At 42.7% G+C, this 72,089-nt stretch overlaps 2 protein-coding genes across 2 annotated transcripts; both read left to right on the top strand.

The window, feature by feature from the left end:
* Positions 1-19,778: 19,778 nt before the first annotated feature.
* Positions 19,779-25,419, top strand: FGF3 (fibroblast growth factor 3). The gene is made up of 3 exons (XM_015629661.2): positions 19,779-20,028; positions 21,902-22,005; positions 25,078-25,419. Exons 1-3 carry the CDS (start codon positions 19,779-19,781, stop codon positions 25,408-25,410), a joined length of 687 nt encoding a protein of 228 aa, XP_015485147.1. The 3' UTR covers positions 25,411-25,419.
* A 28,945-nt stretch (positions 25,420-54,364) lies between these two features.
* On the top strand, positions 54,365-59,746 carry FGF4 (fibroblast growth factor 4). Its single transcript, XM_015629848.2, has 3 exons — positions 54,365-54,668; positions 55,492-55,595; positions 57,278-59,746. The coding sequence occupies exons 1-3, from the start codon at positions 54,365-54,367 to the stop codon at positions 57,452-57,454; spliced, it is 585 nt and encodes a 194-aa protein (XP_015485334.1). The 3' UTR covers positions 57,455-59,746.
* The last annotated feature ends 12,343 nt before the right edge of the window (positions 59,747-72,089 follow it).

Consider the following 72,089-nt stretch of genomic DNA (forward strand, 5'->3'; position numbering starts at 1 on the left):
TTACAGATGGTTTTTAAAACAGGTCCTGAATTCTCTGCAGCTTTGTCTTTTCAACAGAAAGGTTTTCAGTATCTCAGGGAAACATTCTGACTAAAGTGAAAACCCCAATGATATGAACAGTATGCTCAAAATTACACTGTCTGAAATTGAAAATGATATCTACACTTTTATTTTTCCCATTTGTTCCAAAATACAACACAAAATCAGTATTTGAGAAAAACAACCTGCTTTATCTGTAGAAACTTTCACTGTAAAATCACAAAAATTTGTGGAGTTTCAATTTTCTTCCTCGTTTTTTTTTAGAATTCTTATTTTTAGTAAATTTTTCTGAGCAGCTCTATGAAAATTATAGCAGGTCTCCCCTTCTTTCTCTCTCTCTGCACATTCAAATACACATGCACATAGATCCTCTTCATAATTTCGTGGTGGTTCTGTTGAAACCAAAAGACCTTTGTATGCAGGAGTATGGAGAAGATGCACACTCACCCTATTCCAGGGGATTTGTTGGTAAATATCGTCCTCCAGGACCTCCTGCAGTTTGACACGAGGCTCCTTGAGCAGATCTGTGATTTAATGATCAGCAGCTGCAGCTGAAGGGATTTCTGGCCTAGTTTTGGTTGCATGTATTCAGGGAGCCACTCCAAACTTGTTTTATATCACATTACATAGCAACAGAACACAGAAAAGCCAAGTACTTCTCCTTCTGAGTGTGGGCAGTCAGGAGGCAATAAGAATCAGAATTAATAACAAGGAAATAACAACTAACAAGGAATGACAACACTGCAGGCAGCGATGATGCCCTTAAATCATGCAGCAAATTTGATTCGGGGCAAATAAATGATTTATCTTGTTGATGTAATTGATCACAGGCTTTCCACTTCTCCAGCTCCCTTTCACCAAGGGCTCCTTGCACAGAGAATGTCCAGAGAGACAGACATGGCCAGAGTGCCCCAGAGACATGAAGGACCCTCCCTCCCCAGTTTCCAGAACTGTTCCAAGGAAATGTGTGGATTCATGGGCAGAAGGTGAGGCTCAATTCATCTTCCCTCAGGTGCCTACAGCAAGCATTTATACAGCAGAATCCACATTTTAGGAAGATTTAAGAAAAACAGGCACATTCGTGTCAGCATTTCTCTTACTTCCAGCTAAAATCATTAATTTCAGAATTATATTTAATCACAAACTCTATTTATTTCTCTCCAGCCCCTCTAAGAAGAGTAAAGATGATAACTCTGGAGCTGAAGCATGTAAAGTTGGGAGGCAGGAGCCCACAGACAACACCAGAGTGTATCAGATACCATATTCCATGATGTGATGAAAATTATGCCTGAAGCAGATGAATCAGCTATGGGGCTCTATCATCATAAATGAAGACATGAGGCCTACCTCAATCTAAGCATTTCTTCCCTTTTTTTTTTTTTCTATATGGGAAAAATAACTAAGGAAAGAAAGGATAAAGACTATACTTTCAAATGTTCTTTTTTGGGACTTTTTTTTTATATGCTGGTGCCATCTTTGGCTGGCATTTATCAGTCTTCTAAAATGTGATCACACCAGAATATCCTTTTCATGGCTAATTAATCTAAATAATCATCTATATACCAAGTGCTGCAAAGAGATTAAAGCAAATGCAAACAGAAATGACCCCTAATTCATTGTTTGATATGACCAGCATTTTTACTAATTAGGCATTACAAGGAGTATCTTTTTTCTTCTCTTTTTTCTTCTCTGCTCCCTTATTGTCTGAGAGTAAATAAACATCTTTAATCTAAAATATCTTTAGGCCAAGCTTTCCACACTCCCATTTGTGTTTGCAATTTTTTGAAACTTTTGCATCTTTTCTCTGTGGATGAGCGAAGAGATAAGCTGATACTTTCAGTTTCTAGTGTGCCCCAGGGTTTAATTGTTAAAAGCCCTGGTTCTTGTGTCCTTTTCAGACTGGAGTACTGCAGTAATCCCAAGGTCCTGTGTGAGCACTGAGCACTGCTAATCACAGGCTGATAAAAGGGTGATTTGGCACTCGCTGTGGGTGTATACACCCTGCCTCCTCATAGTGACAATTTATCATGGCACTGCTGATGTAATTCAAGTAAATACAGCCTGGAGGACACTGGAGATTCAGCTTCTGACTCAGGCCAGTACCTCTGGTTTCACACCTCAAAATCTGCCAGCATGCCATATGCCATGTGAATTTGAATTCATTTTTGCAGAGGTAAATGCAGGATTCATTTGAAGTGTTTCAGTTCACAGAGTGTAAGGAGCTGTACAACAAATCCCCTTGAAATATTCCAGGGAGATGGGCAGCAATTACCCCCCTGAAGGCTGGTGGAGAATTAAATCACAGACCCCCATTTATATTCACTTATTTAGGCCTATTTTTAAGTGCAATCATGCATATTTACACATATTTTATAATCACCCAGAACTCACTGTCTCTAAAAGCTGAATCACACATGCACAGATGGAGAGCTGCAGGAAAGTGTACTGCACAAGTAAATGGAATTTATTGTGGAAGAAATTGGTTCTCCAGCACACAGAGAGTCCCTCTCACCTGGATATACAAAACCATGTAAATGAGCATGTCTCCTGTCCTCCTGAACCTCCAGCCCCGTGAGCAGCAGCTCCCCCAAGAGCAGGTATCAAAGTACGAGTAGCTCAGTGCTGTTCTGTTGGGGAGATTAATTTATCCAAGGTGTTCAGAAGCTGCAGTAAATAAAGGACAAACCCACATCAAGGACAGGTCTAGGTTGCTTTCCTAGAGGCACTTTACAAAACAAGATTATGGAACAGTCAAGCATTTAAGGTTATCAAGTCCACCTTGGAGTGTCAGGTAAAAAAAATGTTTTTTGTTAAAATACCAGAGTGGATGTCTTATTTGATAAGTATGTTCAAAGAATATTTATTTTAAATTATGTAGGCAGATTATTGATGAAAAATAGAAAAATTGCCTTTGATTTCAAATTGTGACCAGTAAATTACAATGTGTTTAAGTGAAGCAAAAGGCATTTGCAAATGGTCCTACCTGTCTCTTTAGGAATAAACCCAGCAGGTGCTGCTCTGCAGCAATGAGGCACTTTAACTCACTTTAACTACTTCTTTTCTAAAATTAGACCTGGAATGCCTGGATTTGGATTACCAGATCTTCACTTCTGCATTTCCATTCAGTGGGATTATATAGATTGAACTTTAGCTCAGTTTTGAGGATTCTAAGGATTGATTGAATGCAAACAGCAATGCCTGGCAGAAGCCTCACACATTCCCTGCCAAGATTTACTGATCAGAAGATACCAACAGCAAGAGAACACTTGCTAACTTTCTTCTAAAACCTACTGTTTTAAGAAAATGCATTTCTGCAGTCCCATCAAGGTGGAAATACGTTTATTTTGTATTGGTATGCACTTAAAAAGTCAGTAATTCATATTTATACATCCTAAATAATTTCTGCATGTTTATGTTTAAGCAAATCTATTTTGACTCCTTAGAGCTTTATGCAATTATACTGCAATTATCATACTGCAATTTGGATTGGATATCTGCATTTTAAGTCTTCAATCCATCAGGTTTGGGTTGGATACCAAAAACCTCTGGATAAAATCTGCTTCAGACATGCACCAACCGAAGTCAGGATTTGCTCTGAATTCAGGACATGTTGTAAACCTTAGCCAAGACTTTTTTGGGACCAGGACTGCAAAAAAACTAATGGAGTGGCTGGATCATAAAGCTATGCACAGCATGGCATAGATACTAGATGTTATTACAGAATTATGAAGTGCTCTTCCAAAGATTCTTCCTGGTTTTCAGCCACCTCTGCACTGGGAGGCTCTGACAGCTTCATTGATTGCATATTGTACCTTGTCACAGTGCTGATCAAACAATTATAAAGGGAAAGTCCTGACTGCAAATTGACTCTGAAAATCTAGAGCTGACTTTTGGTTACATGACATGCAGCAGACATTTCCCTTCCAACCCCCTTCCCCCCATATTCTGCAGATTTATTTTTGTCCAGTGATAGTTAAATTATCTTGCTGGACTTCCAGAGTTACATCTGACCTTCCTTTTTCCCCAGTTTCCTTTTTTAGCTTTATTAGACCAATAGTTGTGTATACTGGACCCCCCAAAATACTAATATTTAATCAGAAGATCAAGGATTGGCCCTTTTTTCCTTTTCTTATTTCCAAGAATTCTATGTTGATCTTCCCCACTGATTCCTAGCCTTGCCATTTTTTTATGAACACTGCTTCACTGCTCCTCCTTCCTCAGGTCAGAATGCCCAAGAATCAATCTTGTGTTTGCAAAATAATGCTGAATTAGGACAGTTTACATCTAAGTTACAGGATTCAAAATACTTCTCTTTTTTTTTTTTTTTTTCTGTCCTGCCCTTTGTTTAGCCTCTTTGATTTATTATTGGAGGCTTCTTTTTGATCTGGCTTTACCTTGTCAGTCCTTCTTGTCCCACCCACAGACTTTTTATTTCTTTTTCATCTAGTGATGCTGGCAAAGAACTTTTCAAAAAAAAAAAAAGACAGAGGGAGGGATTTGGGATTGTCATATAAAACCTGTGTTACTCACTTCTCAATATCTCATTGAACTTCTCACAGCTTTGATATTTTAAGTGGGTATCACAACAAAGTGATACCTACACAGAAGTGACTGGACAGGTAATGCAGTGTATTGGGCTTGTTAATGGCCCTGAAAGTCCCATGAAAAACCCGCTGAAAGAAGGATCCTTTCCCATGAGTACTATTTAATTTCTCTGAGAGGGTTTTCCTAGTGAATTAAAACTCTAAAGAGCACGATTAGGCAATGCAGCTGCTATCTTAGCCTATGTTGTGTGCACAGTGACATTCACTTTCATTTCACAAATCCATTTGTGAAAAAGCTTATGGTAGAGATATTTCTGGAGAATATGGCTCTGCCTTTGCTCTGCTCCAGGCATACTTGGGAAATGTACAGAACTGGAGTAGAAAACTGCTTCCCACAGGGCAGAGCAAGACTAAATATATGACATGAATATTTTACTAACTAATTCCTTTTGAGTTGTAAGTAATGACCCTGCTCCAACACTTCAAATTGCTCAAAGTGTGGGTATGAAGCAGGTTAAACCTCTCTTCAGAATAATTTTAACAGACGAGATGTGAGTCTAACAGGCAGAGGAGCAAATGCTCCAGAGCTTTATCATATCAGTTCAAAACTCTGACTCTTGGACTTGTTCAGCAAAAAAAGAAACTTCAGGTTGACCCACAAGCAGTTAATGACCATGAAGATGCAGTAAAAATGTGAAACCTTGTGGTTTATTTTTCCCTTGTGCCACTTGCGGGCTCTGCCAGCAATGACCACCATGCACAGAGATACTGAACACCTTTAAGCATTTTGATTCCACTCAGTGGAATCAGCAAGAATGGAAGTCTTAGAAAAGGAGTATTTCTTAAAGGATCAATCCTTAAGCCTTACAATCCAAACTGTGCTGATAATTGCACAGGTAAAAATGACAAATACTTTATATGACACCATCCCTTCTTTCTTGAAAAAGCAATGAAAAAAGTCAATCATTCTTAAGTTCTTACCAATTATTTTCAGTTTCTGGTTGTCTTACTCCTCAATACAATAATGCTGATTGGAATGCACCACAGAGGACTTAATCCATTTCCAGACTAAGTGATTATTGATTCAAGAATGCAAATTGAACATTTCCTCATGGAGTAGGTTTTCAGAAAATATTGATCATCCTCAAACTGAGCCTTGACTTTCCCCACTGAGGCAAACTCCCATGTCCCTTTGTGTGACTTGCTTTGGAAATTACACATTTCAACAATTGCTTGAATCTCCTCATTTTGTGGTCACTCACATTAAAGACCCTTCAAACCTGACCTGCACATTGAGATGTTTCAATTAGAGAGTGACCCCTGCTTTAACTTTGCAGGCCCTGCCTGTTTCTCGTGGCCAGGGTGCAGAAAGGGGCAATAATAGAGGATTTGCAGTGGTAAGTGGAGAGCTGAGCCTGGCTCCCTGCTCTCAGAGCTGCATCCCTGGAGCACCTGGCCCTGCTCAGGCTGACAAACAGCCCTGCCATGATTCATCTGTGAAAATGAGGTGCTAAAACACAAAGTGGAAGAAAAAATTTTTCTAAATGATTCCTTCACTTGAAAATACCAAGGGTGGGTAATACCATCAAATCTGAGAAATCCAAAGTTTGTTATCAAAATTGATATTAAACCTAGAGTTGACATTTCTATAAAATTCATTTTCTGTTGTAAATTGTCTTTCTGAAGGGACTTATTTACTGTCTCTAGGATGGACTGGCAGCATCTTTGAAGCTATTTTTCTCAAGAAAATCAGTTCTGGACACACCAGAAATTAGCATTCTGGTGGCTGCAGTTTAAGTATTAGAATCTGAAACAAACTCCTGATAGACAAGATCAATTAGTAAGTTTTTTATTTGTCTTTGAGACATAACAATGAAGCTCCTCCTAAAGTGTGCTGTAAAACACAAGAAGTGAAATTTGGGCAGAGTCAAGAAAAGATGAAGAAGCCACAGTAGAACTTGTAAGGTTTTTGTTTGTATTATGCAGATTCTTTTTCAGGATTTGTTGTTGTTGTTGACATTGAAGAATCCAGAGTTTCCATATTCCAAACAAATTTGTCTTCACAAAATTTTTTTTTAATCAAAAACCTCAAAACTTCCCAATTATTTTTTAATTTGTTATTTCAGACACTGTCTTCTGGTGGACAAAGAGGATTTTACTCTTCTTTATAACAGACACAGTCCCAATTAATTTTTCTGATGATTGCTTTTTAACCATCACAGAGTTGGTTTTTTTTTTCACGGTTCAATGCAGTTTATGTGAGGGAGGTGTCCAAGGAAGGACTGGATGTGGCTCATGGTCTGGCTGACAAGGTGGGGATCAGTCAAAGGTTGGACTCCATGATCTCAGAGGTCTTCTCCAATCCGATTGATTCTGTGGTTCCCAATTGATTCCGTGATAGCTGCCAGAAAAGAAAATGTAATTTGTAAAACACAGCAAACTCCAGACTATGATCCAAGTCAAAGCTTTGCCTGTCTCTTTTGGAGTCTCAACTGATTTCTTGCTAAGTATCCTCATCTGACTTTAGAGTAATGAATAAACTGTAAAATGTTTGCTGTTTTTTCAAAAAGCAGCGTCATTATGAAGCACTACTTTCATAAATGGTGTTCAAATGCCAGTTTGTTATGGTGGTGGATCCCTGTCTGTGTGTACACTCATTATTCCCACATTTCACTGCATGCATTTTGCAAGTTATTTATATCTCCATCAAGAATACTTGGTATCTGTAAATGAACTCTTAAAAAAGGATTATATATGTCAAATCCTTACCTACCCGTACCATTTTGTGTGTGTGTGTAATAGAACTTATTTAGGGCTGTTGACTTGAAACTCAAGGATCCGACAGTATCTAAGAATAATTTTGTGCTCCCTTAGATACCCCTGTTCCATTTAAATGCAATTGTGAGTAGTAAACTCTAACTCTACTGAACTCAGCTCAGATAGGAAATAATAATATACCAATTGTTTTGCTGTTATTTTGAAGAACATTGTAGGGATTTTTCCAGGTTGCCTCCGAAATGCTCAGCACCGATACTTTTTTTCACTGCCTGGATTCCTAAATACCTGCAGAGGTGCATTCATGCTCCTGATGGAAGGCAAACAGGGCCGTGTTAAACATGGAATGCAACAGGGGAGCACAGATGCATGTCCAGGCAGGAGCCCTGTGGCCACCTTGGCCTGGGAACAATGGCAGAGGGCGACCTGGGATGGCTCAGCGGCTCCTGCAGGAGCTCTCTCTGGTTACAGGCTGTAACAGAAGACTGATTCTGCTGCCCCAGCTAGAGAGCTGCTCCAGTCTGCCTGACACAATGGTTTATTACCAAATAAGATATTTCAGCCCTGTGGTCTTCGGAGTGGCCATTGAAAGCACTAATTAGTGATCGTTTAAAGTACTTAGGTAATGTTAACTCCGGCGCACAAGGGATGCTCTTGAGTCTGACCCCTGCTCATTCCTTTGCTTTTTGGAGCTTTGAAGACAATTGATTTTTGAAGACTGCAGCCTTCCCTGAAAATCAGGGACTAACAAGAATGGGGACCTAATCTTGATTCAACCATTCATGCCATCCTTTAAAGACATGTTTACATTTTTTTCTTCTGGATGTCAATTGATAGATTTTAAAGTCAGTGAATTAACCCAATGTGAAAGAGTTTAGAGCACAATTGCATGTGGGCAGAAAATGCTAATTATAAATAATCAGGCTCAAAAAAAAAAACCCAAAGGAAAAGTGAGTGCACCTTAAATAGCTGATGGGAACAGGTTAAAAAAAAAAAAAGGCAGGGGAAGGGTTTTCAAGCCTAGTTTGAAAGCTGTGTGTAGAATTACACAAGGGAGAATGTCAGTCAAAACAATCGATAAGAAAGGTAACTTGGAGCTGACTTTTGCACACGTTGGGTCAAACATGAGCTGCCTTTTCCCTTCACAAGAACAAAGAAATGCTCCAAGAAAGACTCTAATTTATACTGGCTAAAACAGAAAGCTCAGTGGTAGCCATAAAGATATCTGGAGAACATTATGGTGAAGGAGCTTCTCCCTTGCATCTTTTGGCAACATCTCCTTGGAATTTTTATTCCCAGTTGTTGTATAGATTGTTGTCTTTACAGAATTTTGGTTACCATCTTCCCTAGATACGTACTTGCAGCAGTGCAGCTCAGCTCAGGTTAAGAGCAGCAACAGCAGCAGCATGTACCCACATGTACCACATCTTTATTAGGTCTAATCCTTCTCAGAGCTGGCTTAGATGATCTAGCCCAGTCACAATCAGGATTCCCATGAAATTCCATGAAAAATGACTCCACTCCAAACTTACTGATTTCCCTTACAGAGAATTTCCTGTTAAGATCTATGCAATTTAGGGCTAATTGCTGAACAGCTGGTGGGAAAAAATGATGCTTTACACAAATTGAAGAGGATTCTCAAAGATTTTTCTCAAAGGCTGAGCGCAGGTTAGGAGACACAGGGTGGTCATGAAACGTCCTTGAAGGAGACCTGCAAGGTGAGATAGGAAGGGACACTTTTGAAGAAGATCCTGACTCTGTTTGGGAATGAGAGGTGAAAATACAGAAGCCTGTCCATTTCCCAAGGGTATGGTCACAAAAGGTGGTTCCTGACTGGCCTTTTTTATGTATTGAAGGAAAGTGGAGGACATTCTCCTGGGAATGTTCCACCCCTGGAATTGTTCAAGGCCAGGCTGGATGGAGCTCTGGTTTAGTAGAAGATGTCATTGTCTGTGGGAAGGGAAATGGAACTGGATGAATTTAATGTCCCTTCCAACCCAAACCATTCCATGATTCTGTCATTCCATACATGAAAACAGGCCAACAATTTCTTCCCATCCAGCAAAATTTAGCTGATACTGAGATTCTGCTCTCAGGCTTTGGGGACTGGGATTTCTGAACACAAAGCTGCACTTTGGTCAATTTAAAAAACCAAAAAAACCCCAATACTATGCTTTACTATCAAGAAGCAACAACATTTTTATCTCATATATTTTAACAGCATTTTTCTGTTTTTACAGCATTTGTATCTCATGTATATTTAAACATTATCAGGACATCAGCACAATGAAGCAAAACTGAGATTTGGTAATAGTTTTCTTTTAACATTTATAAGCAGTTCTTAAACAGCTTCTTTCCTTTTAATTTCAGAGGATTTTTTTCTGCCAAATAAAGAATTCTCTCCTTATAGAGGAATCAGCAGAGTAACACTCGAAAGAAAAATTTATACACTCTAAACCAAACAAATATGTGGGGATATACTGATATCAATAAAACAATCACTACTGTTTGTATCAGGTAAGCATGGCAGGAATATAGAAACATTGAACTTTCAGCTATAAAATGTAATTTAAATATTTTTTGTGCAGAATGCACTGTTTCATTAGTATGTATGTTTTACAACAGGTTTGCATGCTCTTTCTCCTTTTCATCATTGGTGTAGCTTTGCTTTCTCCAAAAGTTTATACTTCTTCTTTCAATAATTTTAAACAGAAGAGAGGGATGTGTTAAATTTCCTTTCTCTGAGGACAATGTGTACTGCTAGGTTAAAATAAAGGTGGACAGGTAATTTGATAAAAAGCTGCCTTTTGGATAAACAGGGCTGCTGCTTTGGAAGGGGGGTGGCACATGGGGGAAGATAAATGGTAAACAGCTAAAATACACCTATGATCCTGCAAATCTGAGCTCAAGGACTGGATTCCTCTGATATCACAGAGTGAAATGCACAGTCATTGCCAGTTGCTACACAATGTCTTTTCTAAATGTCATGTGATGAAGAACTGTAAATTTTTTTTAAAAAAATTAAACATTAAAAGTTACTGAGATTAAACTGGGAAAGAAACTCACCTATGGCTAAGTTTGGATATTGGAAAGGATTCAGATATCCCTTTAAATACTCCAATGGTTATTTACAATAGGATTAATTTCATTCACATTGGAGAATACCTATTATGTTTCTTTAGTTTATGCTTAAGCAGTTGTCCAATTAAAGGGAATCGATCTTCTACAAAGTTTGTATCTGAGCATAGCACTGCCCACTGTGCAATCATTCCTTTGTATTTGAGAGAGAATATGCCATGCAATTCTGATCTAGAGAGGTTTGTGGGCTTTTTTTGCTGTTTTTCATTAATTCTTCTATTCCTTAATAAATTATCTTTTCAATCCACCATAACTGAACATTTCTTCCTAGTCCTGCAGGTCGAGAAAAGGGTTAAAAATTCTCTATCTCTATCGTGATCTCTGCTGAAAATGGTGCACAGGAATGAAATGGTTGCCAATTTGTTTGCAATGCATTCTGACTGTACGGGAGTCCTTTTTTGCCTGACAGGCAGGTGAGATCAAAGTGGTGCAGGACAAAAGGGGCTCAGCAGTGATTTGTCAGGGGACGAAAGGCAGTCCTGTCTGGGAAAGTGGCTGTAGCCCAGAACGAGCCTTCAGATCACTAACAGACTAAAGAAATCATGGCATGAGAAAAAGTACAGCAAAAAAGGTTCAAAGGTCAGTTTTATTTGGTTTGGATTATTGGTGCCTCCTTTCAAACCAAAGAGCAAGAAGGGGAAAAAAGAACAGGCTAATAACCTTTGTTATTGTCCAGGAAAAAAAACCCTCTTTTGTACACATTGCTCGGGGATTGTCTGTAATTAAAATGCTGTTGTTAGATCCAGGACCTGATTCTGCAAAAGTTTTACCCATGTGAGTAATTCTCCATTGCATGAATAGTCTTGTGGGGTTGCTCACGTGAATAAAGATTACTTCCATGACAGAGTTTGCAAGTTCAGGCATTACATACGGGTAGGGACTGCAGGTGTGCCTGTGTGTGTGTCTCTGTTTGTGTGTCTGCTCAGAGGTGGGTATCCTTCTTTCTGGGCAAAGAATAGATTTTAATGAGTGACCTGAAAAAAAAAAAAAAATAATGCTTTTGAAATTTGACAAAAGCCAATAATTCTCTATAACTGTTTGCATTCTGCTTCTGTAAAATTTGGGTGATTGTAAAACCCACTGTACTCTTTCAGTCCAGATGTTTGTCTGACAATAACTACACTGATTTTTTTCAGAGGAGCCCTGTGAACCAAAACTGTCCAAAGAAGTATCTTATAAAAATAGTCCAAAATTCCACTATTGAGGTCTGATACACATATCAGTCTTTAAGGAGCAACGTTGCACTCAGATGTAGCTGGAGCACAACCCCAGGGTCATGGTTCATAGATTATGGACAAGGTGCTCCTGAGACAAACAGATGATGATGCCCTAGACCTCAAGTGAGGGATCTGATTTCTTCACATTCCAATTTACCCTTTTTCATCAAATAAAATATCAGAATGGGGCAGGAGGGAAAAATGTTCTTGGGATAGGAACCTCTACTGGTCTGTGCAAACAGTCAGTGGGTTTAGTGGTTAAGTGCTAGAATCAGAGGACAAGTGATTTCAGAAAATAAAATAAACCTGAAAGTTTCCACAGACCCTTTTTTCCCGTTTTGTTTTGTTTTGTTTTGTTTTGTGGTGGTCTATTAAGGCAAATGACTGGATTACCAAGGAGAGATTCATGGCAATAAACACCCTTCAGAGAAAGCAATGCTCAGACATGAAGACACATAGAAGTGCTTACTCTGCCTCCTGTAACTCACTAAAGAATGGATTCTGCAAGATGCATCAATTCTTTTTAAATGAGCCACAGGAAAAACTCTGCTTTGTAGATACCTGCTGAAAAAAAGGCCTTAATAAAGCTAAGATGTTGCATCTATAGGATGCAACTCATCTATAATGGGAGTCTCTGATTTTAATTTTTTTTTTCCCAGAAAAAAATCAACTTTACTTACCAGTCAGCCATCCCAGCTACAGGAGAGTAAGCAGATTTTACTTCCTAATGAGAAGAACATCTGAAAGAGAATGGTGAAGGGGGATCAGATTTGGCTATGAGATTTAGAGACATAAAAAATAATATTGGTCATTAGATCCTAGTTCTGCTGACCTGAGTTTATGAGCTTGTGTTACTCAATTCCAAGGAAAGAGAGATTACTGCCGGAGAGATACTGGGAAATATATCCACTGCAAATTCACCTGTGGCTTCCAGGCACATGTGGGATGCTGGCAGTACAAAGATTGCCCAGAGCTGACCCTTGTGTGCACACTGGGGCATCACCTGGAACGTGGGACCCAAGCACAGGTATCTGAGTCACAACACACAGCAGTGCTGCAACTGTGCACCGCAACTTCCAGGAAAGAAATTGCCCTGACCTCTTTTTTTTGATGTGACACCATATCCCTGTGCCACCAAAAAGCCCTGTTCAGTGGGAAAATATTCTGTTGGGGCTAAAACCCAGTAATTTAAACCGGAGCTTGCAAGTAGAGAGGAGATGGGTAGAGCCTGTGCCTTTGCAACACCAGCTTTGTCACAGGCAGCTCTCACAACTCGCATCTGCATCTTAATTCTGGGGTATTTCAGGCATGTTTTATTTATTTTGGATATTTTACTGATTTGGGTCACCACTTCTATGATATTTTTCTTAGGACAGGAGAAATTGTAGAAGAGTGTCTCAGATTAGAAAGTGCACTGAGGTAACACACTATTCAATTATTGAAACTCCCTCTTTATGTTACAGGTGAAAAATATACCTTCAGATCTAGCAGCTCAGCTCAGCTGAATTGGGTTGAAACAAGAGATCCAAATTGTCTTATCTACCCCATACTTTCTTAGATGCACTGTCTTAGGTACAGGATATCTAGAACACAGTATTAATCAGTTGATTAGTACCCTAATTAATGGAACTGCTATGAAAAAAATATTTGTTAATTTCTGCAGAAGAGCACCAGAGGAACTGAGACCACAGCTGCTAATGTGGGGTAACCAGTGGCAGGACAGGACAGAGGAATTCCTCCTTGTTGGCCTGGCTGGTTTTGAGGATTTAAGTAGTAGGACTTCTGCTTTCACAAAATTGGAAAGAAAGAAGAAGAAATGTAATATATGGTTTTTTTTCTCAGCAGTTTATTTCTTCTATGGAACTCCAGGTCTAGTAAGAGAGATTTTTAATCCCCCTGTGGGACTAAATGCCCACTGTGGGAAGCGTCTGTATTAAGTAGAGGCCACTTTTCTGCTGGCTTGGCTAAGCCCCAGAGTCTGGTCCCACATTCTCCTCAATTGCAGACCTTCTGGAGGGGAGCAAAATAACACTGATTCCATCTCAAGCCTCTCCAGGTGTGTCCTGAGTGCCTCCCACCTGCCCCACACTGATGGAGCAGAGAGCTCATGGCTACTGTGTGAAACTCTGTATCCTGAGAGGCCTTAGGGACATGGGGTTGAGAGATAAACTCACATATTTGTACCAAGCACCCTCTGGAGTTATTCATCACTCCATTTTATTTCCCACCCAGGCTCTGATAGATAAATGCAGGGAGTACAAGAAGGAAAGATCCTTTTAGCTTGTCCCCTTTTTGTACCTTTCACCATTACTCTGTGGCATCTTAGTTTGTGTGGTTGAGGAACACACCTGGGATCATTCTCCTATGACAAATGCCTCACCCCTTCCCCTGTAGGAAAAGAGGAATTCTGCTGAAATTCATCTAAGATACTAACTTTGTGTTTCTGTTGTTCTCTACATCAGCTTTTTTTTAGATTTGAAAACTGCATAACCTCTCCTTGCCTATATTTCTCCTGATTCTTGGCCCTTTTCCTTATCCCTTGAGACAGGAGGAACTTTAAGACATATTGCATCGTGGTCTTCTTAGGACAACACATAACCATAGATGGGATTTTTGGGAAAACCCCAGGCATAGGATGCAAACCTTAATCTGAAGTGGTCTTCCCAGCAAGATTTAAATGCAACATTTGCTGACCTTCAGAGTGGAGTGGATCATTCCTGGCACCAGTGTTCTCTGCCCAGGGACAAAGGTCCATGCACGTGCCATTTCCCCAAGGCAGCCGCTTCCAGGATTTATCCCTGGTGCTTGGGCACCCCATGCACAGACCTAGGCCTGACCCCTCTGCCTGTCATCTGATTTTGCAAAGTGTTGATCCAGCCACAGCTTGGAGAAAGAGAGAGATCTTTTATCTTCAGGTAACCCAATTCCCAAAGATTTGCAGGGCTGAGTGAGATTGTAACAAGCCTCTGATTGTGAAAGCAATGGGAGGATAAATTCTAAAAGTAGTAGGAGATTTATCTGAACAGCAGATCCTTCAGGCCCAAAGTGCAATTACCCATCCTGGGTATGGGTCAGATATTTCTCCCAGATACACCAGGCTCTTCTGTAAATCAGAAGAAACTCTTTGAAGCTTATTTCAAAAAAAGTGCTGTGTTACCAAAAAAAAAGCGAGTAGAGTTTTTCCAAGAGCTCAGGCTATTAAGTGAGGATTGAGATATCAAAGGTGTGAAGCAGGTATGCAAACAGTCTCCAGGTTATCACCAAATTACATTTCTATTGTTTTTGCACTCCTTTCTCCTCTTCTGGACTACCCTGTATTTCTCATATTTGGTTATTTTCGTGGCTGCAGTTTACAGTTCTGTATGAGTCTGAATATCCCTATTGTAGCCTGCTTTGAGCCTGCCACAGATCTGTCCAAGCCACGTGACAGTCATCTAAACCTCACCATCGCACATTTTTCTCTGTTACATTTCTTCTACTGTTTCCTTTGTGTCTTGTGTTGAAAGGGAGTAAGCAACCGAGGGTAAAATATGGGGTTTTTCCTTTAATGTTACTGAATTCATTATTTAGAGTATTTTCATTCAGCAAGCCATTAAGAAATTATTAGAGCATGACAGAAAATTATTTTTTAGTGATAAGATTGGGCCTGATCCAAATTCATTGGCATTAAAGAAAAGGCTCTTAGTGAATTCCATGGACTTTGAATGAAGGATTAATCTCTTGGTCCTTAGACAGAGAAACTCTCACCAACTTTGGTAGGAATTCAGTAGGAGTAAGGAATTTAAACACTTGCATATTGAAATATTAATAATGGCAACAACAACAATAACAATAATAACAACAATAGATCTCGATTATAGAATGTTTTAACCAAAATACAGAAGACTAAAACTTGTAAACTAATTTACTGTCTGAAGGGCAATATAGCAGTAGCTTACATAATATGTATAGAATCAGCTGTGTCATGTTAAAGACCTCAGATTGTTTGTTCATAAACTGCAAAAAGTTACTATAAAAGTGAAAAACATTTCATGTGAGTGGATAAAGGGAAAAATTATTTTAAAGCTTTTATGTGTTTAACATTTCTTTTAGAGCTTTCTCTCTATGCACTTTCATTGGAAATTACCTATATCTTCTTTTCCCCACCTGAAAAACAACCTGAACCTCAGAAGCTATTAATTTCCTCCTCGGAGCTTTCCTCCTCCACTCTGCCTCCATCCTGCTTTCTGGGAGCTACCGGTGTACAATACAATAAGCAGCATTGCCTGCCCCTATAGAACAGGGTAACCTGATGCTGTGTGGTCTGGAAAGTCATTTAAACAAGATTATATTGTTCGCGGGGTGCAGAATAACCCCGCCAGGACAGCACAAAGAAAACAAAATATAGCCGAATTAAATCAATTGGATTTTCGGGGCTCTTCTCGGTATCAGCAGGTGTGAGGGGACTGCAGCAGGGAGGAAAGCTCCGCTCGGAAGATGCCATTAGCACATCGCAAACAAAACACCTCATCAGCACCGCGCCTGTTTTCTTTGGGACCTTCCCACGCTCCGCAGCCTAGCTGGGATGGATTTTTAATTGGAGAAAGAGAGGGATTTTTTTTATTTTTTTTTTTCCTGCTGGGGGCTCCACCCACCGCCTCGGTATTTATTGCTCTACAAATTGTGACTTCCTTCTCCTTCGAGTAACGGGCCGGTCGTAAATCAGCGCTGGGTGCGGAGGAACAGCACATCCTGATTCACTGCCCCATCCCTGCAGGATGAGGGTTCGGAAAGTTTGTTACAGGTTAAAGTTGGCGCTTTCAAAGTTTTGCCCTTTTTTTGTTTGTTTACACTTAGGAAATACTTAAATAAAAATTGTATCTCCATAAAGATCATAGACGTCCATATCCGAATACATATATGTATATATATGCCTTCTCGGAGAGTAATTAGTATAGAGTACGAGTGCTTCACGTGTTTACAAGGATAAAATCCTCTGTCTCAAATACTCGCTTTTACCCAATGGCTTCGCAGGAGAAATGCTGGGTTTGTGGCTGAACTGAGAGAAGCCTTCGAAATCCTCCGTTAGCAAAAGAATAACAGATCCCTACCGCGATACATTTAAAATTACACACTTCGAGCCAATTAGAAGATCATTATCAGCCATAATTCTGATTTAGTTACGTACGGTCTAGAGCATCTTCTTCCCCCCACGTGAAGCGACAGGCTCGAACCGCTCTCTGATGATTACTTTGGGGCTACAAGGAGCTCTGGGGCATAATTAAAAATATTTCCAGAAAGATTCGGTAGACCACATCTGACGTCGCAGCCCCTGTTAGAATCAGACCACATCAAAGGGAGCCTTTTTGTTTTCAAAAATGGTCACCAGACAAACTTAAAATATACAAGAGTGGGCTTATGTTTTATTGTAGAGATGTCTGAGTAGAGCGAAACGACTTCAGGCTGCTCGCTATTCAGCGCTGCGCCGAGAGAGACGAGGTAGTTACGGCCCTTTGATATTTCCGTGGGGGTCGGGTTCATTTCATTTGAAAGGAGGACCATTAATGATAGACCTGTAAGTGTTCCCCTCCCTAATAAGTAGAATCCACATCGCTGGGGAAGCCTGGCTGCGGCAGATGCCCAAGGCGGAAAGATTTGTGGCTGATGGCGCTAATTATGAAAATGTGATCAAGATGGAAACAATTTGAGCAAAAGTCATTAGCGTGTTACTCTTCCACCCACTGGTCTTTGGGGTTTATTATTGCGGTGGGGGGCGGGAGGAGGATCTTGAGGGGTTTTTTTCAGAGCACTAATGAAAATGCCCTGCGAATCCCGAACCGGAAAATGTCAGCTGCGCATCCACAGGGCGATGCACCAGGTTCGGGACAGAGCCGAGATTTGTTCTAAAGAGATCGCTGTAATTACTGTCAGTAATTGTGTTTTATCTTCCCTTCAAGCGGTGCCGGTGAAAGCATCTTTCAGGAGACTCGTGACACGTTAAGAGTTATTTTTCTGCTGCCACAGTTGTCTCGCAGCTCGTCAGAGGTTACGAGTCCCCCAGGAGACGATTTACGGAGCATCCCCGAGAGGAAGGTTTTCCAGAGATGTTCTTCTTTTCTGAGGGACTGAAGGATTTGGCCTGCAAACAACACACCTGCCCCCGCCACCCCATAAACTCCAAAACTTGGGTTCTGCATGTTTAGGATTTACATATTTCACTTGCATACACAACTTTTTGAGCTTTCAATCAATATGCTGGAACCACTTGACTGCCTGGCAGTGGCATTGTAGGAGAACAGCAATAAAGAATTAATTGTACAAACATTTATCATCCCCAGATCAAGCTCTCCTTGTGAGGCTGGGGCTTAACTTGCGGAGAAGAAAAGGGGGAGGAAGGGTGCTAATGGCGGAGAGGGTGCTTGTGGGGTTTTTTATGTGTTTCCTTTTATTCCAGACGACTGTATAATGAAAATCCTTTTAGCCTTGAAGAACTACTAAATATTAAGCACCAGCTTAAAACGGGGAGTAGCTTTCGAGACAGTTTCGTCCTTCTGCCATTCCTTTCAGGAAAAGGTCGTACCCCTTCCCTTATTTTCCCGCTAGTAAAAGCTTCCCTTTTTAAAAGAAGTCTTTAACGTGTAAGAAAATCCTCCTGCTCTGCATAGGAAGGTCTTTAAAAAAATTTATAGACCTCTTCATGTTCACCAGTTCCGGAAAAAAAAAAAATTATATTGATCAAGGTCAAACGCTCGAATTGTGACGTGACTCACTTCAAAGGTGTATTTGTGTGCCCTTCAAGCACATTAATACTAATTATCTCTCAAACACTTCCCCAAAACTCCTACTGCCTGTTTCAGATGCAAATCTAATTAACGAGCTGCCTTTGAGGAGCACGCAGGGACAGCGTAATTCACAGAGCTGTTGAACCTTTTGCTTTCTTTTATATTTATTTATAGGTAGCTCCATCCTCTTTGGAAAGCGTAGGCAGTGGTGTGAAGCGCCAGGGTAGCGAGGGCAGCTCCGCGCCAACTAATGAGACTTTCCAGGCACCGGAGTTAAGGAAAAGGATTAGCTACGACTTCTTGCAAATGCACTCAGGGATGTACATCATAACACTTGCCGGGCCCTGCTTTGCCTAAGTTAATTTGGGAATGATTAGATCGTGAAAGCTCCATCTAAATAACGCCTATTAGTCGTAAGAGTGAGCTGATTGACTTAGGAATAACTGTTTGCTCTCCTCACTGGGGGCAGAGCGAGGGACACGCACACGCTGAGCAAATCCTGAGTGCGAGCCACGGGGGTGTTTACTCCCCCCATCGCCTCCCGGGGAGCCGGGACCCGCACCCCCTCCCTCGCTCTTTGCCTTTAACACGCGAACTCGCCAGAGCCACCTCCCGAAGAGGTTCCCTTGGAGCATCATCCCCCGCTTCCCGCAGCGCGGGGGGCGGCGGCGCTCGGCGGAGGGTCCGCGGCTGCTCCGCGCTGCCGGCCCCCCGTGCGGGGGTGTGCAGTGTGAGCGGTGGCGGCAGGGAGGGAGAGAGAGAGAGAGAGAGAGAGATGCTGTGTAATTTTATCCACGCTGCACTCTGGGAGTTCACACGAGACTGATACCTTTTGCCTCCTCTGCTCTGTATCAATTGGTCGCAGATCAGGCTATTGTTGCAGGAAGCTCCTTTTATTTCTATGCTCCGTCGATCAACTATTTTCCCCACAGACTCCTGCCGAAATCCAGCGGCTCCCTCCCTCTCTCCCTCCCTCTCTCCTTCCTTGCCTCTCTGTCTCACGCATGCCGTCTGTCTATCTGGAAATCCAAGGAGAAGGCTGATCACGGCAGCTCCGTGTAACACAAACAGCTGGGACTCTTCGGCGGCCTTTGCCGATGTCTATTGATTTAAGTAAATCTGAGACAGATAAAAGGGCCAGATCGAGGCTGATAAAACCTTGCCGATGCTGCACGGCTCGAAGCAGCGTGCGCTCGGCATCTCCGGAGTGCTGCTAGCAAGACGGCTTTAATGGGACCCCTGGTGCCACTGGCTGCGAGCCTCGCTCTCCCCAGCAGACTAAGCGCTGAGGCCACCATGCCACAATGGTTATAATTTGGATCTTGTTCCTGACTCTGTTGCAGGAGCCGTGGTCCCCAGGGCGGGCCGCGGCCGTGCCCGAGGCCGCCGGAGCCGCCCCCCGGCCGCGCCGGGATGCGGGGGGACGCGGCGGCGTCTACGAGCACCTCGGGGGAGCGCCCCGGCGCAGGAAGCTCTACTGTGCCACCAAGTACCACCTCCAGATCCACCCCAGCGGCAGGATCAACGGCACGCTGGAGAAGAACAGCGCCTTCAGTGAGTACCGGGCTCACCTCGCCCCAGACCGCGGCCCCCGCGCCGGGCTGTGCGGAGACGGGAGCCCCTCGCCCGCATCACTCGCGCTCTGCCCCGGCGGGCAGCGGGTCATGGACGGGGCGGACGGGGAGGTGGCGAAGCCGCTTCCGCCTCCGCCGCTGCCCCGCGCTGCCCACCGGGTCGGCTGTGGCTCCTCGGCGGGGACCGGGGGCATCCCATGGGGTCGGGACTTTGGCCCCCTCCCCTCGCTGCGGTGTCCCGAGAGCCTCCCCGCCGGCTCCGCCGGACGCGCAGTTCCCGGCTCCCGGGGCTGGCAGCACCCCCGGCCCTCGGGCGGGGCGGGGATCTCCCCAGCCGGCCCTGCAGGCTGCGGAGACCAGACCGCCGGCGGAGGGTCACGATCCCCCCGGGACAGAAGGAGACCCCAAACCCCAAGTTTCTCCGACGGGGGACCGCAACCCTGCCCTGCTCAGCCCACCGGAGCTGTCACTTAGCCCCACTGCGCCGGGAACCAGCCCTGCCCCAGCCCGGCCCGCTGGGCAGCCGCTGCCCGGCACCTCCCCGGGGCCCATCCCGGAGCCCTTGGGGACTGCCCGCATGTCCCCCGTCCCGTCCCAGCTTGGCTCCCGCGGGGAGCTTGAGCCACCGGCTAAATCACATCTGTCCCCTCTGACATGTGCTGGGCAGCGGCGGTAATTAAGATGAAAGCGGATATGTCAGGAGTGAGGGGGTTTGTGCGAGGGCGGCAGGAGGGATGAGAGCGGGGCTCAGCACCGGGGGAGCCCCCGGCCTCCGCCCCGGCCCCGCCACCCCAGGATGCGTAAATCCCGCCTGGTGATGGCACACAGAGATAGGGAGACCTCAGGGATGTGTCTGAAGTCCATAAAGAAAAACCACTATTTCCTAGAGAAACCCCCCCTCGCTGTCACAGCCCGGAGGAGGCATCCTTCAGCAGCGAACCGGTGCCTGATTCAAACCAGCTGTGCCAAACCCAGCCCAGCTCTCCCAGGCCAGCAATCCAGCTCTGCACAGGGAACAGGCCCTTGGCTCTGCCTTCAGGGTTTCCAAAAGGCAGCAGTGGGTTTCGGTGCCAGGGTCACCTCTTGCTTTCAAGCATTCACAGAAAGTACAGAGCCATCAGGCCGTGGCTGGAGAATGGAGAACAGGGTTTGAGCGAGCCTGATGGAGAGCCATGCACATACGACAGCATCTTCTAAGTAATTTGTGCCTTCATTAGTGTCCTGGCATCTTTGGCTGAACATTTGGGCAGGTATTGCACCGGCCTTGCCTGTGACACTTCTCGTGTTGCAGGACCCCATCTTGGACACCTGAAAATCTCACTTTTAATTTGTCTCAGACAGTCATACAGTCCTTGTCTGGAGGGCTGCATTGACCTCCTAAATCTCAAGTCCCTTTCATGATTATGTACATGGCTCTGAAATGCAGTGGCCTTGCTCTGTTTCATCCTCTGGAGACCTCAGCAAGGGCTTTGTCCTGAAATGGGCGGCTTTGTGACTGGCTTCAATAAGTCAAGAGCTCTTGTGTTCCTAAGCATTAAAGAGGATTTAAAGTTTTTTATACACATATAGGATTAAGTGAACCTCTAGTTCAGTGTCAGATCTTTTTCATTTTTGAAAGAGTTCAGTCTCAATTAAGCGTCTCAGGGTTCATTGCCCACTTTGTCTTGAACAATTTCCACATCATCCTTGCTTTGTATTGTTTCAAATAATAATAATTTCATTCACATTATCACCCTGATTCTTATGTGAGCAAATGGTAGCTGTGAGATCACACTCCTCAGGTAAGCAGACATTAAATGTTATCTCAAAAAATTACACCTGAGCAAAAACACATCTCCTAATTCTGTTTCTAGGTATTCTGGAAATAACTGCTGTGGATGTTGGAATCGTTGCCATCAAGGGCCTGTTCTCTGGCAGATACCTGGCCATGAACAAGAGGGGCAGACTTTATGCATCAGTAAGTTTTACTGAAGCCTGACACATGTCTGTCATTTCCTGTGGGGGGAACAGGTCTAGTGGGGAGCACTGATTTCTTACAAATCTGTATTTCTAGAGAAGAGTAACGTTACAAGAGGCTTTTGCCTGGAATTCTCACAGGCAACCAATCAGTATATTCTTAAAAGTGGGGAAAAAGCTGTGTTCTTACTTTCTTACTGCCTGGACAGCCACAGGTACATGGAATGTCAGAATTGTCCAGAATTGGATGCTGGCAGAGACATGTCAGATAAAGAATGTCCACAAGTAACTGAGCATTGTTGCTACAGGAAAACAGCCTCCTGATGGGAGTTTCTTTGCACAGAGCTTTTGGTTGGGCAATAGAAGAATTTACAGGTACTAAAAGGTGGGGCCATAGGAAGGAAAGCAAGAAGGAGGCACAAGAAAATATAGATGAAAATAAGCACCTTATTTTATTCCTTTGACCTAATTTTTTTACCTTGATCTGTGAGATAAAGTCTGGGGCATGCTGATATAAGTGGGAAGCTTGCCTTTTCAGCCAAGACAGTACTTCCCTTGAGTGAATAAAATACTCCAGCTTAGACTTCACACTCAGAGATATATCAGGACACGTTTGTCAGCATGTACCATACACATTATCTCCCTACTTGAATTTCTTCCACTGTCTTTGATTACATCCCAGCAATCTTGTGATCTCACACTGCAGGACAGTCAAACGGTGCAGTTTCCCCAGGAATCCTGGGGCATGGAAGCAGGTTTGAAGAGGGGAAATATGGCTGAGGTGAAATTGCTCCCTCCTAAAAGTCATTAATGTAATTCTGTTGATTTGAGCAGCAGGACATACCCTTGAGCGATGTGATCTTTTGCCATGAGAACCCAGCCTAGGTGACACAACCAGCCCTGTACTTCCCCAGTTTGACTCATGTAACTCCAGCTTTTCAGGAGTGTTCTGACAATGTTTACAACCCTGTTTCTGTAATGTGTCTCACGTGATACTCACTGATTAAGAGGGGTGTGTGTGTAAAGATGAGGGTTCTTTGCTGCTGTAGAGAACCACACCACAAACAATTTTGGCAAAGGAAAATGCAGCTGAAGAGGAATGAGGGCATGGTAGCTCTCCTTGCCAAAGTTAAGGCTGTCCAGTTGTATTCTGGTTAATATTCTGATTGAAATAGGTATTTTTTTTTTAAATAATACCTCCTTCATCAGTCCACAACCAGCATCTGCCCCAAAGAAATTATTTGGAAGGATGATTTTTTCAAGTTCTTTCTCATCTTTCTCTTTCTTCTTCAGATTAGGGGTTTTTCTGTTCAGATTACTTAAACTGAATTAAAATAAGACTAAACAAATTCTGAGCAAAAAGCTCCTCTCCTAAAGTGCAGAAAAGCCAGGAGCAGGATAGCTCTGAGACTTCTTTTCTCCTGGACTTCCCTTTTTGGTTCAAGGCGCATCAGGCCATCCTGAAGTTTGCTCACCTGTCTTATGCCAAAGAATATCAGACATGGAAGGTTTCTGTATAACTTGAAAAGATAATTTGTCCCCTTCCAGCTCAAGTTTGAGAGAGACTGTTTCTAACTTGCTTCAGAGCTGGAGGGACAATCCAGGGAAAGCTATTCCACTCCAACTTTTTTCACAGGAGCAGGAAGGGGTGAAGGCTCAGCTCAGGAGAGACTTCCTGTCTTTGCTTGCCTGTCCATCAACTTTCCTGGTATCACTGGCCCAAGACCCTCTGCAAGGCCCCTGTTACAAAACTCTGACTAATTGAGTGATAATTATCCAGGGACCATTTATATGAAATCATATTGGAATAACTCCATTATCCCTCAGTTCATCAATTTTCCCATGTTCACTAAGTTTCCCACGTTTTGCCTACAGAATTCCTTTGTGCCCTCAGCAGACTGTAATAATCCTCTCAATTTTTCCTGTGTGATAAACCCTCCCCAGCCAGAAGGGAGGCAGGCAGCAGGACAAATCCACCTACATCTGGTGGCTGCATGGGCTCCAGCACTACAGCATCTGAAACCCTTGTCCTTGCAAGCAAGGGCGCTTCCGTTTCACAGCTGGGAAGCTGGGACATGTGGAGTCTTTTAAAGTCTTCTTAAATGCCCATCAGTGTTTCTGGGGAGCGAACAGCATTAAAGACATGCTGTTTGTGGGGTCTAGGCCACCTAGGTCTGGGTTTCCGGCCCCAGCCTGGTTACCTGTGCCCTTTCCACAGCCTCTAAACAATGTAAAATAAAGAACCATGGTGCTAGTTCCCTTCTGCCTCTGTGCTTCACACGTATTAGATACTAAAATCTTAGTCCCACAAGTGGGACAAGGATGGGTTTGGAGTTAAGGAAAGATGGACTGTGTGGGAGGTCCTTCGTCTGTGCTGTTCTCCTCCTCCCAAGGAGGGGGAAGGAGTTCCTTGTGCCAGGCTTCTGCAGAGACGTCTCTCAGTCAAGGAGCAGGTGAAAAGGAGCAATTTTGGACAGACCATGTGAAATGTGACCAACTGGGACAGGTGCATATTGTGCCTTAACAGTTTGTGAGAAAGGAACAGCCTGTCATTTTGGAGGAGCACACTGGAAGGCAGAGTGTGTTTTCATTATGCTGACAAAGAAGCTCCATACCGGTGTGGTTTACTGCTCAAATATCCATTCTGAACTGGATGCAACAGATTACACGTGTATCCAATGACTAATATACCAACTGAAGAGACATATTTTACATTCTACTGTAGGATTTTAACTTTTCAATTGACAGCAAAGGTTGATAGGCAGCAATTAAATAATCCAGTTCACAGCTGCATTAAATTTATAAGCAAAAGAATTACAGCTGAACAACAGCAGAGCTATTCACTCCTATTCACATGCCATCTTTTTGTTTTCAGTTTGGTTTGGGGCCTCTTCCTGGGGTCTTTGATGCACAGTGTGCTCACACTGCTGACAGGAGCACCTTGTTCAGGCTCAACGCTTCCCTCCTGCCTTTTGTAGCACCAGCCTGAGGTTTTCTTACCAAGTGTGTTGCTGTCCTTGTCCTAAAACTGGGGAGAGTGTGGCTTAAGACTTTTTTTGTGTTCCCTTTCTAGGAGAACTACAACTCTGAGTGTGAGTTTGTGGAGAGGATCCATGAGCTGGGTTACAACACCTACGCCTCCCGTCTGTACCGGACTGTCCCCAGCAGGGCCAGCACCAAGCGCAAAGCCAGCGCTGAGAGACTCTGGTACGTCTCAATCAATGGCAAAGGACGACCCAGGAGGGGCTTTAAAACCCGCAGGACACAGAAATCCTCTCTCTTTCTGCCCAGAGTGCTGGATAACAAAGACCATGAGATGGTCCGGCAGTTCCACACAAACACAAAATACCGGGAGAGTCTCCTGAAGGCCCCAAGCAAGAACCAGCGCAGAAGGAGAGGACACTGACGGGGTGGGGGGAGGTCATGTTGGGGGTGGAAGGGACTGAAAGCCTTCAAAATGCTACTAAGAAAAATCACAGCTGTGATTGTATGAGAGGCATTAACATGGATGGGTTTTATACACTGTGTAATAGAACCAAAAACCACATTGCTTCCTTTTAGCTATTGTAGAATTGTTACCTGTGGGGAAAGAGATGGTAGATAAACTTTGGCACATTCGAAGGTAAATTAGGTGGATATAATAATTTTGTCATCAACTTTCATGTTTCCTTTTCTTAAAAAAAAAAATTAAGTATTTTCATTCTAACCTGCCGTAGGCTATTATCTCAGTGATGCTGCCCTCCCAGACCACATGGATATTTAACACTTACCAAATTTATGTCCACAGAGAAGGCATAGCCCTTTCACGGCTCTTCCGACCATAAGAGGCTACATTCTTATTTTTACATAATACAGGAGTTAGAAAACTGGTGTTTGTTTCTTTTAATTTACATATATTTATTTTTATTTTATGACCAGCCATTATCAATTATACTTTTTCCAAGACTGTCCAAGAAAAGCAAGATTGTCAGTTACTTCAAACACTTCAACAGACTTACACATTACCAGATTATCCTTGATTTTGTTAAACTAAAACTCTGAGATGCCCGACCTTGTCATTTAAATAAATGAATGGTGGTAAAGTGGCATTTGCATTGGTCAGGCTTTGGCAGTATAAATCTGTTTATCATCAGATGAATCTTCTCTTAGAATAGGACTCAAATGTGATGTGAAAGAGAATAGGTTTGGCTTGGATATTGGGAAGGAATTGTTCCCTGTGCCCTGGCACAGTCTGCCCAGAGAAGCTGGGGCTGCTCCATGAATGGAAGTGTCCAAGGCCAGGTTGGGGTACTGGAAGGTGTCCCTGCTCATGGCAGGGAGTGGAATGGGACGAGATTTAGGGTCCCTTCCAATCTAAACCATCCCATGCTTCTATGATTTTTCTGCTGTGATTCTGGAGTTAACTTCTGCAAAACTGAGGAGAGCGCCCATCACAGATTCAATTTTGAGCAAGGGGTTAAGCTTAAACATTTTTCTTGGCAGCCAGGAGATGACAGAGTAATACAAAGTTTGAAATGTGCTTGACAAGCACAAATGATGGTCATTTCAGTGAGGTTTGGCCTTGTGCTCTTCATTGCCCAGAGTTAGGCCCTGATAGTGGAGAGCTGGAGAAAAGAAAGACTGCAGTCAAATAAACGCTCCATCTGAATTTAACAGAAGATCTGTAAGTTAAATCTGACATTACATAGAAGCAGACAGGTGTGAATCCCATTCCTGATCATATGGAGAAAAAAGGTCTTGTGGGCTGCTTTTGAATATACCCATTTAAATGTGCTTATTTAAAACTAGGTAATGAAAAATCTTCCATTCATCAGGAGGTGAAATCTGTGAGAGAGAGAAGTAAGATGAGTTCACAGAATGAGGTGACCAAGCCTAGGTTTAGCACTGCTTACATCCCTATAAAGGTAAAACCTACCTAGAAAGGTATCTTTATACCAAATATGTGATACCAAATCTGTTCCATTTCTTCCACCCTAGTGTATTTTCTGTAATATTCTAACAAAGTAGGAAACTACGTTTCAATAAGAAAATCAAGGTTCCTTGATCTCCCTTCTTCTTTATACTGAAATAATGTAAAAAGACCCTTGAATGACATACATTAAATAATGGTGCACACAGAATAGACCTAGGTTTAAAGAAGAGTACAGAAAACCATGACCCATGTTCCCAAATTTTCCTGCTTTTACAAAACAACCAAAAATAGTGACGGGATCTTCACAGAGTTAATCAGGCAGCCTCATGTCAGGAGCCACTGTGCAAAAAGGAAACAGGCTGAAAAAGAAACAAGAATTCAGGTTTTCTGATTGTTTGTTGTCCTGTCAACAACACAGGGCCCAAACTGCTGCAGGATCCAAGGTGCCTTCTGAAGGTTGGTCCTAACAGGGAAGAAAATTAGGTTTTGCCTCCTGGGAATCAGGGCTGTTTTGGGGACACACTGCCAGCTCCCCTGTCTCAATTCCAAGTTTCACTTCCCAGTAGGGGTGGGAAATGACTGGACAGGAAAGGGGGATGCAAGGAGCTCTCCGAGCTCTCCAGCTCCAGGAACAAAATGCAAGGGAAGGAATATGTCAGCAAGCCTGACTGGCAAGGAAAGATCACATACAGCTGAAGGCTGAGAGAGACAGTTTCCCTCATGTATAATTTCTAAATAAATAAATAAAACATATTTATTTTGGCTGCTTTCAGATTTACTTCACCTCACCTTGTAACAAAATCTAGATCCATTCTCAGCTTTCTCTTCCCTAAAATTGCTGTTGTAAAGTTAATGACTACTGACTGCTTCAGGTATTTTTGATACAGACCTGATGGTCTGACGAAAATGAACCAACTCCTGCTTCCCATGACATAAAGTCGCATCTTCACCCTTGCTCCAAGTCCATTTCCTATCAAATGTTTACTCTTCACTCCCAGTTTTTCTCAAGGGCAAAATTTTTGTGCTGGCTGTATCCCTTGCTTTGCTGTACCTCTGTTGTTATCAGTTTTTCCTCTCATTATTTTCTCCTGCCTCTCTTTTCCAGATGGCCCAGCTCCCTGCCATAAAGGATCAGCAGGTAATTGCTGTGGGTGATTCAGGAATATCACTAGTTACAAAGCACCTGCTACTCCTGCCTGTGTTTAGAGCTGTATTTCATGCCTATAGGAATTATGTTTTAACCACTTTCCCATAGGAAATCACAATGAAGTTAAGCTTAACATGTGAATTAAATTCTTATTTCAGTGTTAGTTTTTGTCCTAACAAAGCCTAAAATACTAACACTGAAAAAGAAAAGAGAAGGGAGACAAAAGAAAAAATAATTAATTCATTGGACACAACGACATTTTAACTACTGTAGGTAAGTGATGATTTTCACATCAACCTAAAACAATTTCATCCACATTCTTGGGATTTTTCTTTGCACAGTCTCATTGCAGCAATTCAAAGGAGATGGCTTTGGGATTTGTCCTCCTTTTTTTTCCCCCCAATCTTTTAAGAAACATTAATGTTCTTGTTGAAATGCTTTTCATTACAGACATTCGTTGCTTAATATTCTTTTAGCAACCTTGAATTCCACAGTTCCCAGACACTGACAGGCTGAAATCCTATTCATGATAATGATCCCAGTTGTATTCTATATCCCATTCTATTTATTTGGACCAGAACCATAGGGGATACCTTACAGGAGGAAGTAGATTTGAGTTATTTTCTCCTTAGGATTAAAACATCAATATGTGTCTCCTCTTTTAAAACTTCCTTGAGTGAATCTGTACATTTCCATTGTACAGGCTTTTTACAGGTTATCAGGATTTTTTTCTTTTCTGTTTTTTGAGGAAGATGTAAACTTTACCCCTTTGGGGGCTCCAGAGTTTCTGCAAACTTCACATCCTCCAGAGTACAAAGCTATTGCTATTCTCACCATGGAGCCAGGAGAGGATGCTCACCACAAATTCTTTGCCTTCTCCTGTGCTACCTGCTATAGCTGACCCTGCTTGAGGAGAGGGCTTGGATCAGATGACCTCCATGGCTCCCATCCATCAGCCTGTCTGTGATTCAGTGATTAGCTGTACTTAATTAAAATTGATAGTTTGTCCTCACCTTTGGTGTAGAGATTCCTGCTGTGCATTTTGGAGTCCAGTTCCCTCTCCCAACCCCTCCAATTTCTCTCCTTTTACAAATGCTGTTCAGTGGGATTAGTAGTTCTCCAGCCCACTCTAACAATCTGGTGTACTATCTGTTCTCTTCCCTAAAATCACTTGCTGCACATTCAGTAGGGTTGCCCAATTGGCAGGTATGAACAAGAATTGAGCAGCTGGTGTATGTGCTTCCAGAAATTATCTTTTCAGGCTGTTTTTCTGCACCATCACTTTCCCACACTCCACAAAGTACCTTTTCTTCATCTTCACCTCCTCCCCATGGCAAAAGTCTTTCCATTGGTGCCATTTCTAGCACTTGTAAAACCATTTCCTCACAGTTTTGTACTTTTAAAAAAATATTGTTCTGTAGAAATTATGCAAATGTTTATTTTTTTACTTTCCTAGTCACTGATACTTTACTTGAACTGGGCTTGAATGAGGCAGAGGACAGAATTGTTGGGTTTTGGCAAAGTTTTCATTTACTTGCTTCCAGACAGAAGACACTCTGCCTGGTCTGTGACTTCTTGATTTGTATCTGGAGCCGATTTTTTAGTTCCTTTACTCCTTGCTTTAGCCCATCATAGCTCTGTTCACCAACCTCATGTAAAATATCCTGGCCTTTGGTGATTGTGTGGGACTTTTGTGGCTGTCTCTTCACAAAAATCAAGAGTTGTGCTTGAAACACAAATAGCTTCCCCATGCCGAATAACTAAGTCACAAGGCAGGAATAATTTCCAAATTTACTTACACCTTTTTCTTCTCCGCTTTCTAAGCATGGACTTCCCTTCTCTTTGAGCATCATTAATTTGCCATCCTGAGATTATATTCTGGTAATTCTGTAATATTTCTGGCTCTTTGTTTCACCACTTTATAGAGGTCTGATATTCCTTTCTACAAGCCCTGCTCCTGTTTCCTGCTTGCCTCATCAAGAACAGCAATGAACTCCATTTGTATTTAGAAACTGCTTCACAGTTATTCCCTCAGCATTTAGAAGAGGGCCTGGTGACATTTCTCAAGCTAATCTTATTTAATTACAAAGAATTACAAAGAATGTACAAAATCTGTTTTTCTCAGTCACCACAAGCATGAAAATAATGCTAGAGGAGATGTTTTGTTCATACTCTTTAATAGCACTAACCAGCCCCCAAACCCTCTGTTTCAAGTCCTTTTGTGAGCTCTTGGATTTCCTGCTTTACTTCCTGACATTTCCAACTTCTCTACTTTCCTTCCACAGATGTACAACCCTCTGGAAAACAACAGGCAAAGAAATCCCTTTGTATCACACTTGTCTTCCCTTTGGATACTTGCATGGACCTGGTGTTGGAATGGGCTGGTGTTAGTTCAACTATTCAGTCGACAAAGCTTAAGTATTTCTTATAATTGTCTGAATCGAGGATGTGGTTACATCCCCAGCTTTTAGAAGGTTTTCTCCCATTCAGAGCAGTTCAGGATGAAAAGAATCTCTACAACAAATCTGTTACAACACTCCGATATTCACCGTCATATCTTTGATTCACAGCCTCATCTGTAAATACAAATTCAGAGCAGAAAAGTAAATATATTAAAATTGTAGCCAGGCAGGGCAATATATGAGATATCACAGAAAAATACCTTTGAAAAAAGTCTCTTTGAGTTGCATTGAAAACCTTCCCCCTGAGCATTGACATCCAAAATCTCCTTCAGACCTAAGCAATAACCTCAGAAAATAAAGCTGTTAACAACAACAATGAAAACTTTGAATCTTAGTGCTTATTTGTAGCTGATGGAAAGCACAAGATTTGTCATATTTGTATGCCCATGGATCTCATAGTAACATGGAATTTTCCTCTGGGAAAAAAATGTATAACATTAAAAATCAGAAATCCTTTTTCTGGCCTCAAAAGCTCAGGGAGAGCACTAAAAGAGAGAAGTTTACAATGTACCTCCCCAAAAATTAATACAGATAAGTTAAGCCAAACCTTTCTAAGTTCAGTCTTAAAATCATTTATTGCCACATTAATACAGCAAAGACGTTTATACCTTTGGACCCAAAGCAAACGAGATTCCACATGATTTTACACTCCTGGAATTGAAATGCTTCAATATTAATTTCAATGTAATTACCAATGACATGCTGATGGCCCTGTAATGAGAGACATTTAGTTAGGACAACTGTTTATACATTGTTGAAGTGCAGAATTGTTTTCTAAGAACCAAAGGATATCAGTTCATTACTCTGCCAAAAATATTTTGATAGGAACTGCTGAGATCTGTCTTATCAAAACAGAATAATCTGTGCACAGAGGGACCTTACTGACAGCTCTTCTTCTCCTTCTTGGAATGCAAAATATTTTCCTTGGTAAAAAATAAAGCATCTTTCTACTGGCCTCAAAAGAATTATCTTTAGCAGGAAAATATACCAGCAAAGTAGCCTTTCCATTCCAAAATATTCCGTGGTTCTCTGTGGAGAGGTAAGGCAGAGGGGAAGAATGCTGTCAAAACCAGGAGACTGCAAAGGGTATCTCTGGATGAGTCAGATCCAGGCAGATATTCCTGCACCTTCTGGAACTGAACAAGTGTAAAGTCTTTAACCACCCCTTGGCTGCTTCTGGTCTCCTCTGCTTACAGGTCTTCAGGGACTGAAGAATTAATGTTTTTCCTCTGTTCTGTTAATGGCTTTTTAAAAAATGGTCATGGATTCCTAGCTGCTGCCAGGGGTGTTTTTCCAAGCAGTGAATTGCTTGGTTTGTCCCCAGGAAAACTTAGTTGCAAGTGTGGAGATGAACAACGTAAGGGAGGTCCCCTTCTTTGTGATTGCTTCTCACAATTTTCAGGGTACATAACCTGAGAAGGCACCTGGGATGGGAAATGGATGTTCTCACCCACATCCATGATGTGGACACAACCTTTAAACACAAACTGACCCAAGGAAGGAAACATTTCCAGCTGCAAATGTCCCTTTCTTATTGTGGCCATTAAGATGACAGCAAACAGAAGTTTAGAACCAGCTTCTAAAATATAAACAAATTGGACCCCAAAATACTTCATGAATAAAAGCAGATGCAAAAGTATCAAGGTATAAAATTTTGACTTGAATTTGACTTATTTTTCTCCAATTTTAGGCCAAAAAATCTATATCTATATCTATATCTATATCTATATCTATATCTATATCTATATCTATATCTATATCTATATCTATATCTATATCTATATCTATATCNTATATCTATATCTATATCTATATCTATATCTATATCTATATCTATATCTATATCTATATCTATATCTATATCTATATCTATATCTATATCTATACCTATACCTATACCTATATCTATCTATCTATATCTATCTATATTGTAAGCAAAAGGTGCATTGCTTTTTAGATTTGCTCAGGAAAGAGCACTGCCCATAAGGATGATGCTGGAAAAGTTTATTTCAGCAGTATGAATTAGCAAAGCAGAGGGAAAAAGAGAGTGAGAATATGTATGAAACCCTAGAGAAATTTTGGAAACTTGATCTCCTGTGAGAACTAAGTAATAAAACAAAACTGAATAGCTTGGGTAAGGTAGCAGTCCTTTAGTCCACATATCTACCTCCTCTTCTATTAAAGATTTGCTCTCTTCCTCCTTGGATTTTCAGAGGTGAAATACTTTCTCTAGGGAGAAAAATGTATTGAACTGATTGATCTTCATTTCTTTTTAAAGCTATCATAAACAGTCCTTTGAAGTTTGCAAGTTCAAATGTCTCCTGTTTCCTTTTGGAAGGTTTGAAGGATTTGGGAAGGTGAACAAGCAGATCTATAATTAAAGAGCAGTTGATGGTAGCTGCCCTCCTTTGTGAGCATTCTCAGGCCACCTCCAAATTTAGATGCTTGAAGAGGACTGTCCCATTTTAGTCCTGCAATAGTTCAGATGCCACCATTGCATAGCAGAAGGGAAGCCTTTTGAAAATCCAGGGAACATCCCCTTTTTGGCCACAAAACATCAGGGTTTTGTTCAAGGTCTTCACTTTACAGGTTTTTTATTTTTAAATATTTTAACTTTATTGCTGAAATGTGTGGATTTGAAGAACAGTGAGGAGAACTTGAGGAGAATTTAGAGACATCCTGGTGCTAATGCAAATGTAAGAAACACAGGACAATGGGGGTGGCTGGAGAATCCAGCTCCTGTGGGATGTGCTTGGAAATATCTCTAGCACCAGCTGCTTGATTTGCAAATTTTTGTCTAAAAAGAAAGAAAACTAGGTCTGATAGTATCAAAATATCACAGAATTTCACACTTTGAGCTGAATGCCTGTTTCATTTTGAAATACCCATTTTTTCTTCATTTGGAAATAATCTTCTGTTGGAAGTACTTCATGTAGGTTTGGTTATTCTGTCCAATAATACATCATATGTAATAACCAGCTAACAGTTTGTCTTAAATCAATTCTTATCTTTAGAAATTACTCCTTGCATGAATTTTGGAGGGAGAAATGGGCTCATTCACTAAGTGTGACCAGAATTCAATGGCTTTACATGTTTCATTAAGAAAGAATTGGCAGCAGGTCATGGTTCCACCTTCCTTCTGTGTTTCTACGAGGAAAAGCCACACAAATGTTACTTTTTGGAGCCGGAGATGAGCTAGTCTGATAGAAGTCCCCTGAGACAGTGTCACTAGAGGATAGGTGACACACATTGCTAGGCACAGCATAGCTGTGTTGTGACCCTGCATGCCTGGTTTACACTGCAGACATCAGAGGCTCACAGGCATGTGTTGCTCAGACCGTGAAAACAACTGAAAATTATTCCTAAATCCTTAGACATTTTTTTGTGGCAACATGGGTCTAAAACTACAGCAGCAGAAACTGAATTTATTTGTGTCCCATAGCCTGTCTGCTCCAAGTATCTGTTACCCATTTTCAGTGGTGCATATGGAAAGAAAGCCCTCAGGATCAGATTAACTCTTTCTTTCCCCAGTTCAGAATGAAGAATGAAGCTGTAACTCAAGTGTTTTGCTAGAAATGTGTTCAAAAATAGCCACAAAAACTGAGAATCTCTATTGTCTATTCAGAAGGGGACCAGGATGGTAAAACAAAGCTCTTCAGAATTGAGTCAGAGAGGTCTAACAAGACCTTAGAGAGGTAAGACAAGAGTTTGCTTTCTTGATAAATCTTGAAGACAATCTAGGTTATGTTCCATGTAAAGAACATGATGGTTAAACAAAGGAATAATTATTCTTTATTTTAGCAACTAGTGAAACATTTGGCAAAAGAGCTGTGGAAAGACTGAAAGACACTTTCTGCCCCTCTTCCATGCAACATTATTAAAACAGAATCGGAATGAGACATGGACAGGTAAAAATGCAGAGAGAGAAGAAAAATACTCTCACACCTTGAGCTGCTCTTGTGGGGCCATTTCTTCTATGAGACTGATGGAGGAGAAAGAAGAAAAGAAGATGGGGCAGGTGGGGAAGAAAAGAGAGAATCAATTTAGAAAACTGTTCTAGAGAGCCCTGCCAGGTGAAGGTCAGTGGGTTTTTATTTTGCTTTTATAAAGCACTTTATCTGAGACAAACAAAATACATATTTTCACACCAATGACATCATCCACTTGTCAGGGTGACACTTTGATTTCACTTATTTGTGAAACAAACTTGTACTTTCTATTTGGCCAAATGGTGGTGGCAAAACAGGGATGTATTTAATGGTTGCAAACCCATGTTTTCAGCTTTGGGGGCACATGTGTGCTTGCACTTGGAGGGGCCGCTGGAAGAGAAATTCATGTTATCCCAGGAAATAATGGGATGGGGCTCTTGGAGCCCACCATGGCAGCCTGGGCAGGAGACCTAGGGCAGTCCTGCAGGTGCTGTAGGGAGCAGGAGGTGGCACAGATATGCACAGTCTCCACACCTGCTAGTGAGGAACTAAAATAAACCAGAATAAACCAAAATAAACCAAACGCTAAGCCAAGAAAACAGGCTGCTCCCGTCCCCACTGGATACTGTGACTGTGCAGGAGTTGGGGCAGTAGAACCAGGATTTCATTTCAGGAACTGGCTCAGCTCTACAGCCCTTCTGTATTTCAACCTTAATGGTAGCACAAGGTAGCATTTTCAAATAATTCTGCATTTCAGAGATGAGGTTTTCTTGCTCCTGGAAAGACACAAACCTGCCAACAGTTCCAGGACTACTGGGGCTATGTGAGATTTCTTTCTCCTTATTGCTTCCAAAAAAAGCAAAGGTAGGTCTCTCCCTTTCTGAGTGTTTTTTTGTGCAAATCTTTGCATAGCTTCAGTACAATTATGAGAGGGGAAATGGTTTTGAGCCAACCGAATTAATTGCAAATTGATTTAATGGGTTCAGCCACTGAATCAGGGTTTTGAATAACTGAGATACTTTTCAGTGTAAGCAATAAATGCCAGGGATAGAACTGTATTATAGGCAACAGAGACTATGACTGAGCTTTGAATAATCAAGATTCTACTTTGTATCATGTATACTTTGGCAGCAGCTGATTCCTGTAGGAATAAGAAGGTAAGAACACATGCAAACTGCAGCATGACACTACCACTGTGACCTCGTCAACAACTTCAAGGTCATCATTAGAAAATCCTGCTTTTTTTTTTTTTTGGCCTGTTTACACATGGGTTGTTAAGATTTATTGCAATCATTGCTAGAGAACACCTGCTAAATGTCAAAAGATTCCTGGGAATCTTCAAGTGTTTTGCTAGGGCAAAACTGCACCTTTTACACAGCTTTTGAGAATCCAGCCTGATGGAATACAGTCCAGTCTCCACTGACTCAGGGTACTTTAGAATTCTGATTCTATGATTTGATCATGCCCTAAAGCAGAAGCATAACCACTAGTGGTATTCAAACATATTTACCATCCAGACAAATTTACCACTGTCTAAAGTGATCCATTTTTGTTTTCTGTGATTCCTGACATATCTCGTACTCTGAGTAAGGATCAGATCTTTGGCTGAAGTCAGCTGGAATTGCTGTAATGGTTTTGCTGAAGCTGAGCACTTAGTCAGTTGCCTAAGCACTGTGTAAATGAATTGGGAAAAATTAAATTTGACTTGTGAAATTTATCTTAAAGACACATGGAGGAAGAACCTTAAGTTCAAGTTTCTAGAGGTTTATACTAAAAGTCACCATGTGTCTCCTTTGGCTGCACCTTAGTGTTCTTCCCCTACATCACCATTTTATTTTCAGCTCAGCAATTCTTTTTCTTTTTCTTTTTCTTTTTCTTTTTCTTTTTCTTTTTCTTTTTCTTTTTCTTTTTCTTTTTCTTTTTCTTTTTCTTTTTCTTTTTCTTNTTCTTTTTCTTTTTCTTTTTCTTTTTCTTTTTCTTTTTCTTTTTCTTTTTCTTTTTCTTTTTCTTTTTCTTTTTCTTTTTCTTTTTCTTTTTCTTCTCTTTTTTTCTCTTTCTCTTTCTTTTTTTTTTTGTCATTCTTTCCCTAAGCAATGAAACTCTGTCTGCTTTTCAAGACTAATATATGGCCCCTGAGTGAAGGCAAGGCTGTGATTCAAATTAAGGGTTCTGTTGACATTATAATCCTTAGGAGCACAGCTGGAGCATTTCATGAACGGTAGCAAAGACCCTCCATTGATTTACTGCCTTGGTATTCCATCAGGAGTCCATGTTCTGTGTCGTTGGCTGCAACACACAAAAAATAACTTGGTGAACTTCTAATTAAGGCATTTAGCTCCTTGCCTATCTTGTAAGAAAGGAGCTGTGCTATATGTGAGATGCTGCTGCTGGTTTTATGGATTCTCCCCTATTTTTATAGCAGGAGGGCTTCAGACCCTTAGAAGGTCCTGTGTGCTATAAACAGGATAAACACTAAAGTCGCTCCCTGACCCTTCCAGCAGTGTGGGATGGCAGGAATTTTCATGTGTCTCCCCCAAGCTTTCTCCAAGTTCCTTTTCATCCCAGTTTTACAGAAACCTTTCCCAGTCTCATCATTCTTCAAGCAGAAAAATACTCATCACAGTGAAACAGGGACCCACAACTGTACTTTTGGGCATGGAACAAACCCTTCCCTTCCTGCAGGGCCAGTCCCCAGGCACAGCATGCATGAGAGCAATTTGGGAGCCGTGCTGTTTCTCGTCTCGCCCCTCGTTCCCAGGCAGAGTGCGGCCGTGTTGCCAGCCCCCACTGACCTGAAGATGAGAGTTCCCTAGATTGTTTCCAGTTTGCACTGCTAGCCCTGTTGAATGAATAGCCCCAGCAGTATTTTTGGGGTGGTGACTCACCACAAAGTCATGAATGGCCCCTTAAGAGACTATCAAAATCCCCCTGGTAAAAGGTTTTTGTTGTCCTACGCTCCAACACGGTTTTCTCAGTTCATTGTCCAAGCAGAGAGTTGTGACTTAAAAGGCAGCAGAGGAGAAATGCAGCCCCTGATCTGTCACCATTCCTGGTTATCCCAGTCTGGAACAAAAGCCAGAACAGTCTTCCCAGTGACAACAGGGGCTGCCAAGGTGCCAGCCAAGACCTCCACTTGCTCACCTGCCTGCTAATTCCAGTGGTACTTCAGGCAGATAAAGGTCATGGAAATGCCAGGGTTTAGGGATAAAGGTTTCTTGACAGATATGGTATCAAGAGTGTCAGTCACATTTTCTTTTTTAACCTTCAAAAAGGGCTTAATAAATTTTATTAATCCTCTCAAAAATAACATCAAGCTGCCACAGATTGTTATCACAATTCCTTGTACCTCCAAGTGTGATGAGATTCAACCAGTTGGGCAGAACCAGAGAAATACTGGTGTTGATGCAGGGTCTGGATTCAAAAAAGGACTCGGAACAGCTGTAAGTTCTGGAGCATTCTGTGAATGCTATATTTGGATGGAAAGACAACTGTGAAAAGGAAAAGGGCATATGTCCATTTTTTGTCTGAACACGTGGCAGGAGACAATGGTTTAATAGGTGTTGCCTGTTTACCTTCCTTCATCTCTAACATCTGTGTTCTTCAGGAACCTTCACTGGGCTTCAAGCCTTGGTATCATCTGGGTTTCAAACCTTCCATCTCTTACTGAGCCAGAGGTGCAGCTGGTCAGGGCTCTGCTAAAGCCACCTGGTCAACACCTGCCCAGATGTCTGTTGGCACGTCCAAGAGCTCAGTGATACAAATCATACTGAATAATTCTTTGCAGGGCCCACCAGTGTTTTATCTGACCCACATTTATAGGACTAAGTACTCCAGGAGGTGGATCATGGCAATAGGAAAATGTTCTGGAATTGCCCTCCAGTGAACAAGGCTGGGTCCCAACTCAGCAGCAATCCCTCCCTGCAGGTGATCCCCCAACCATATCTTCTCAAAAGTGGGCCATTAGAGACAAGAAATAAATCAAAGGAAAGCTCAAGACAAAACTTTTGAGCCTGGAAATCTCGCAGGGTGAACAAGAGCAGATCTCCTGAATCACTTTCAGTGTTCAGGGTGATGGAACAGGTCCTGTGAGATGTACAATTTTCCTGACAGAATATCCCAGTTTAACTTCCTAGGGTGACCCTGTATCCTGTGAGAGGCTGGAAAGTTTCTGGCAACACCAGGCAGGACTTTAAGAACAAAATTCTGTGTGTTTGTGGACTTGTAGCAATAATTTTATCCATGTCAACTTGCTGTAAACTGGGTAGGGAGAGTGGCTAAGGACAGAAAGGCTGTGTGGCTGCTTCATGATTTAGCTTAAAACCTCTCTCAAGAACTTCTCAGCAATTCCTTCTGAAACTGTTTAGCTGTGGTTTCTCTCACAGGCATGAAGAGGAGGAGTTCATACCATAGCTCACTTTCAGAACAACAGAAAGTTTTCTGGTCCATGTATGGCTAAAGACCAAGTGCAATGAAGCTATGAAGCATTCCAATTATTGCCTCTTTAAAGGTATATCTTAGCATCGTCCTTGTCCAATAAACTAAATTATTCCATCATATTCATTTCTCATAGAGCCCTGATTCCAATTTAGTGAAAAAAGTTATGAAAAAAAGTTGTGAAAAGGATCTGATATTAGCAAAATAATGTCATGCAAAATAAAGAGAGTATGAGGTTTATGACTGCTAATTTGGTGGGGCTGGGGTTATCCAGTGGGAGAAATACTACCAAAATCCAGTGAGATATGGTTACCAGACAGGAATCCCAGGAGATTCTGTTACCACACAGGAATCCCATGAGACAGTATTATCAAGATGGAATCTGTAGTATTCAGTTCACCATAAGGCAGTAATATTAGATTTTTAGAATTAAATCCTGTGGTGTCTTGTTTTATAAGAGCTGGCATAGGAGGGACAGAATAAAATGCAATGGAAGAAAGATGCCTCCCTGGAACCTGAGATGGAAGCCTTAATTGTTACACTGATTTCCAGCTCAAATAAAACATCACAATTTTTTCCTTATGGTCCAGAGATATTTTTACTCCGCATGATATAAATAATTTACTAGTGAAATATATTTTAATTTTTTTTCTTTTCTTTTACAAAATAAAGATTCAAGTATTAAAATGCCAGAGTGTGAACACCAATATGACTGTTTTTGATTGGCATAAATATCTTCTGGATTTATTTATAATTAATGGGTTTACCTTTGCCATGAGCAGTACTACTTTGCTAAAAATGTGTGAAATGGCTGTTTTACATCAGCACCAAGCAATTTTGTGAGCTGTTCAGAGCAATGCCTTACACTGCAGGATCTTGTGATGCCTCACACCATGTCCACAGCATTTGAACAACACAGAAATGTTAGAGAATTGTTTTTCTCAGTTTTTGTTTTTTTTTTCCAGTAATAGTGAGACAAGAAGGCACTGGACATCTGTTGCAAGAAGACAATATGAAGACACAATTAAAGAAGACAATTTTAGCCTCTCTCAGGAGTTTGGCCATGACATCTGTGAGCTGTGAGAGCCTTCTGGCAGTGATGGAGAGGGTTCTCAGAAAGCTATTGCCAAGATGGCCAGAGGAGGAGACCAAGGATTGCTGTTTTCACTTGATCACAAAAGGTAAGTCTGAATGCTCATCATCTTTTAAATAAATGTACCATTTTGCCTGCCTGTTTCATGGTACATCTGTGTCAATATTTAATCAGATAAAATCTGGTCAAGGACAGAAGTCCCTTCAACGTAAACAGTTTAGTGTGAAGAGACAGATCAATTTTGTGATTAGCCTTAATAAAGGCTGAGTATGTGTTAAATTAGAATCTAAAACCAAATTCTAGTTGTACTTTCAATTAATCAGTATTTCTAAATAGGTCCTTTCAGATTGAGATCTCTGTGTTTTGGCAGGTAAGGGATACACACAGTGGGTCACAAACTCATGTGGCTCCACACAGTCACAAACCTGTCAGGATGGTTCATCTCTCCAGAGTTCATTTTAGGGACAAGGGAGACAGAAAAAGACAGGACTTCAAGTGAGAAATGAGAGTGGAAACCTGTTGAAAAGAGAATTGCAAAAACGTGCTGGGAAATTTTAAAAAGGAAAAGACAACAAACATAGATGCCATGGATTAAGACCAAAAGGCATGAAGTGACTTTGCAGATCTTTGTGGCTCCTTATGGATCCAGCCCTTGGTGTGACACATGGCCCTGCACCTCCTGGCTGTGCTGGCAACAAAGGTGTCACCCGTGGGACACTGACAGGTATTACCAGGGCTCCTTGAGGCTTCGGAAGGGCTTGTCCCTGGCATTCAGTTGTGCTCACAACAAGCCAAGGAAAAAGAAAAGGAGGTGGCAGGAAGGAATATAAGACTCAAGAGGCATTAGCCTGTTTGCTGTGTTTGAGAATACATCTGCTTGAGTGCCTGTGAACAAGAAATCGGGTGCAGCTGAATAGCAGGCTTAGGGAAAAGTCAGTTCAGCTTCAGAAGAGGGTGTACAAACACTGATCAGATCTTAGCCCTAAAGACATAATCAAACAATGCTGGGAGCATGGGAGACTTCTGAATGTGCTAAGTGGACCATTAGAAAACACACCTATAGTGGGGATGTTGGTGGCACAGAGGTATGAGAAAGATTACACAGAGAGATTACTGGCAATGACAGATGGAGAAGTTACTGGACCCACACTTGGAGAGATGCAAATCAGAACCTTTGGTGCTCTTGTGATAAGGATTTCAACCCCTCTAGATAATGGTTTGGGACCATTAGTTCACATATCTTTATGCTAATGGATTGCAGTCCTGGGGATGGGGAGGATTGTGTCACCCTATAGTCCTGGGGCAGCTGAACCTCCCTCCTGGTCTCTGTGAGCAGCTGAGGCACCCCACACACCTCTGCTGCACTTCTGGCTCAGTGTGTGGCACATACTTCTGTCCAGAACCCTATGGAAATTTTAAGGGGGAACATAACCATGAGTGAACCTACAATGAAATTAATTCTCCATGTGCAGTGACCATTTTCATATGTTGCTACAAGACAGAAAAGTCAAATGTCAGAGTTGTCTGGGAAGAATTAGCGAAATTAGTACATTCATCATCAAGCTGAGAGCCAAGACAAAAGTTCATGGATCTCTTGGGACAATCTGTCAGGGAAATTTCACCTGTATCCGTGTAACATTTCACAAAGTCTGTCTCATCTTGCTTAGCTAAATATCTTCTTCTTGATACAATGTGCTTATATTTGCCTGTACTGCAAAGAAATAATTCCCATCTTCCTTGTTTCCCACAAATAACCTGCACTAGTGTCAATCTTACCAGTAGCATCCTGCAACATATATTTTCAAAAACTTGACTTGGGAACCGCCAGTTTTAGTAGGAGTGGTGTTTTTGCAGAGAGACCTGGCAGACTCAGGCAGAGTTTCAGAGCAGCCTCCATGGCAAGTCACAGAATTGAGACTTGGAGCAGAAATCTGGTCCTGAATTTGGTTTGGGATTTATTGCTCAGCAACTTGGAGCACAGCGAGTCAGCAGCTGGCTCTCTAGCCAAAACACACCGGCAAACAGAGCAAAACTGTCATGGTAACAGCGACACAGAGCATGCTGCAATGGCACCCTGGTCTCCGGAGGGAATTCCTAAGTGGTACCACAGTAAAAATTATGGCTAATAATAACCTTAATAGTAACTATTGCTGCTACTAATAATAGCAGTAATTATATTTATCCTGTAACAACAGTGAGATATATTTGGCTGGGATTTGGTGATTCCAAATTGCTCTTTAAATGTGTCTGGCAGATTTCTTTGTGACCTTCTTGTTGAGGTGCTGCAGCTCCTCCAGCAGTGTAGGGTTAGTCCATGAGCAAAGGTGTTCTGCATTTTTTCCTCTCCAGGTGATGGAAATGTCATTCCCTTATCCCTAATTGTCACAGATGCTTTAGAAATATGTAACTCATAGTATTATGCAAATCACAGCAATATTTAACTTAGAGTAATATGCTACTTTGTCATTAATGACAAAATACAGTGTTGGTGATGCAGGATCAGCACCACAGCAGGGCATTCCTAAAGGGGAAGAAAAGAGTTCCTGAAGCCAGTTTTCCAACATGATCAAATCACAATCCCTTGTATTTGGGCACTGACCCTGCAACCTGTGTTCATGTTGACTTGAAAGTACCAGGAAAATTGAGAATGGGTTGCAAACCATTCCTCAGGCTTGGTAAAAAATAGTGGGATTTTGCTGCTAATTTGATAGTCTACAACAGTGTGTGTGAGGTTTGTTCCCATGGTTCTGAATTATGATTGCCTGTACAAAGCTAAAGCAGGAGGGAGTTTGGGGGTAGTTTTTTGGATATACACTCCTCAATTTGCCTGCTGCGGTTTAGATAAACTACTGTGATAACAGAGGGAGTGGAGAGAAACTTTCTAAGCTCTGTCAAAATATATTGTATAACACACTTGCCAGCACAGTTCTTTTCTCCTCTCTCCTTCATCTTGCTAATTTTGCAGCAGTGGCCCAGCCAGTGTGAGAAAGAGCAGAGAAGTCTCAGAGGGAACAGAAAAGATGAGACCTGATTGTAGGTGTAACACCTCTCCATGCTGTTGTTAAGGATGACACTTCTTGCCTTCTCAGTACTCAAAGTGAAAACTGTCACTGCTACCAAAAATAGCATTTTATTAAATTATTTTGGCAAGAGTTCAATGAGGACTTCCAGGCAAACAAATAGGAGCTCAAAGGGCTCCCTGGCTCCTGCTCACTACACCTTCCTGTCCCCTGGAAGTGAGATTTTTACTGGGCCCACAGTTCCCCACTCCAAAAAAGGGTTCTGAGCCAATATTTCCACCCACCCTCTTAGCCTGAGGTAGAGCCCACATCAGTGAACATCCTCCTTATCCTGGGGTCCTTCATCTGACAGGACCATAAGCATTAGTCTGATCTCTCCAAAGCTGGCTCTGCTTTGACACAGAGCTCTAGCTCCCAGAGGTCCTGGCATGATGTCTTGACCGTTTTCAGCTGATCTCCTTCTACAAATCAGCCAGCAGTTCATTTTTTCCATCCTGTTTGTGGTTTGATTGTGACTGAAGTCTTAGAATGATTTTTTTTTCCAGAAAAATAATAATGAACATGATAGTGATGATATGTATGGTGTTGTTATCAATAGAAATAGCATTTTACAGTAAGAACTATTGTACCATTATTATGTTACTTTGTCTTCCAACCCAAGAGATAGACATAAATACTCCAATATTTTTCCTTTTTCTGAAATCCTGCATTTGAACATCAAGTGACAAGTAGCCTCTTACTGTGTTGGTCCAGCAGCTCTCAGGAATATAAGTTTTCAAATTAAAAAGTGGAAAGGGGAGGGGGGCAGCATGGAGAAGGCAGATTTATTTTGAAAGTGTATTTTTTTTTAATGACAGAATCCTTTTTCACACAATACTGGTATCTGAATTTAGTTTTCAACCACTGAAATAAATGGATACTCTGAAAACTCCAGATAGTTTTGTAACACCTCATTCCAGCATTATGAAATTTCATTAGGGGAGCCAGAAATATTTGTTTCCCTGTTCCGGAGTACTGCTAGATGGCCATGAAAGCACTGAAACCAGCCCCTGTGATTTTTGCCTGACTCTTTAAATATAGAATAAACTGCATGCTGTGTGTCCCTGGCAGGTCACTGGGAGCACTGCTGGGCTCCTTTTGTGGAGGAGGGTGTGCTCCAGGGGTTATTATAAGACTCCAAGACTTTGGGGTTCGCAGGGCTTTTTCTGGCCGTGTCACTGAGTGGAATATTTTGTGACTGGATATAGCACGTGGTAAATAGCACAGCAGTGACTGCACAGCACTGTCTGAATTCCCTGGGCAGGGAGTTTTCCCTTCGTTATGTGTCATTCCCATCCCATTGTCCTGATTCCAACGGCTCTTGTGTGCATCCTCCATTCCCACTAATATCAGTAATAACGCACGTGGAGTTTTTATCAAAATAATCATCCTCAGTGGGTGTGCTCTAACTTAAGAACAGTGTCTCTGGTAGGGATCAAACTTTGTGCAGCCACAGCTTATTTTGTTTTATTCCATTATCCTGGGAAATTCCATGGAAATTAACTCAGTGGCATCTTGCATGCAATAATTTACCTGTTATTTCAGGTGTATGGTAGCAAAGGGAAAATGTCAGGGAAAAGCTGCTGGGCTGTGCTCTGCTGGGATGTGGCAGCTAAGAGGTTTTCAATGGCCTCGCTGTTGCACTCAGCATTCGTAGGACACACACATTCAGGAGGGACACTTGACTGAGCTCCAAGTGAAGGGAAATCATGGGTTGATCCTGGAAATTATTAAAAGTACCAAAGTCTTCATTCTGTTGTTGACCGCCTCATTTAAGACTGGGTTTTTTTGCTCAAGACCATCTTCAGATTGATCATTTCTAGTTTGCATATATCTTATTCTGCTTATTAACAAGCAGTCCCAAGCCAGCTAATTCCCTGGGGATCTTCCCACAGAGCTTGTTGGCAGGATGGAAACTGTTCATTCTCCTGGTCCAAAGTTAAAAGTGTTCTGAAATGCAAGAAAATTAATAATCTTCACTATTAATTACTGAGAGCTGAAGAGGCTGTGTGGCTTCATGGAGCAAATTGACTTAGAGTCTGGTCCTGCTCCCTTTTACACCTACAAAAGCAAGCCATGTCGGAAATGTGCTCTCAGGGGACATTTGGAGGAAGCATCTAAAAGGAGATGAGCAGCCTTTATTGTTTTCTTTTGTTTGTCATTTCTTTAGGTGCATGGATTAATTCCTGTAATGCTGATATTTTTGTAGCTCTCAAAGTTTTATCAGTGAAGCAAGAAAGATGGGAGAAAAAATAATTAATACTAAAATGGTTGACTAGAGTAAAGCTGCTCTTGGGCCTCGAATAGCAAGAGGAATTAAATTATTAAACCAAAAATCAAGCCATGCCATCTCTGCTGGCTTCTTGGTGTCAAGGGGATTTTTCTGGGCAAGGATCATTCATCCAAATCTTATTTACTTGTAACTCGTGTGATCCGAATTGGAGTGAGAACTGGCTCCCATTGTGATCTGCAAGGCCTGTTATTCAACAGCCCAAAGAAAGTGAGTAACGAAACCCATGGCAAATCCCTTGGACAGGTCTGCTGACAGATGACTGACAGGTCTGCTGACAGGTAACTTGTTTTACACACTGCTGCAATATGCTCCTCAGCTATAAAACTCAGCTGTAGACTTTCTCAGCTTTGCTTTCCAAATGAAGGTGAATAAAATACATTTCACCTGGCATGTTACTGCTGTCACTACACTCAAACATGACAGAATTTAGTGGGTAACCTCCATGCTGGTTGATCTTCAAACTCTAGAGCTGTTACCTGTGCATAATTCATGGCTTCCAGTTTGCTTTTCAAAAACTCACCCATCAAAACCCTACAGATATTTCTGGCTGGCTCCATCAAGAGTAATGCCGTGCTAGCCTGTTTTAATAACTGTTTTTAGGGCTTTTTGTGTGCCAGAGTGAAAGATAAAGCTGTTGCCACTGCAAATACCATTGGTAGTATCAGGAAAGCAGAGGATTTGTTTCACAGTTGTGACACTAAAGGTCAACTGGAAAAGCTGTTCTCCTGCACACTCGGAGAGGTTATGGATTGTACAGCTGTGTCCATATATGTTCTGACAGGTTCTAAGTGGTGCTTTGCTGGGGAGTTTTAAAATTCAGCAATACACGTCATTTGCTTACAACAGCCAGTTTTCTTCACTTTAGCCACAGGTAAAAAATGATTCATGCAAGAGAGGCCACATGTTGAACAGATTGGTATAAACCAATTATGCTACATTCAAAGTCAGCTAAAACATTCTCACACAAAAAGTCAACTTAAGCTACTATTTCCCACAATAATAATAATAAAAATAAGCTTAACAAACACTGACTCTGATTCTCAAAACTCATTTTCTATTATGTTTCCTTTCACCAGTTTTGTTTGGCAGAGTGCCAAATAATGTATCAGCAGAAGTACATGTGTCATAATCTGACAAAAGGAAAAAAATGCATATTTTTAGTTTTAAAGTGTTTATAATTTCAATAGGTAAAAAGCACACAGGACAAGGAAGGACAAAATAGCACATGCAGAAATGTCAGCAGTGAGTATGAAAGTATCAGCATGTGAGCTTCAGCTGAAGAGTGAGCCTGGCTGGGAATAAATGTTTCTGAAGACCAACATTAGTAACTGGCACCTCTGGAGCCTATTTCTCCATCTGTGTTCTTAGCAGACTTCCCTCCCAAATATTGGTTCAAACTACACAAAGATGAGGGGTATGAGGCTGTGACAAAACCCCGGAACGCATTTGCCCCCCAAAATCATCTGCCTTGATTGATGGCTTCCCACTGAGTCCTGCTATTCAGTAACACAAACTTTAGTGGTGCTCCTGAGGGCTTGTGCTGGTTTTGCATTAATTGACATTTGGTGAGGAAGCAAAAAGACACCCACAGAAATGATTTTCTGAGAGAAGTTGTTAAGAGCTTCCTCTGCGCCTGGCAGAAACCAATAGCTGGCTAGCTCTGAGGATGGACAACCTATTAAACCATTAAAAAAGCGAGGTGTGCCTCTGTGAGATTGACATTTTAAAGACGGGCAAGCCCAGGAAATCTCTTGGCTTCCAGCGTTTGAAGAGGTGACCGGGTGCCGGTGGGACCGGCCCCACGCGGCCTGCGTGGCCAGGCCGGGCTGGCCCCATGTGGCCTGGCCGAGATTTTCTGCTCCCTGAGGGGTGGTGAGCGGGCTGCCGAGCCCCTCACTGGGGAGCCCACGGGACCCCTTCCCACGGGACCCCTTCCCACGGGACCCCTTCCCACGGGACCCCTTCCCGGCGGAGCCCGCCAGTCCTTTTTCCAGTGTCACCGCCAGGCCATGCCAGCCCGAGGCTCTGTCGGGCTGGGAGCAGCCTCGAGGCCAGGAGCAGCTGGGGCCCGGAGCGGCCGCCACTGGCCCAGTCCAAGAGTGGCCATGTGGCCAGAACTGCGGGGCCAAAAAATCAGCACAACCGGGACAACAGCACACGGCCATTTCCACCTCGTCATGGCTCGCAATGAACTTTGTTTAGCCACTTTTAGCCAGCCATGCTGCCGAGAGAAGGACAAAAATGGCAGCAGCTTTTCTTGTTTTAGGTGAAGAAAACTCTGAGTGGAGCTGGCAGCTCGCACGGCTCACACGGTGTCGGCAGAGACTGTGAGCAGCAGCCAGAGACACGGGGAACGATCTCCCCGATGCACAACCTGAAGAAGATCAACTTTGCAGCGCTGCAGAACTCCATAAATACCATTTGAGGTGATAAAGCTTGAGAACAAATGAACCTACGAACACCAATTCTCTCCCAAATCAGGAAAAGGAAGGGGACAAGACATGTAAGGAAAACAACATAGGACAGTGAGGTCAGTGAAGGAGGAGTCAAATTCTAGTTAGGAGGAGGGGATTGAGGAGATACCTTGGTCTTGGGCTGAAATTCTCTTTGTATGGCTATGGTGAAGATATATTTTTGATATTTCAGACTTCATTTTTTCCCTGTAATTCATAAAGTGCATGGGGAGACGCAGCATTCACCCACAGCCCATGAGAAAAGGGCACTCGTGCTGGAGCATGTAGATGCTGAAAAACTGTTATCTAATAAGAAGCTTGAACAGAGAGAGATGAGAAACTTTGCCCCAGAGATGAAGAAGAAAAGCCTCTGTTCCGAGAGACAAAAGAAGTAAACTTTTAGTTTTTATGCTAGAACAGCCCATCATTAAAATAGTACCCCATAAGTTGACATGGCCTGTGAAAGCAGCTTTGGGAAAGCTGCAAGGCATGGGAGGAACTATCGCATTGTGAACATTAATTTTCCTTTCCTGGGCGGTAGATTCGCTGTGATATTGAAGCCACAAGAGAACTGTTTCTGTGGAGGAGTCTCCATAGCATGACGAGAGAAACTCCTCTCCCTACAAAAACTGATGAAAAACCATTGTAGAAGTGGTAACTGATTGAAAATCACTTATTTTGTCTCTGCATTGTCAGTGGGAAAGAAAAAAGGTTGTGAGGAGGGGAGGAAAAGTGTTCTGAAGGTTTTATTCTGATTCTTCTTATTCTTTTAGTTCTGTTAATAAAGTTTTCTTTATACCTTTTAAGTTTTCAGCCTGCTTTGCCCTCCTCCTAATTCATCGCTCACAGTGAGAACTGGGTAAATAATTCTAGTAGGTGCACTGGCGATTTTAGCCAGCTCTAAAGCCACTACATGGCTCAACAGATCTCCACCAATCATGCCACCATCCAGTTAAGGTCTGGGTGATGTCTGGGAATGTAACTTCCACGAAGGGCACTTCTTGTCCTGAGGATGGATGAGGGAATAGAATAGCTACAGGGAAAGAGAAAGGATAGTGGATAACAGGAAGCACATGTAGGCAGAAGAGCTGATAATGGAGGATAAGCCACTAAGCAAAGAAAACTGCTGGAAATACAGAGCAGTAGTGACAGTAGGGCTGGGAATTTTTGCTCTGGACAACACACAGTGAAAGAAAAGCATGGAGCAAAGCTGCAACCTGGGAAACAGGGTAAGAAGTAGAAGATGTAATAGATTGTCTGGATGTGTTCAGACAATAAGAACTGTTCATATGCCAGGAGGACAAGGAAATGGCTTGCCATGGCCCACATTGAGTTGCTTGGTGAGTGCCCTTGAGTCTCCCAGAAGGCCAGCTCACCACCTCACACCTCTGCAGTGATGTTGCAGGAACAGCAACCCATACAGAGCAAACAAATCAAGCACAGCAGGTGAGAAAGGGCTGCCATAGCACTGAATGGAGTACCCTGAAAGTCAGAGCTTGATCTCCCAGCTCTCCTGGAAATCCATTCCTGCAGCAGTGGATGTACATGAGCAGTGTGGACACAAGCTGGAAGTGTGAATTGCGGCCTCTGAGCTGTTGAAGCCCTACAGGAGCCACACAGGCAGGCACAGTTGTGTCCTCTCTGGTTTCTGCTTGGCACGGGGATGTGACACTGCACGAACTCCCCAGCAGCAGAGGGGGTAGCAGCTGGAAGCATTCACACCCATCCCAAGCCATGCCCAGTCCCCTCACTGAATCCATCCAAACACACTGGAGGGAGGCTCTTGTCAGCTTTGTTGCCTGCCCACTGCTATACTCCACTGCCCCTCTCCAATACGGAACAGAGCAACATCGCCGGAGATAATGAGGTTTTGATCAGGCGAGGCGCTGCCAACAGCAAACAGTGCAGGCACACAGAGATCAAATAGACCAGCTGCAAACAGAGCGAGGAGAAAAGCACGGGGAGCCTCTGCCTGCTGGCTGGGGTGTGGGTATGTGTGTCATGCAGGAGGCAGAGGCGGCATGGCCGAGGTCTCCCAGTGAGAGCTGGAGAGAATTCCAGGCAGCCTCCTCTCCCGGGACCGCAGCCCCTGCTCGCACACAGAGGCAGCCAGACGTGAACAGCAGAAAGCTTTCCCAGGCTCTGCCCTTCTGCAGAGCAGTGGGTGCTTGTCCTCCAAAACGATTGTAATTAAAAGGGGCATAGGCGAAGGGGGAGTGGGGTGCCTTTTCGCCACATCTTCATAGTCTGCAAACAGTGCAAAAGGGATTTTTTCCTCACAATATCCTTCTCCATGCCCCTTCCAGTACAGCCCCCCATCCTTCCAGATCAAAGGGTCTGAGTGAAATATTTGCCTTCTGGAGAAAAGCTCATGAGCAATAACTTTCAGGGTAATTTACATCTATTTACTGGAGTTAATAAATACGTAAATTTATTTTAAAATTGTGGACCTAGATCCCTTTAGAGGAGCCTGATTTGGATGGCTGCTAAACTGGTGCAATTGCAAAGTAATGCTGTAAAGATTTCTTCTATTCCCTTTTCCTTCAGAATCCATTATAGGAGGCTTGAATCTGAATTCTGTGGATCCTTTCTTCTTTTTTATATTTTAAACCTAGAGGAATTTGGAAACAAGAGCTGTCTGAACTGTGACATCCACATATGCTTTTTAGGGAAGAGAGCCAATGCAGAGATGAAGACATTTTACCTGGTCTAATATCTAAATTATTGCTGGGAAAATGTCCACCAGGAGTGGGGACACATAGCAGCAGAACATGGCATGATATGGAAGATTCAGAATTGTGTGAATTCCAAACACAGAAAGCTCTCAAAATCTTGTAAATACAAGCTTAGATACAGACATGGACACAGGATTTGACCTGAGACCTTCCAGACTTAGAATCATAAGTAAGAATGTGAGTTTGAACAGAAAGACATTAAGTTGTAAGAAATTTAAAGGTGTAAAAGTTAAGATACAGAAGTAATTATAAAAGTAATAAGAAATTTAAGGTATAATAAGTAGTTTTCTATGTCACTATGTGGTTGGATAAGAAAAGTCTGCTCTGCAGCAGACACATATAAAATAAAATGATTAGTTATTAGTATAATTAGTATTAGTTATTGGTGTGAAAGTAGAAACATTCTTTCTTGACATTAGTTTATTGGCTAAATAACCTTTCAAAGATCTTGTGACCTGTAGACTTGTGACCACTAACCAAGAACATCTGAATAATATGAAGATATACTTGCTCCTTCATGAGACTGTAGAAGAAAAATAATAAATCATGCTTTGAAACATTTCCCTGTGGTCCCATCTCTCTCAAAATCTCAATACAGAATTAATTATGGGATGATCTGGAGACACCAGACTCCCCTTCACTGCCTGAAAGCACATTGGCGGGTCCATTCCTCTCTCTGGCCTGGAACGCCTGACAGTGATTTTTGGCTTCCATAGCGAATATCCTGCTTTAATGGTTTCCTGTGCCAATAACTTCTGACTGACAGTGTCTGTGTTACAGCATAAAGACCCTGAAGGTGAGCGTCTTCCACCTGTCACACCTGGTGCAAACTGAAAGTGGTGCCTCCATCCCTGTGGGGTTTTTTCCCAGGTGCAAACAAAAACCAGAGGGTTCTGTGGCAGCAGGACCAGGGTTTCATAGGTAGCCTGCACACAAGCTCACACACACATGAATACAGACAACTTGAAAGCAAACCCAAACCTCATTGTTTCATTCCTAGCTGGAAATGCATTGCTTGTCCTCTCCAAAAAGTTCATTGGAGGCCTTTATAGAAAGACTGATGTCTAATCCTGTGGCAGGTTTAAGAATGGAGCTGCAGAAACATCGTTTATTGATCTGAGTTCTGTGTAACCATTTAGGAAGTGACCTTGCAAACATATGGAATAGGAGCCTAACAGGGTGCTCTAGGACCCATTTCCATATTTCCCAAAGGGATGAAGGTATCATCCTTTGCTGAGCCTCCAGGGCACATCCCTAACTCAAGAGTTTGAAGGTGCTTAGCATTCACGTTGCTTTGGGCCAGGCAGAGCTGCTGTCCGTGGCAGTATGGATCAAGTAAATCTGGCCCATCAGCCACAGGCACTGGGTCACCCCTTTGCTTCAGGAGTGAAGCTGCTGGGTAGGTGTGTCAGCAGAAGTGCCACTCCTTTTCCTCGTCCCCCAGAAGGTAAATAAACTTAATCCCAAATTCACCTGCTGCTGTTTGTGAAGAGCAAATAGTTCAGAGTTTGAAGTGAGGTGGGATCACACCATCCTGAGGACCCTGGGGAAGAAGAAGGTGTCCAGCACAACCCTGCGGAGCAGAGCAGTTTCCAAGCCTGGGAACACCTAGTCTCTGCCTGATGCACAGCCTCTGCATCCAAAACTGCAGAGGCTGTGCATCAGGCTTATCAGGTGCAAGGGGGCGTCTGGATGGACCTGATGCAAATAAAAACGTAATAGATACCTGTGCATTTCATATCAGTAGATTTCATAGAATCACAGAATTGTTAAGTTTGGAACAGACCTTAAAGATTGTCTCATTCCAACCCACTGCTACAGGCAGTTTCCACTCGACCAGGCTGCTCAAAGTCCTGTCCAGCCTGGAACATTTCTAGGGATGGGGCATTTTCACCACCACAGCGAAAAATCGACATTGTGTTGTCTTTGAACACACACAGAGGAGTGAACTTGTTTTCGGCTGGGACAAAACTACACCGAGGAGATTGCAATCACTCCCAAAGCAGTGGTATGTGCATCTCACAAGAAGAAATAAAAGCACATCATCTAAGTTTGCTCAGGTTTAGCGAGGGTCAGAGATTTTCGCACCTAGGTGAGCTGTCATCTGCCTTGGGGCAATTCTCTTTTCTCTCGCATCCTTTGCTGGAACAGCAGGAGAGCTTTACTGGCGTGAAAGACTAAACTGGCTTCAGGCTGTAAAGAACTTGAGTCACAAACCACTTCTGCCCCCTCCCCCAAAACACGCTTTCATATTAATTCAGGTCCTTCCAAAATTATCCTAATATCTCCTCACCTGTTTGTGCTGAAAACCTGTTGAGGGCTGAGGCTTAAGCTATGGGAGGTGACAAAACATGGGATTTACTCTAGGCAAAGTAGTTTTAAACTGATGGGGTCAAAACTTCTCCTTTTAAATACCCAGGAACCTAAACCAAATGATGCAACTACCAAAGAACAAATGCATCATTAAAACACAGCAGCAGCATTTAAGATTAAAAAATAATCATTCCATTAAAAAGTGCAGCAATACTTGCACAAGTGAGCACCCTCAAGGCTCTGGAATAAACTTGTGTCACTATAGCTCCTGTCAGTACAGTGACCAAGAGGGAGCTCCACATGTCTGGTACTCCAGATTTCTTAAAGGGATATTTAGAACAAAAAACTTTATCGCAACTTTTGAGCACATGCTGCCTCTTAAATGTTTTCCTCTTTATTAAAACTTAGTCCTTTCCTTTGGTTGGGGGGGTTTGGTGGGGTTTGGGGATTTTTTGCAAGTTCTTTCATTTTCTTAAACCTCCCATTCAACAACTGTTTTGGCTTTTAATGATGGGATTTATTTTTTTTTCTGCATCCAGCAAACTGTAAACCATGTCGCTTGGATACAGTAAAAAGCTGAAATTCCACGGATTTACTTAGTCATACGTTGTGTTGGGGGGAAAGTGTGCTGGGCGTTCTTTGATTTTTGTACCTTGCTTGAGCATTTATAGGCATTTGAGAAAGGGAAAAATATAACGAAAGGAGATATAAAGGGAAAAGAAGAAAGAGAGGGGAAACAGAGAAAAAGAGAGAAAGAAAAAGAAAAAGAAAAAGAAAAAGAAAAAGAAAAAGAAAAAGAAAAAGAAAAAGAAAAAGAAAAAGAAAAAGAAAAAGAAAAAGAAAAAGAAAAANAAGAAAAAGAAAAAGAAAAAGAAAAAGAAAAAGAAAAAGAAAAAGAAAAAGAAAAAGAAAAAGAAAAAGAAAAAGAAAAAGAAAAAGAAAAAGGTTTCCATGATGGACGTAAAATATGACCTTTTCTTTTTGAAAGTTTGTGCTGTCCCTCTTGTTTAGCACCAGTGCTGCTCACCCTTTCCCTTCAAGACGTTTCAGAGCTGTTAAGCATCTAGGGGTGATAATTTGACTTTCAGCTAAGCCGGAGGGCTGCAGCAGACAGCGGTAGGTGGTGATGTAATAGGTACCAAGGCACATGGATATATAAATATCGTGGCTAGGGCTAAAGCGCTATGGCTGAGCAGCTATAGAAGATCAGCACTTCAGACAAGACTCCTGGAGTTGAGATCAAGTTCAGAAGCTCTTGCTCCCGGGATTTCCTCTCCATGCAGCCAACCCAGGGAAACCGCAGATCCTCGGGGGATTGAGCACTAAGCTCCCTCCCTCCTTCCTCTCCGCTTTGCTTTCTGGTTTTCTTTTTTGTCCTTTTTTAAAATATTTTTTTTCCTGTTTGGCTTTTTGTTGGGTTTTTCTTTTTTCCTCCCCTTCTTTGACCTCAGCATAAAGTGGGAGCTGTGGGGAGAGCGTATTTTCGGAGCGACCGGCGGCCGACCCGTGGCTACCCGCCCCTACGCCGGGATGCCTCTCCCCGCGGCGCTGCTGCCGGCGCTGCTCCTGGGGCTGCTGTGGCCAGGGGCGGTGCGTGGCCGGTCGCCCCCGGGTCGCCTCCCCGCGGGGCCCCGCCAGCGCCGCTGGGACGCGGCTCTTTTCGCCCGTTCCGTCGCTCGCCTCCCGGCTGAGCGCCGCGATGCCGCCCGCGACGGCGACTACCTCCTGGGCATCAAGCGGCTGCGGCGCCTCTACTGCAATGTGGGCATCGGCTTCCACATCCAGGTCCTGCCCGACGGCCGCATCGATGGGATTCACAGCGAGAATCGATACAGTAAGCCAGCGACAACTCTCGCGCCTGGACAGGTGAGACGTTCCGCGCCCGCGGGACCGCCGGAGGGCAGTTCTGCGGGAACGGAGCGACTGACCTGCCCCGGAGAGTGGCATGACCCGAAAGGAGGGTGGGTGCACGGCAGACCTCGATCTTCCCTAAAAAGTCCGGTCGGCCGCTGCACCGCAGGGCTGCTCCCCTCGGCTCCCCCACGCGTGGAGGGAGCCCGGGGTAGCGGGGCGGCGACGGAGCCCATCGGGAGCTCCGGAGCAGCTCGTCGGGCGTTCGGGAGGGGCTCGTCGGCGCTGCTCAGTGCCGTGCTGTCCCCTTGCAGCCGTCAGGCATCAGGTGTCGGGGTTGCCTCAACATCTGGAGGATCCACAGCGCCGTGAGCCGCCCACTCTGACCAGGGGCTGCGGCGAGCCCAGCTCTCCCCCAAACTTGAAAAGCATCTGCTGGGGACTTAACCCCGTGGCCCCACGACTCTGATATCCAACTGAAACAATAAGATCCAGGAGCGGGAGTATAAACTGCATGATGACAAATGTTTCATTTGCCCTAAGCATACTCTGGCTTATTTTAACCTTGTCTACACAAGAGGATGCCTGGGGGCAAAATAAAAATAGATACTTATCTAAAAGAAGAGAGGTCCCAGCATGGGGCATAGGGCAGCACGTGGAGTCTGAGGCTGGAGTTCTGTGGCCACCCACAGCAGTACTGGGATGTGGCACACTGGGGATGGCAGCCTGTGGGTGGGTGCAGCACTGTCACCACACACTCCAGGGAGCACCCTTTTGTCTCCCTGATTTCTGTGTCTCCTGTGTAGGTCTGCTGGAAATTTCTCCTGTGGAAAGAGGCGTGGTGAGCATATTTGGTGTCAGAAGTGGACTCTTCGTGGCCATGAATAGCAAAGGCAAACTCTACGGATCTGTAAGTAACCACTGAGTGTGTGCCTGGCATGGGGACCGTGGTCAGCTGGGGTGAGATATGTACATGGTTCTAAAAGCTGCCAAGCCCCATCCTTGCCCACTCCTCGGTCAGGCAGCGCAGAGCAGCCCTTCCTGCCTTGCCAGCAGAAGGTGTGCTGCCCAGTTATACTGCTTACTGAGTTTTTGGAGTGAAACCTTTTCTTCTGCATTATTTTTCCTTGGTTCTCACATAAGAACTGTAGTCACCCAGCCATGGCTGCACAAATTGGCTACCTCATAGACCAGCCAGTAATTTGTGTGGCAAGAGCACAAGCTAGGCTTAGTCCATATATTTGTTATATCTAAGTACAAACAGCCTCAAGCAGGTGTGGCAATCATTCACTCCATCTCTCAGAGGGTACTTGAACTTGTGATCAGCCAGGCCCCCACAAGTGACACTTTATGATGTGATGCATCAGTGAACTATTGATCACTTTTTGTTAATGCTGCTGAACAGACAGTTCCTGTGGCAGTTCAGCATCCTTGGGGTCTGAACTTCTGTTTATGAAAAGGAAGATCCATTAGGAGACAATATAGACCTTCTTTCACATGGGATCATTGGAAAAGATAGACATCTTGTAAAAATATACCTGAGGTGGACGATAACAGGGTGTATCTTTGCCCGTGCTGAGCTGTTCTCCTGCTTTTGAGTTCAGTTCTGCACAAGTGACTATGATCAGCATAGTTTTAAACTCATTTTCCTGTCTCTCCTTCCTCACCCATGAATTTTCTATGTCATGTTCCCCAAGTGTCCTCTGAAGAAACTTGGGCTGAGGGACAGCTAAACTATGTCAGAGTTAACTGGGGCATTTTCACATGAAGGCATGAAGTATCCAGTATTATTTTCTGGGGCACTGGTCCTGTTGTGGAGGATTTTGCCTTATATAAAAGCCAGGCAGAATCAGTCACCAAAATGCATCCTTTCTTAGGGATACTGCTGCCTTGGTGTCCTGGGTAAAATAATCCCTAGTGCAGTGTTCAGCTTGGCAGGCTGAGACCTCTCTCACAAACCCCGAGGTTTTTGCCCAACAATAAGAGATGAGCTCATTTGTTCCTTTCCAGGTAAGACACTTGCAACACCTGTCCCTCTTTGTACGTACTTGCAAATGAAACCACATCCCTGAAAGGTTGCCTGCTGTCAGATCCGTTTTCCTGATCCATTAGCCAAAGTTATCCAAACCCTTCCTTTGATTTTAAATCTAAAGAAGAAAAAATACTGTCCATGATGACATAAAATGCCTCTTTCTCCTCAAGCAACATAAGAAAGTGCCAGTATTCTGACTTTTCTGAAGCCTCTCAGGTAATTTATTACTGGTGGGATAAATAGGAGCAATTCCATGAGCAGGACCATGGAACTGGGCTTGGGCCTTACCTACCCCAGCTCTGTTAAGGTGACTCTGTCCCTTCCACGGGTGTCCTTCCCACCTTTAGGTGTACGTGCCTGGCCCGGGCACAGCATCCCTAATTGATCCTTTGGCTCCTGAGTCCTGTTTGAAGCTTCAGAGGCCACTTCAAAAGATTACTAAGTGGAGGGGGCTCACCTGCACATTTGCCCACAGCACACCTTCCACACCTGGTAGCAAGGATATTTCCACACCTGATGTTTAAAATTCCTTCCCTCTCATTCTTTCCTTTTCATTTCAGGCCCATTTCAATGATGAGTGCAAATTCAAAGAGATTCTCCTGCCAAACAACTACAATGCTTACGAATCCAGGATTTATCCCGGGATGTACATAGCCCTGAGCAAAAATGGAAGAACAAAGAAAGGCAATAAAGTATCTCCCACAATGACAGTGACACATTTTCTTCCTAGAATCTGAGACATCTCCCTTCAGACCTACCTCAGCACAGGGGAAGACGCAGAACATCTTTGGAGAAAAGAAACATGGTGCACTTTTACTGGAGAGTTTTATGCAAGAGTAGGTGTAAGATATTTAAGTTAATTATTTAAATATGTATATATTGTCACAAAACTTATTTATAGTTACTTTTTTTTTAATCTCTGAAAACAATACAAACCTCCAACCCAAGGTCTTTCATTTCATGGTGCAACAGGAGAAGTCTTCTGCTTTGTGGTTTATTTAATTCAGTTCTGAGTTATCACAGTTGTGCTGCTACTTCATGTCCTAAGCCAAGGTGACATCCAATTCCTCTCTCCCAATGTTTTGCACTGTTTTTGTGTTGCTCTGTGTTTATTGTTGTACAGGTGTGAGTTTGTTTGTTTGTTTGTTTGTGTTTTATGGTGGCTTTGTCCTCCCCTGAACATTTTCCAAACCGCTGGTGGCTCCCAGTGCAGCTCCTGGCCCGGGAGCAGGAGGTGCCTGGGTGGGATGCCAGCGTGGAGCCACACACAATGCCTGATCCCCTTTGCTATTTCACTGCAATGGGATCGGTTTACCCCGGCACGGGAGTGCGGTGCTGCACAGCTACCCCACAAATCTGTTTTTAGATCCATCAGCACTGAACTTTGAACTGCCCTGCAGTCCATCTCCTCGGAGAAGTTGAAACACCTCTGTCGGCTCAGCAGGACTTGGGTTGGGGTTTTCTCTTCAGATCAACCGTGGCCCTTAATGGGAGCTTTTGTTTGGTACAATTGCTTGGCATGAGGCTAAAAAGTAACGTGTCTGTCCCTCCCCCAGCAAACGCACTGTGGAACACGCTACAATGAACCAGCTCTACTTTGCTCAAATCAAATTCCCTTTCATACTTGGAGACTACATTCATTTTTCAAAGTGTGGGGAGCTCTATAACACTCCTACGTCTTCTACAAGGGAAAAGCGTTTGCTGGTTTGTAGCAAACACGAGTTCCATAGAAAGAATTTAGATTGATGAGGAGGAATTTAGGTTGGTTTGTACTATTTATTATTTTTGTTGCAGTATTTGGAAGGAGAAATATGCTGCTTTTTTTTCTGTCTCATTCCCTGATGAGTTGATTCATTTCTACCTCACTAACTCTCAAAGCCAGTCTCGTAACAAATTCTGCATGGGAGGAAGGTACCCACTTTTCTGCTTGGGCTTGAAGTTCTGGAGTAGAGCCTGGGGGAACAAGCATAATCCCAAATCTCTCTTTTTTTCCATATGTAGCCAAAAGTATTCAGGATAGAGTTGGTTGCATCCTATTTGAGCCTTGTCACGTTTGAGCTATCTTTACCCAGTGGTTTACTTTTAGTAAGGGTAATCATGGTGAAAATATTTGCAGGCAGCTGTCAGGCTGCAGTACTATATCGTCATCAAGTAACCCTATATTTTTCCTTATATATTTTGCAAGTGTAACTTATGTCTCTAACGTGATGAAGGAAAAGATAGGTTTGATTATGGGGGAATCACTAAAAGGATTCATGTGTCCTTTTTTTTCCCTCCTTTTTTTTTCCCTCCCTTTTTTTTCCCCCCCCCTTTCTTCTTTTATTTTTTATTTAAAAGATACTTCATCTTCAGGGCATCAATATGTTAAGGGGGAGCCAGGACTAACCACAATGTTTGATGACTTAGAGGACATTTATAGAACATCTTCCAATCTAAACCTATTTCCAGCTACATACAAATCTTTGATTCAGCTTTTTTTCTTTACCTCTTTACATTCCTACACTTAAGCCTTTGTTCCTTTGTAATGGTATAGACCTGCCTGTATCCTCTACTTACACATGACCTTGAAGAGAAACTCTACTCACCAAAGTTCAGTAAAATCAGAGCAGACCAGGACCAGACCTTAAGGCAGCTGCCCTCACAGCAAAAATAATTAAGGAAAAAGAAATATCACACCTAAAGATTTTAAAATATTTTCTTTTTCTGTAAAATTGGGAATTTTCTGTACTTTCTATGTTTCCTGTATGTGAGTAATCATTGTGTATTTATCACCACTACCTCTGACAACTAATGATTTTGTTCCAGATTTCAGATAGCAAAATCAGACCACAAAGGTTCTCTCTGGGAATGGTTCTTTGCCATTTTTCACTTCATTAAATCCACAACCAACGGCCTCACATGAGATATGTTCAGAGGTAGTTGTTGTAACTTTTAAATATTGTGATGCAACCTTGATAACAATGTTACATGGTATGAGTTTTCACCATTTACCAGAATCTGTCTGTAGTTTTATACAGGTGCTGTTCAAGACTGTGGTGTATGTGCTGTGCACACTTAAACACATAATAAATTATGAACATTTACAATGCATGACACCCTGTATTGATTTTTAACTTTTTATAAAGGAATGCATCCTTCAAGGAAAGGAAGGAAAAAATGCTATTTCACTTTCTCAAAGCCTGGGGAGCCTTTGCACCTCTGCCAGCTACTCCAGGACTGACAGCCTGGATTTCTTACTCAGCTAAAGTTCCCCCTGCCAAAGCTGGAAGTGGTCCAGGAAAGCCCAGCTCCAAGCTCAGTAACAGATATGCACTCTTGCATCTGCCACATGCTGCTGCTCTCACTTGTGTTACTTCCCTGGTTATTAACAACGGCAGCATCCAAAATTAATGGTCAGAGACACCAGCTGCAAGGTTTATGTTGCTCATTGTTAATGATACAAACAAACCTGATTGCCTGGTTTTGGCTCCAGTAGGCACTGGTTGCTCTCTTGTGAAGCGTGACAGCACCAATGCAAGAAACCTGTTTGGTTTGGGATAGGATCTTTTCAAAATTAGTGTTCATACTCAATAGAAATGTGTAGAAACCTGAAGTGCTGTGTGAAATCATATGGTGAGATTAGGAAACATTTCTTCCCTGGAAGAGTGGTCAAAGCTCCCAAGGGAAGTGGTGGAGTCAATTGTCCCTGAAAGTGTCAAGAAACTGAGTAGATGTGGCACTTTGTGTTATGGTTTAGGGGATGTGGTAGTGTCTGGTCAAAAGTTGGACCTGATGATCTTGGAGATCTTTTTCAACCTTAATGACTCCGTGATTCTTTGGCACAACTTTTATTCATAAGTACACATGTGCACATACATGCACACATCATGTCCCATTCCCATGTTTTCAGTTTCACCCCTTGCCTATGATTAGGGAAGGCTTCATAATGGTAGAGACAACATTCAGGTTTGATTTTCCACACCCTGACAGCAAAGGGAGTTTGTCCAGCTCAGTAAGGACCATACAAAACAGAAATCCAGACCCCACCATACAGATTCTGCACTTCATTTTCCACCAAGTGATGCTCCTTTTTCTGTTCCTGGAAAGGGGAAGGCGATGGATGAGCTGGGAATGTGCAGTGCCCTCACTCTGAACAAGTGCAATTTCTCTCTAAAGTTGTACAGGCTCTATAAATATGTGGCACAGGTGGAGTTTTTATAACTGCACAAGTATAGCTGCAGCACATTTAATGCTGTTATGAATAGAACCAGAATAAATAGGTAGGCAGACATAGTAATTTCTCATAATTAACTTTTTTTGTTTACAATGTTCTAAAAAGAACAAGCACAAATTTATCACTTGCCAGGACTGCCAAAATTATAACAAAAAGTTGTCGCCAGGGCTAAAAAATTTTGTCAGTCTTCGGGATGAAATTTTTTGAATTCCTATTTAAACACTGGAGTTAAATCCTAAGGCTTGGCTGTTAGGAAGGTGAGATTTCAGGCCAGTAGCTTTGCAGGTTCTTAAGACCTGGACTATTGGTGCTGCACATGTGCCCTACCCACAGAAAAATATAAGGGCAGCCACAGATGGAGCAGCTTTAGATGTCACAGAGGACTCTGGAGAAAGTGTCCTCCTCTGGCATCACCCATTTTTTTGCTTTATTGCTAAGCCAGATTTCATAGAATCATAGAATCATTGCAGAATCATCATAGATTCATAGAATCACAGAATCATAGAATTGTCAAATTATAGAATGGTTTGGCTTGGAAGGGGTCTTTAAATGCCACTTTGCTCCAAATTCCCTGTCATGGGCAGGGACACCTTCTGCCAGACCAGGCTGCTCAAAGCCACATCCAACCTGGACTTGAACACTTCCAGGGATGACATTACCTTTTCTGACATTACCTTTTAAGGCAGTAAAATAAATGCATTAAAGGTAAAAATGAATTTTAACCCTCCAAAAGAAAGCACTGATATGTCATGTGTTGCAACATTTCTGAGACCACTGAAAGTATTGCCATGGCCAAGGTTCCTGCCACCTACTGAACATATATCTGCACAGAACAACCAAAAAAATCCTTCCTGTGGATGGGTTCTGCAAGCCAGGCAGAATTCCCTCCACCCAGGGATGATCCAACCTGCGGGATAACCAGAAGGGGAGCTGTGGCAGCCTGGCCCTGCACCATGCCCTTGCTTGCCAGGGGAAGGACAGAGACTCCAAGCCCCATCCCTCGTTTGCAGCCTTGCCTGTTTTAAACAGACCATGCTGAGCATTTTGTGACTCACCCGTGACATCTCCCAAGTTGTCTGTATCTGATCTGCGCTAATAAAAATCAGCATGACAAAACACTGCCTTGTATATAAATAGCCACAGGATTTTCAGAGCCCTCACAGAGTTTATGGTGCCAGAGTTGGTTGTTCACACTTTACCACTTGGTTTCCACTGCAGCCTGTGAACTGACCATGCAAGTGGCCAATTAAAGGCACTCTGCTGAGGGCCGAGGAAGCTTTTGATAGTGATTAGCCAGCACAGCATTGAGAAAGTTAAAAGGAATTCCCTGAAATGCTGCAGCTCCCTTTATATGACACAAAGTACTGTTGCTTGCCAAGAACAGAAAATAGATTTTTAATGTGGAAAAGCCAATGTGAACCTAAAAAAACCCCAAATCAACCCCACCAAAACAAAACCACCCCAGTTCTCCTTCTGCTAAATAATCTAAAATTGGATGGCACGGTGCAAAATCATAATGCCAAGCTGCTATCAGGAAGTACATGTGAAAGAGGGACACAGCACAGTTTCTGTTCCCTGCATACAAGTCATGACTTACAGACTTCAGACAATAAATATTTGCCTGAACAGTTTGGTTTAAAAATTTTATTACTTAAAAATATCGTCCAAGAAGTGTCTACAGCCAGTCACTTTAGGCAAACAATTACTAATGCAAAACAATGTTGCTTGTTTACATCATAATTTTCATCATAAGTTCCAAGGCCAGGTTGAATGGGGCTTGGAGCAACCTGGGATAGTGGAAGGTGTCCTTGCCCATGGCAGGGGGTGGAATGAGACGGGCTTTAAGGTCCCTTCCAACCCAAAGCATTCCATGATTCTGTGCTCCTAAACACCATCCAGTCCAGCACCCTCTTATGGGCAGGGACACCTTCCACTATCCCACACTGCTCCAAGATCCATCCAACCTGGCCTTAGACACTTCCAGGGATGGGACAGCCACAGCTTCTCTGGGCAACCTGTGCCTGGGCCTCACTGCCCTGACAGTGAAGAATTTCTTCCCAATATCCCATCTCACCCTGCCCTCTTTCCATTTAAAGCCACTCCCCCTTGTCCTATCACCTTGTACCCTTGGCCAACATGCCTCTCCATCTCTCCCAGAGCCCCTTTAGGTACTGGAAGGAGCTCTAAGGTCTCCCAGCAGCCTTCTCTTCAGCAAGGTCCAGCCCTTCCTTCCTGAATGCCCAACCAGACTCCATGAAGTATGACAAAGATGGTGAGCACCCAAAACTTAACTCAGGTGCAGCTGTGTGGTGGGTATAAATGGCTGATAAGCACAAACACTACAAAACATCATTCCAGGAAGGTTTGAACCTGGGCAATTTACATTAATTCAACTTTTTGACACTAATATCTCTGTGCTTTTAGCTCATTGCTTACAACCTGACAGAAACAGTCTTCAAAATATGTTCATTAATAAATCAAAATATGTGAGACATGAAGTTTCTGGGTTTGCAAGACCATGAGGTCAGTCAACTTGAGGCTGAACAAAACAAAAGGAGGAATGGGAGCTGATTTATTGAATGGCCTCCATACTGGGCACTGAAAGAGGCAGGACTCCTGACAAAAAAAAGCTGGTGCATGATCAGATTTTAGTTTCAAAGCAGGATTAATTGAGTTTTTCTAAAATTCTGAGTGCTGGATTGACCTCAGGTAACTTCTAGTGTCATTCTGTGTGTACATACAATTGCATTTTATTACTAATCATACTATTTTATTGTGGGTAGGTACAGGAGTACCTATCCTCTATGACTCCCCAGGCCGTGTTGACCTTCACTATCGTTCATTCACACTGCTCCATGTAGGTTAAAGAAAGTGATTTAGTGATGTTTGTACCAATTACCATATTCCAGACTTAAATTGGTTGCTAATCAGGTTACCTCTGAAGTACAAATCAGATCTTTATCAGCTTAAAGGTATTTGGCAAGTGTCAAAGCCACTTGGTAAAACTCGGTGGTTTCTGGGGAGCTACTATTTACATTTACTTTTTCATTATCTCTGCAGCCACATCTGTTTGCTGCCAGTGCCTTCAAGAAAGGTGTTTGTAGTGCTGGCTGGGGCCAACACAGCTAGTGAACGAGGGGAAGGGTGCCTGTGAGAAGAAGGGAATGAGAAGTAGCACCTGTGGGACAAGCATCCTTTCGAGATGGGAGGGACCCCAGCCCTGTGGTTAAAGAAGATTAGAAGGAATGTCCAGCCATGTACCTCTGACTGATGGCTGCTTGGCAAGCTTGAGGGCTCACCCATACAGAGCATTTTGGAGCTTTTGGTGGGCAAACCTTCTATAAACTTTTTCTCTTGGCCAGATAGTAACTGGATCTCTGCTCTGATCCCTGTCCAAGGTGAGGATGGTCCCAGGCTGGCTTGTGGCAGAGCAGCACAGTGGAATGGATGCCCTTCTAAGGGCTCCTTCTTCAGCAAGCCAAGGCTGCTCCCGGGTCTCCCCATGCCCAGTATCAGCACTAAAACCCTAAAAACTAAACAGTAATGCCCCTTTCCCATCTCAAGTCCCTCCTGGCTCCATGGCGGGGCAGCCCCAGCAGCTGGAAAAGACTCAGCTCCTCCACCAAGAGTACCCCTGCTCTGCCAGGCCTGGACACTCCTCTCCTCTTCCTCCTGGAGGGAGGGAGACCACTGTGCTCCAAACCTTTCTCCTTTCTGGGAATGGGCATGTAGCAGCTCCTCAGCTCTTGCCTTTCATCCTGAATCCCGCTCCGAGGCACCCTGGACACCGCTGTGAGCAGCAGCTCAGACACGGGGAGTTACACATTAACCCGGGCAATTAGGTCTCTATCTCCCCTGTGTGCTCTCACTCTGGAGCCAGAGTGTCTTTCTGTCGGTGCCTTTCCTCCGGTGAGCTCTGAGATAAGGGCTGATCTCCCCGGGCACAGGTGCTGCAGTAACCTACGGGTTACTCCCGTGCGATGACCCTGGGTCTCCCACAGTGCTTTCTCCAGGAACCTGGGCAGGAATGACCTGCCAACAGCCAGAACTTTAGCTGCAATTTATTACAGCTTTTCCACAGCCCCTGGGCAAGATTAGCTTGCTTTTCGCCTTGGTTTTGACCTTCCTCTGCCAGGGCAGGGTGACTGGCACGGCTTTTCCGCAGAAGCCCTGCTTGTGCCTGGCTTCCTCCTCACATTAAGCCCACAAACATCCCCCATCCAAGCCAACACCCTTCCTTCTTCCACCTCCTGTTTTGACACATTTACATACTCCTCTTTTGATTTTCTACCACCTTTCCTGATGTTTTTCAGCCGTGTTCTCTCTGATTGCCTTCCATTTCTCGGCCATTTTTTCTACACCTTGAACTCGTTTGTGTAGATTTTATTCTGGAGACCTTATGCACCATGATAAGGCCAAAAACACTCCAGGACAAAGACACTTAAGCTTTACCCAAGATTTGGCCTGGACCTGCCTGCCCGCCAGGCAGGGTCAGAAGAGCAGTGATGCAAACTCTGCCAACATGGGAGCAATTTGTACCTGCATCCAACCCTGTGACTCAGATTTGTTCCTGCAGATGTTAATATGCATGGACTGCCTGCTATGCTGTTGTCAGGATGGGTTTATTTTCACAGAATCACAGAATCGTGGAATGGTTTGGGTTGGAAGGAAACTTTAGAGGTCATCCAGTCTAATGAGCAGTGACATCTTCAACAAGATCGTGTTCCTCAAGGTCCTGTCAAACCTGACCTTGAGAGTTCCCAGGAATGGGGCATCTACAGCCTCTGGGCAACCTGAGCCAGTGTTTCACCACCTTCATTTTAAAGAAGTTGCTCCTCATATTTAGTCTGAATCTACCGTTTTAGTTTAAAACTCTTTGTTTCTGCTCTGGTCAGTGTCTGTATCTGCCCTTAGTTTTCATCTTCTGCTGCAAGTTCTCCTTTTCAGTTTAGCACAGAGCTTCTGACTTGTCCATATTTCATTTTTACCCTTGTATCTCCTTTCCCTCAGTCCTCTGCAGTTTTCTCTCCCAGCATCTCAGGGCTGCAGAGGTGACCAAGAAAATTTTCAGCCAGCCATGGCCAAGCTCAGCCTGTGAGGAGTTCAACATACCCCTCTGAAGAGCAAGGTGTACCTGGCACAACCCTGATGGAAGGAGAATTAGAACACCAAGTGTCTGCTTACTAGCCAGAAAAGCATAAAAAACAGGTTGTTCATTCTCCCTGATAAGTTATCAGATGTGATTCACTGGGCTGTATCTGTTTTAGCAATCACAACATGGGCATTCCAGCACAGGGTTCTTCAGCATGCTTAGGGTGGTCAAGGAAAAGCACTTCAGTGTTTATAGAGCTATGTAAGTTATAAATATAGCTGTGATAGTCTCATCATGCCTGCAGAGAAGGCATGCCCTGATGGAATAATCACAGCAAAAGTGTGTTTTCATCAGAAAGATATCTATATAGATGGCCATCTCACGTGGCTTCGTGTTCAATAGGGATTGATAGTGATTGTGTTGGAAAGAATCTGATTGCTGCTGAAATCAGATCTATAAATGGAAATCTGAGAAATTACAGAGTAAGCTAAACTGAAAGTCTTTGACCTTGGTCAGAAATTTAGCATCTTCTGCAAATCTTTAGAAATACAAGTCACATCCAAGGCAATGATTTGTTTTAAACTAATCCTTGTTATTTATTTTGTTCATTTAAATGTACATATAAACAGACATACACAACTTAAATTATATAATGGGTATGGTAGCCATAAAATATCACTGGCAAATTATTAATGGAGTTGATGTTTTGGATTAATGGTTAGTAAATAGCAAAGAATGTGACTTCATGGAATAAGATGCTCTCATGTAATTATTCCTCAGGATGTACTAGACTAGAGCTTATTCGGTAAATGTAATGATTTTGGAATATATCTTAGTCCAAAATATGGATTAAAGGAGTAAATACAAACATGAAGGTTAATGTGATGAAAGTATACCAAAATATTCCCTGAGATTACGAATTCAGACATTTAATTTCAGTCTTGGGCTTTCACACTTTTTATTATCAAATAAATACCACAATGGCAATTTGTGTTCACATTAGAAATAAGACTGTAATTGCCACACTTCTAAACAAAGTCCTCCTATGCAACCTGGGTGACTCTAATAAAATAATTATCACATATCATTAGGATTTAATCAGGACCCTGTAAGCCTCAGCTTACTCTTAGTCACAGGTGTGCAGCAAAATGAACAACAGGAAAAATATATTTTAAGCACTTTGCAAATAAAGGCTGAAAAATCACCGAATACTTGTTCAGGTAGATCTGGTGCAAAAAGGAACTCCTGGCATTCTGTGCTTGCAAATCAGGTGAGAAGGAAGTAGTGACCTCAAATAATGAGGGAAGGCATCTGCTTGGAAGCATTATTAGTTTATTAAATTATTGGTTTAAACCTCAGTTTTTAAATAAGTTATGCTCTTCTGCTTAATGGTGACAGAAAATAAATAAGGCTGTGAGTGCAGCCACTGGATGGCCTGCACTGAATTAGAGTTTAATAGTCGTGGAATCATTCTGCTGTAATCAACTTCTGAGTCTTACAGAAAGGTGAGCAAATGCAGAAATAAGGACCAGACATACATTTAATAAAAAGCTGTGGGTGTTTGTGTGGGTGTCAGATTGAAAATTACCACATTCCCATCTCCTTGTGACATAAATCTGAGGTTTCTTTCCATTAGATTTCTGGAAGATGACGCAGTACAAATTTGCATTTATTCATTGTTTGCACTCTCCAGAAGTTAATTAGAAAAATACAGAAGCAAACATGCATCTGCATTGCCAATTTGTTCTGGTTCTATTCATAGGAGCACCAAATGCTCTGTCCCCTTGATTGTGCAGAGCCCTACTCCCTTTACAGGTTTGCCAGGGACAGTAGGGCACTCACTGCACAGGCTGCTGTGTTAACAGAATTACCTTTGCATGTGACAATCAATAAAAATATTCCTTTGTGCTGGTGGTGGGAGTGCACTGCAAGACATATTCCTTGATAAAAGGGAAGAGTGAATGAACTGGCAACCATAAATTTATGTTTAAAGGAAGATCCAGCATAGGTTCTTTATACAGGGTCACCAAAATACAACAGCCACATCTCTGTGAATGTGTCTGTAGACATAAATATGCATACACCCACTTAAAAATACCTATCAACACCAATTCCTTTTTTACCTGTCATGGGCATCCAAGAAATTTCACTGAAGTTTACAGTTCACTATGTTTTTCAAAATTGTGTCAAATACACTCAGGATTTCTCTTAGTGTTAATTAATTTTATATTTGACAGATATATACATATATACATATATACATATATATATATAATATGTTTATATATGTAATATATATTATATACATACATACATACACACAGACACACAGACACACACACACACATATATATATATATATATAGTGCTAATTCATTTTATATTTGACACAAGCACTTAAAAATTGAACTATTTTAGAAGTCTGTTTAGCGACACAGCCTCAGGAGATTTTTGTGTCTTTCCCATAAAATTTATGTAAAAAATTCCACTTGGAAATTAGTGGAAATTATAAGAAAGTCTAATATAGGGGTTTTTTTTAAGGCCACAACAAGTTTTTGTTGGTAATAAGATGATGTGCCACAAAGAATAGTTGGTGGTAAAAAAACACTCCTTTTTTTTCTGCTAAGGAGATTACAAGGTTATAATTTGTAAAATAAGCATATTCCTGTTAATTAAATTAAGGACTTGGGCTGCATAAGCAAATATCAATCACAGGAGAGAAAGAAGGAGAGGGATGCTGAGTTTCACACATAATTTGTTTCTGGCTACTTAGCAGGGCTATGACAGACATTCGCTAAGTAGAAAGCAAACATTTACTATTTAGTTCTCCTTTGCAGCTAACACCAACAAGCCTCTATTAGCAAAAGCTGCCTCCTTTGGCAGAGAGGATGGTTTGTTGTGAAATTTTTTTCCTGTGATGGCTTTAAAAGAGCATTTGCTGCTAATTCAAAGATGTGTCAGCACTGATTAATAACCAAACATACTCATGCTTTTATGCTTCGTAAATTGCAGAATACTTTATCTTGCAGCCCTGATTCAGGTTTACTGGAGTGAGTAGGGATCCTTCTACTGCCTTCACTGAAGTCAAGCCCTAAATCAGATGTTGGAAAGGAATTACATCCATCATGTGTGCCCCATCCCATGGGTGTTCCTCTGTTCATCCTGCTGGGATTACACCCATTTCAGACAAAATGGCAAAACAAGCCCTACACCCCCAAGGGAGGGGGGAGCTCCTTTTGGGAGTCATGGCTCCACTCCCCACTCACGTCCTTGCTCCAAACTTGCAGCCTCAGCTGGCTGTACTCAACAAGGCCCCTTGTCTGGGGAGGCATTAATGCCACTGCTAAATGTCAGCTCCGAGTGGCACCGCCCAAACAAAGCTGGAGGAATGCTGTGTCATGGCATGGGCTGCGAGCTGGCAGGGCACACCGAAAACAACAAAGCCACTTCAGATGAGGTCCTGCAGGAATGTGTTCCTTGGAAGGAGAAGGGGGAGGGAGGACGGGCACCCTGCAATGGGAACCAGCAGTTTGAAAACCTGCCTAAACATATGGCACTGTCCTGTTCTTTATGTTTCAAAATTTAGAAGATAAAATGTGAGATTCTTTAATTTATGTGTTTATTAAAAAAAAATAAAATGTTACAATGGGTGAGTGTCGCTCTATTGTGAACGGCAAGAAAACAACACAGACTCTCTTGTGTGTTGAACAGGAGAGCAAAGTTTATTATTCTTGATCTTCTTTTATAGACATGTTCGAGAATATCTGAGAGGTAAAATTCTCATTGGTCATTAAAGCAACACATCTACCATCATTGGTTAAGTGTAACATCACTCCTTTTTCCAGAACACCTCCTGCAAAGATGGCTGTCCTTTACCAAGGACTGTTTGGATTCTTTCTCATGCTTTCTCAGGCCAGAAGGAGAAGCCTGTGACTTAGTTTCACACAGGCTCTGTTCCCTTCTTTTTGCATTTAGCATCCACAGGTAAGCAATGTAAAACAAAAAAAGATATTAAAAGTCTTATTTAGATGGTGATTTGAGACCACCCTGAGTACCATGGAGAGATGAGCTGCTGAAGTGCTGTTATGTGTTTTGCCATATAAATAATGTTTTAATTGTCCATGCATCCATCCATTGTATTTTCTTTCTATCCTGGGGAAAATCCAATGTGGTAGCTAACCACAATGCTTCTGACCAAAAGGTATCAGAATTGAGATGAGCTCAAATATGGACTCACTGAACTGATGACTGGGATATGACACTTACTACTTGACCAGCCTTAGTATCAGAGGAAAGAGAGCAAATGTGATGCCTGTTTTCAAAAGGGGTCAATGGAAGGCTATTTAAAAAAATATAAATCAGTAAATAATCAGCACTGGATACCTTGATTAAAACCCTAATGGAAAAAAATGAATATTGTAACCTTTGCTTCAAAAAGTCCCTCTAACAAATGTTGCCCAAGGTTAAAGAATGACTCTTATGTTCTTTTTGTCTTGTTCTGTAATTATCTGTAGCAAACTACAACCAAATTGAAAGGATCCTGCACTAAACTAATTTTCAATGTAACTCATTCCAGCCAAACTCGGGTCCTTTCAAGTCTCCCCAGACACACTCCTCCAGTTATAGCAAAATATCTGAAGTATGTTGAACGCCAAGGTTCTGTGTTTAACCAATCCCTAAATCAAATGGTTCAACATGAAACCCAATTGGAAAGCAGGAAAACTGTGAATTGGGAAAATGATGTCCTGTGTAGTAAGCTCTAATATTTAACACAGCAATCTTAAAGCCTCAAACCTCTTGGGGCATGGGCCTAGCACCAGGCAGCACGACCAACACAACATTTACCAGGGAAGAGGTGGCCAGCTCTCTAAATCAAGCAGTGTCTCAAATGCAGTGGCATTTTTTTCCCCAAGTATTTCAAGATGCAGTGATGGTCATTCCCACTTCTGGGTGAGAACATGCATTTTGCTTTTAGCTGTGACACGAAGAGTGTCTATAACATGGTTTTTGAATGATAATGATGTTTTGTCACTCTTTCTATACGCTGAAGTTGAATCTAGAAGTATAAGGTAATTAAACACCAGGGTAGAGAGACTGAAATTAGTAACATTTGTGTCCAAACCAATCCCAGCACATCTCCTTTGATTTTCAGGATACCCTCAGTTATTTCATGGTGTGCTGGGGGCACTTGTCACCACAGCCTGTGCTCCTCAGTGGGGCTGGAAAGAACTTCCAAGAACAAATGCTGGACCCTGGTCCCAGCTATCCCTACAGCAACAGCAAAATCTGTGGGGCCAGACTGCTTATTCTTTGAAGGTGAGTAAAGAGAAAATGAATGAAACCATCACCAAAGCAAGGTAACAACGTACAATTTGAGGCAAACTGAGGAAGGAGAGTGGCCTTTGTGAGTGATGTGCATCCTGCTGGCCTTTTGTAGAGCCAGCTGGGAGGCAGCACGTCGAGGCCTGGATGTAGCAAAGCATCCAGGCTTCCAGATCTGCAGGTGCAAAGCCTGCAGACATCAAAAGCACTGATGTTCACATCCATTACCTGAGCACCACCCTTTTGTATTTCAAAGGGAAACCAGCTGAACTTTCCCTGTAATCACCGTCTTGTAGCATCCCTTTAATGAACCAGATTGTTCAGGACCTTCATGTCAGACAAATAAAGGTGCTGGCATTTTATTTTCCTCTGCCAGGATCCCTCACAGCCCTGCTCTTCCAGTGGGGAATTCACCCAGGTTATTCTGTAGCATCAAGAGGGAAAAGGCAGGGCCAGGAAAGCCATCACAAGCTATGATGGGGAAAAGCTGTGGTCATGAACTGGAAAGTTTGGAAGAAGGTCAGTGCTGAAATCTCAGGATAAGGGAAAGCATGAGCTGACAAACCTCTTGCAACTGCGTTTGGCATTTTGTAATTTAAATATGTTGTTTTCTGGAGTTTAAGAAGTCAGCTCTTAGCTCAGGGTGGTTGAATGTGCCATGACAGCAACAAATGGGATTTAGTAAATTACCCACAGAGATCTGATTACTTTGACCAATTAATTAACATGTGATTGCTTGTTCAAA

This window comes from Parus major, chromosome 5 (assembly GCF_001522545.3).
Source record: "Parus major isolate Abel chromosome 5, Parus_major1.1, whole genome shotgun sequence".
Lineage (NCBI taxonomy): Eukaryota > Metazoa > Chordata > Aves > Passeriformes > Paridae > Parus > Parus major.

What these genes read in the sequence shown, in the direction of transcription:
- FGF3 (XM_015629661.2), top strand. Translation starts at nt 19,779, where the DNA reads ATGGTTATAATTTGGATCTTGTTCCTGACTCTGTTGCAGGAGCCGTGG. An exon ending in GGAGAAGAACAGCGCCTTCA is followed by an intron (nt 20,029 to 21,901) that starts GTGAGTACCGGG and finishes TTCTGTTTCTAG; the next exon opens with GTATTCTGGAAATAACTGCT. An exon ending in GGGGCAGACTTTATGCATCA is followed by an intron (nt 22,006 to 25,077) that starts GTAAGTTTTACT and finishes TTCCCTTTCTAG; the next exon opens with GAGAACTACAACTCTGAGTG.
- FGF4 (XM_015629848.2), top strand. Translation starts at nt 54,365, where the DNA reads ATGCCTCTCCCCGCGGCGCTGCTGCCGGCGCTGCTCCTGGGGCTGCTG. An exon ending in TCACAGCGAGAATCGATACA is followed by an intron (nt 54,669 to 55,491) that starts GTAAGCCAGCGA and finishes TCTCCTGTGTAG; the next exon opens with GTCTGCTGGAAATTTCTCCT. An exon ending in AAGGCAAACTCTACGGATCT is followed by an intron (nt 55,596 to 57,277) that starts GTAAGTAACCAC and finishes TTTTCATTTCAG; the next exon opens with GCCCATTTCAATGATGAGTG.